Source organism: Anabrus simplex, chromosome 2 (genome assembly GCF_040414725.1).
Source record: "Anabrus simplex isolate iqAnaSimp1 chromosome 2, ASM4041472v1, whole genome shotgun sequence".
Taxonomy (NCBI): domain Eukaryota; kingdom Metazoa; phylum Arthropoda; class Insecta; order Orthoptera; family Tettigoniidae; genus Anabrus; species Anabrus simplex.
In genome coordinates this window covers 35,381,875-35,453,963 of record NC_090266.1, presented here as the reverse complement: position 1 = coordinate 35,453,963, position 72,089 = coordinate 35,381,875, and positions in this window count along the sequence as shown.

Sequence of the window (72,089 nt, the reverse complement as noted above, 5' to 3'; positions counted from 1 at the left end):
GCCTACAGATGTCCTCCTACGCCATCTCTCCACTGATAGCTCGGAACATACCACTTAGAAGAGCAGCTCGTCTCCTTTCTCCCAAGTCTTCCCAGCCCAAATTTTGCAACATTTTTGTAACGCTACTCTTTTGTCGGAAATCGCACAGAACAAATCGAGCTGCTCTTCTTTGGATTTTTTCCTGTTCTTGAATAAAGTAATCCTTTTGAGGATACCATACACCGGAACCATACTCTATTTGGGGTCCTACCAGACACTTATATGCCCTCTCCTTTACATCCATACTACAACCCCTAAATACCCTCATAACCATGTGCAGAGATTTGTACCCTTTATTAACAATCATATTCATGTGATCACCCCAAAGAAGCTCTTTTCTTATATCAACAACCGAGTACTTACAATGATCCCCAAAAGGAACTTTCACACCATCAACACAGTAATTGAAATGTAGAATATTCCTATTTGTGAAAATCGCAACCTGAGTTTAACCCAGTTTATCATCATACCATTGCCCACCGTCCATCTCACAACGCTATCGAGGTCACCCTGCAGCCGCTCACATTCTTGTAACTTACTTATTACTCTGTACAAAATAACATCACCGGCAAAAAGCCTTATCCCTGATTTCACTTCTTTACACATATCATTGATATATATAAGAAAATATAAAGGTCCAGTAATACTGCCTTGAGGAATTCCTTCTTAATTATAACAGGGTCAGATAAAGCTTCGGCTACTCTAATTCTCTGAGTTCTATTTTCTAGAAATATAGCCACCCATTCAGTCACTCTTTTTTCTAGTCAAATAGCACTCATTTTTGCCAGTAGTCTTCATGATATACCCTATCAAATGCCTTAGATAGGTCAATCGCAATACAGTCCATTTAGTCCCCTGAATCCAGGATATCTGCTATAGCTATACCTTGCTGAAATCCTACCAGCTGAGCTGCAGTTTAATAACATTTCCTAAACCCAAACTCCCTTCTGTCGAACCAGTTATTAATTTCGCAAGCATGTCTAATGTAATCAGAAAGAATGCTTTCCCAAAGCTTACATGCAATGGATGTCAAACTGACTGGCCTGTAATTTTCAGCATTATGTCTATCACCCTTTCCTTTATGCACAGGGGATACTATAGCAACTTTCCATTCATTTGGTACAGCTAGTTCAACCAAACAAAAATCAAAGAAGTATTTCCGATATGGTACTATATCCAAACCCATTGCCTTAAGTATATCCCCAGAAATCTTATCAATTACAGCTGCTTTTCCAGTTTTCAAATTTGTATCTTACTCTAAATGTCATTGTTATCATAGGTAAGTTTTAATACCTCATTAGTATTACTCACATCCCCTATCTGGATATTATCCTTGTAACCAACAATCTTTACATACTGCTGACTGAATACTTCTTCCTTTTGAAGATCCTCGCATACACACACCCTTTGTTCATTAATGATTCCTGGAATGCCCATCTTTGAACCTGTTTTTGCCTTAAAGTACCTACACATACCCTCCCATTTTTCACTAAATTTGCATGGCCACCAATTATGCTTGCCATCATGTTATCCTTAGCCGAGTTCTTTGCTAGATTCAATATCCTAGTAAGTTCCTTCAACTTCTCCGTACTTCCACAGCCATTTCTAACTCTATTCCTTTCCAACCTGCACCTCCTTCTTAGTCTCTTTACATCTCTTTTATTATATAATGGATCTTTACCATTCCTTACCACCTTTAAAGGTACAACCTATATTCACATTCCTCAACAATTTCTTTAAACCCATCCCAGAGTCTGTTTACATTTTTATTTACCATTTTCCAGCAATCATAGTTACTTTTTAAAAACTCCCTCATGCCTGTTTTATCAGCCATATGGTACTGCCTAATAGTCCTAATTTCAATAGCTTCCTCTCTTTCACATTTATTTTTAACTACGATAAAAACAGTTTCGTGATCACTAACACCATCTATTACTTCGGTTTCTGTGTAGAGTTCATCTGGTTTTATCAGCACCACCTCTAAAATATTCTTCCATCTAGTTGGTTCCATCACTTTCTGAATCAGGTGCCCTTCCCATATTAACTTATTTGCCATTTGTTGTTCATGCTTCCTGTCGTTCGCATTACCTTCCCAATTGACATTTGGTCAATTGAGATCACCCGCTACAATCACGTTCCTTTCCTTAACGTTCCCACATAGCTGATTATCGTATAAAATAATTCTGAATCAGCGTCAGCGCTACCCATTCCCGGTCTGTACACTCCAAATATATCAAGTTTCCTATTATCTTTAGAGATGAGCCTTACACCCAGAATTTCACGTTTTTCATCCTTAACGTATTCTTATCCGTAGCTTACAAATCCTTCTTTTACCAGAATGAATACTCCCCCTCCTACCATTCCTCTCCTATCTCTACGACACACACTCCAGTTTCATGAGAATATTTCTGCATCCGTTATATCACTTCTCAGCCATGATTCAACTCCTATTACAATATCTGGCAAGTATGTATCTATTAAATTACTTAATTCGATTTCCTTACTTACAATGCTCCTACAATTGAGCACTAACATTTTTTCGTCATCCCTACTTTATTTCCAATTCCCTGTACGCTTAACGCCCCTCCCTAAGCCACCCCGTTTCCCTGAATGTACCTGCCTATAACCCTTCTAAACAAGTTTCCTAACTTATATGAATCACTGCGGTTTAAGTGAAGGCCATCTGAGCGCAGATCCCTGTCTCCTACCCACCCATTAGGATCTATAAATCTCACTCCCAGTTTCCCACATACCCTCTCCATAGTCTCATTTAATTCCCGAATCACCTTCCAGTCAGTATCCCTCCTACAGAGTATTCCACTGATAACAATCTCCGCTTCCTTACACTTCATCCGTGCAGCATTTACCAGATCCCACACATCCCCATCTATGTTTATTACTTATACCTGCTTGCCTTACGTTGTTAGTACCAACGTGAAACACTACCACCTTCTCCCTTCCCTCTTTCTTCTTTTCTACTTTCCTCAATATCTGCCTCAACCTGATTCGTGGATAACACTCTATCCTGATTCCCTTTTCTCCACACACTTTCCCCTCATGTCTAACGATGGAATCCTTCATGACCAGAGCCTCAAACCTACCCAACTCATTTCATCCCACCCCTCCTGGTCAGCCCTATCTTCTCTCACTGCTGCAGAAGCTACTTCCTCCTCCCTTTTCTCCCTCCCACCACCTGTCTTTTCCTTTCCACTACACTACATCTCCCTTTCCTACCTTTTCCCTTCCTCCTACTTCCACACATCTCAGCAACAATTCCCTGTCCCTCATCTTCCCTCAGTTGTTCTACTTGCAGTGTCTCGTACCGATTTCTCACAGACACCTGCCCTGAATTCTGATCCTGAACAGAGCCCTTAGCCTGCAATCTCCTACCCCTTAAAACATTAGACCACCTGTCTTCTACAATTCCCCTGTTTCCTTCCCATCCCTCCTTTTCACCTACTGTATCCTGTACATTATTTGAGGAAGACCTACTTTCCTTCCTGTCTTCTGATGTAATCCTAATTATCTCCCTCAAACTCTCCAACTCCTCCCTTATACTCCTTAATGCCTGGTCACACCCACAGTTCCTACACTTGAACTGCGTAGCAATTATTTACGGAAAAACGGGAAGAAGAGGAAAAATAAAATAACTTATTTTTTGCAAATTAAAATGAAAGGAAAGAAATATTGCCTATAAAAATGAAAGGAAAGAAAAATTGTCTAGGATAGTTCACAAAGATCACCCAACAACAAGGTAATTAATATAAGCTACTACTGCGCTACAATACTACTTGGTTGTACGATTTTTTTCTACAACGCCCTAACAGATATGATTTGTCATGTGGAGAAATTATAATTAAGAATGGAACCAGCCTCGAACCCGCATACTGTATTATTGCATTGGGGGAAAATTTTAACTACACGCTACTGTTTAGGTGTCGATTCTGGATACGCAGGCCGACAGGTTCTTTTCAAAGGATGCATGCCATGTAATTGTTGGAAGAGATAAGATAGCAAGAATATTAATCACCACTGATCTGCGTTTAGTGCAGTCGCCCAATTGACAGATTCCATATCTGTTGTTTACCTGCCTTTTCTTAAAAAAAATGCAAAAACTTTGGAATTTTATTGAACATCTCCCTTGATAAAAGTTAATCAAATCTCTAACTCTACTTCCTATAAGCGAATATTTGCTCCAATCTGTCCTCTTGAATTCCAAATTTATCTTCATATTGTGATTTATTCTACTTTCACAAACACTCAGACTTATTCGTCTACTAATGACATTTTACGCAATCTGTCCACTGGCAGCTCGAAACATACCACTCAGTCTAGCAGCTCGTCCCCTTTCTCCCAAGCCTCCCAGCCCAAACTTTGCAATATTTTCGTAACGCTACCCTTTTGTCGGAAATCACCCAGAACATATCGAGCTGATTTGTTTTACTTTTTCCAGGTCTCGAATCAAGTAATAATGGTGAGAGCCCCATACACTTGAACCATATCCTAGTTGGGTTCTTACTAGAGACCTATATGCCTTATTTTACATCTGTGCAGCTGGAAAAGTTACCCATTCTTAAGGCATACTGTGAACAGACGGACATTAAGATCTAGATAATTATAATAGCACAATGTACGTGTTTCAAGTGATTATAAATCGTGCATGTTGTTAATTTGCATTACATAATTGCATTACAACGAGTCAGTAGTGTGTAAACGGGAAAAATTGGTAAAATCAACAATTTTGCTTTACGTCGAACTGCTATGTTGCTTGCTATTTCCAACGACTGCCCCTAGCTATTGCACCTGTAGACTCTTCTGTCCTCAGGGGTTTCGGATTCTTCTGTTATTTGTTGACTTGGATCGGTGGGTGACGTAAGGAAATTTAATTGTTACTTGAAATAAAATTCAAGAAGTGGGCTAAGACGGATTTATTATCTCCAAAGGATCTCATGAATTTGATTGATATGAAGCATAAAACATGTCATTAACAAACAGATGACATAAATTTAAAATAAATGTAGGTTAAAATGAAGATTCGATATAATAGTTTTATTGTTATTCTAAATTTAATTTAACGTGAATTGTCACCGCTGGAAATGAACATCGATAAAAGAAATGTAAAGGAGAAAAACCTGGAAATTATCTTCGGATTAAAAGTAACGCCGTTGGTCGATTCACTTGATCCGTGAAGATACAAATTCTGTGACTGGACTCCGAATTTTTCTTAGCCTAGTCGAGGTTATCCACCGATTATAAAATATCATCCACCAAATTTACCGCTAATAGAACCGAAATAACCTCCGATTTTACCTGAGTAAATGATTATATAAATAAAGGGGGGACCTTCACCTATAACAACAAAAAATCATGTACACTTTTTTATTCGTCAGCAACAGAAAGTACTAAAGAATTGTAATTTGGTCTGCCAATCACACTACGCTTTGCCAATATGTTAGTGTATTTACAAGTCATATGGCGAATGCATTTCATGAAATTAGGCACTGAAATTGGCGGCTGCAAATTTTACACTGTTCCACCGTTTTCCTAATATTTTACACAAATATCGTTGTTTTTTTTAAATTCCTTTTTCATTGTATTTACTAATGTAGTAGCTAGAGATTGACCTAGAATCACTGGAATCTATAAAGAAAAAATATATTTTAAAAAGCTTATATTAAAGTGTAACTTTTTTGCAAGTTTTTTACAGATCAATTATAAAAACCGAAACTATGACATGTACAGCAACAGTTCTAGATCATGTTATTTTTCTCTATAAGATTCATATGTATACTAAATTTCGCTTCATTATCTTGAAAATTCTGGCAATTACCAAGGATACGGATTTGAATATCCAAAGTTTCGGGAAACGAGCAACAAAGTTACCGATGTGTAGGAAAACGTCAGTGACAGATTCCTTTGAATGTACATAAACAGTGTTTAGTAACTAATTTCCCATCTCTGCCTGTATGTTCGTGAGTGATCATCGAACCCAGGACTGGAGCCTACATGAATCGCGCCTAAGTACCTGCAGTCATTTCTACAGGGGACGTCCAGAGACTCAACTAAGAACCACAGTTCGAGACATGGATCGTGTTAGGATGAAGAGGAACCAAGGACTATCAGAGAGAAGAACATTTATCATTCTGGTTTAAAAATCGAAGGTGTACCTCGAGATGACGGCAAACCATACCCAGCATTCGATAAGTACATATAATTTGAAGACATTAAACCACGAGATATGCATGCCAGTAGCAATTTTTATTTTGTAAATATTAAAATGTTGTAATTAATAATATTAAATGTATGGAAACTATACGCGTGTGACTGGGAAAAGATTATTTGTTATTATTATTTTAATTAGGGTTTTCAGGTGATTTAAGAATAATCATTGATATTTGGCAGGCTTATTTGCATGGATTATTATATAGATCCCATAAATTCTTAGTGTATATGAAGCACATATTTTGAGAAGAATAGCTCTTTACTTAAATGTATAACTTCTTCGTAATGTTACTGTCTGGTAAAGATTTCATAGTAATTTGAATATAAACTGCATGTTTGCTTCAAGGTGATTCAGGTATTTATAAATCCCATATGATCATAGATGATAATTGAAGATGTCCCAAACAGAGGTATTATTTGAATTATATAGATATGCGAGAAGAATTAAATAACCTGTAAGAATGGAGTCTTCTCTGTAAAAAATAGAACGGATTTGAGATGCAGTGGTATGATGTTGAAGGTGAAGCTTGTGAGATGTTTGAGATGTTGGAATGATAAAAGATTATAATAATTATAATGATTATGGCTGTTGTGATATATTGAATTAGGCTGAATATGTAGCCAAATAATGAGTAATAAGAAGTGATGCTCTAAATTAATGTGTACTTGATAACAAGCCGAGATGATATAAAAGAAAGAAAGAAAGAAAGAAAGAAAGAAAGAAAGAAAGAAAGAAAGAAAGAAAGAAACAATTGAGGAGTTCGATGTGTTATTGTAGTCGCAGAGCTAGGCACATAGCTATTGTCATGGTTGACGGATTTACGACGTAAGGACTTGTAGGGTCTGAGGGAGATTATGTTGTCTCCAACAAGCTTGATGTTTACCTGCAGGATCCGTTTCATTTGCCAATGCAGTGTCAATTCCATTCTAATGATACGCTATGAGTAACGCGGGTAATTTGATGATTTTGCGAAGGATAAACCCCTTCCCATTTTTACGCATTAAATTAGCTCGTGATAGGAGTTTTAAATTTTTTACCTCGAAAGCTGGAGTACTTGCGTTCGACTCATGTTGGAACGAAGAATTTAACCTGACACTATGGCTTGATTAAGCAATATCTTCAAGATGTATTGTGTGATATATGTTTGTAATTTTTTTCTATGTAATGTGTTTACGTGTTTTATTACCCCCAAAGTGTTTTATGGTGATGGGTTCGATACTAGCGTTGGTTGATTTTTCTCTGAATATAATTTGTTAGGTAAATCCAGGATACACGTATGTGTTCAATGTAAAATATTATTGTCGTGGTCAAATGGACCATGTGTTTGATATACGGCGATGCAATCTCGTCTTTTGAAAGAAATGTACTTCTGGGAACGTATACATTCCACAACCATATAATAATTAATTAAATACATCATTGATGTTTATTAATGATAATTAACAGGATGGATTCCATTTAATATCTATTTTTCATTACCTTATTAAAGTAATAGATGCCATTTAGTATGACTGTTATAGATAAATAAATAAACATGAAAATGAAAATGAAAACCTACAACCTGTTTTCCAGTCTTAGACCGGGTCAGGGATTAATGAATGAATCAGATATAGGCTATTATTACGATGGGGTCGCCACTCCCAAAGTGATTTATATTAATGAGTGATAGATGCTGAGTGTTGGAGAGTGATGCTGGAATGAAAGACGATAGGGAAAACCGGAGTACCCGGAGAAAAACCTGTCCCGCCACCGCTTTGTCCAGCACAAAGCTCACATGGAGTGACCGGGATTTGAACCACGGTATCCAGCGGTGAGAGGCCAACGCGCTGCCGTCTGAGCCACGGAAGTAGTATAATAAGCGGGTTCGGGCGCCACCTCCACCTCAGGCTCCCAGTGGCCACCTCCACCTCAGCCAGAGGCCTCCCAGTGGCCTCCTCCACCTCAGCCAGAGGCCTCTTCCAGTGCTGCTAACTTAACCTAACTAGAGCGAAATTTGAATTTGTAAACAAAGCCACGTGCTTTTTGACAGACAACAACGCACCGCTAACCTCAGTACTGCCATCTTGACGGGCCTAAACCTCAGTAGTGCCAACTTAACCTCACAAGCGCGAGGTAAACAAAGCCACGTGCTTTTTGACAGCCACTTGCTTTTTGACAGATTTGTAAACAAAGCCACGTGCTTTTTGACAGACAACAACGCATCGCTAACCTCAGTACTGCCATCTTGACGGGCCTAAACCTTAGTAGTACCAACTTAACCTAACTAGCGCGAGGTAAACAAAGCCACGTGCTTTTTGACTGCCACGTGCTGTTTTGACAGCTGTCATCCGCCATTTTTGAGCACTGTGCTGCCCTCTATATCGCAGTAGCTGCAAAATTCGTCACCTGTCATCGGCAGTGCTGCCATCTTGACGGGTCTAAACCTTAGTGCTACCAACTTAACCTCACTAGCGCGAGATAAACAAAGCCACGTGTTTTTTGACAGCTGTCATCCACCATCTTTAATCTATAGAGCACAGTGCTGCCCTCTTTAGCTACTTACCTTTGAAATGCGGTGGCGGATAATTTGAAAAATGCTTTTTTGACAGCAGCCATCTTGCATCGCAAACCTCAGTGCTGCCCTCTTTAGCTAGATACCTGTGGTGGCAGACAATTCCACGTGACAGCAGCCATCTTTAATCAAGAGAGCACCGTGCTGCCCTCTATGTGGTGGTGGTAAATTCCACGTGGTCTTGTTTGGAAACAAACTCACGCGCTTTTTTGACAGCCGTCATCCGCCATCTTTAATCACAGTGCTGCACTCTATGTGGTGGTGGCAAATTCCACGTGCTCTTGTTGGGAAAAAAAGCCACGTGCTTTTTTTGACAGCTGTCATCCGCCATCTTTGAGCACTGTGCTGCGGGCAATTTCGTCAGCTGTCATCCGCCATCTTTGAGAACAGTGCTGCACTCTATGTGGTGGCGGTAAATTCCACGTGCTTTACAAACCTATGCGCTTTTCTGACAGCTGTCATCCGCCATCTTTGAGAACAGTGCTGCCCTCTATGTAGCGGTGGCAAATTCCAAGTGCTTTACAAACCTATGCGCTTTTCTGACAGCCGTCATCCGCCATCTTTGAGAACAGTGCTGCCCTCTATGTGGTGACGGCAAATTCCACGTAGAAACAAAGCCATGTGCTTTTTTGACAGCTGTCATCCGCTATCTTTAATCACCGTGCTGCCCGGTGGCGGCAAATTCCACGTGCTCTTGTTTGGAAACAAAGCCATGTGCAGCTGTCATCCGCCATCTTTAATCACCGTGCTGTCCCCTCTTTAGCTACTTACCTTTGACAGCTATCATCCGCCATCTTTAATCACCGTGCTGCCCGGTGGCGGCAAATTCTACGTGCTCTTGTTTGGAAACAAAGCCATGTGCTTTTTTGACAGCTGTCATCCGCCATCTTTAATCACCGTGCTGCCCGGTGGCGGCAAATTCCACGTGCTTTACAAACCTATGTGCTTTTTTGACAAAAAAAAATTCTGCTCTCGAGATACTTACCGAACTATACTTACGAAACTGCTCATCACCTTCTTTCTTCTTCTATGAGTAATAAACAAAAACTCTATCTTGCAAATAAGGAGCGGGAGGAAGGTGATACCTAACCTAAAATAAAAGAATATGCTAATTCTACATTATTTATTTACATCTTGTATGTACACGTTTTATCTCGAATCATTTTACCCCAGTGATGTTTTGCGTACTTCTCGATGCAATTCTTCAATGTACAAGTTTAAACTTGCCGTACTACACTCTCAGCGTACCTCTTTGTGATGTAAGACAGCGTAACGTGAGTACACACACCTCTAGCATAATGTTTATGTAAAGTAGTACTTATCAATACTACTATGCCCCCAGGCTAGCGTGTTGGTAGAATTTGGGATGACAAACCGTTTACAATCATCGCTATTAAGGGCTACCTTACTAATTAAATGAGTGTACAACTGGTGCTTCTAATGACAGACATTTGCTTATGCAAAACAGGTGGATTACTTTTAATGCAATTGTTATAGTTTTCAAAACTTAGCTGATTCTGAACGACATTCTTTTTAACCCCCTTCAATCTCTTTATTTGTAATTCATTTAAGAGTTTTATGCAATATGACTTAGATTTAGTACCTACAAATGAATCGATAATATTCCCAGCACATTCATCTTTCATTTTACCTAGAACCTTTTTGTTCACTAGCGGTAGATGATCTTGATTATCTGCAGGATAGTTACTTGTATCAAACCTACCCAAGTCAGGCTTTATATCATTGTAATAGTCATCAGTTTTGATTTGATAAATAAACGAATCGGTATCTGTGTAGAGCAATTGCGCATTATGCGCGTACTTCTTCATCATATAATCGTAATGGAATTCATACATGAGTGTTTTAGCCAATTCAAGTACTGTGAAGCCGACGTAGGTAGGTTTGTCATACTTAACCTTGACACGATTCATCTGTATAATAACTAAATTCTCGTGTATGATGGTGCAGCTGTGGAAATTTGGTTTACTTATTAAATAGTTAGCACCATACCTTTTCTTAATATTATCCCAGTTTGTAATCAATTTTACATCAACGCGTTTGTCAACATTCTCCATAGTCTTACCAAACACACTGTTATTCATGAGCTTGTAGAAATCTTTTTCAAACTCGTTAACCGCATTCGTTCTTAAATTATTGTTCAGATCGATATATGGCTTTAGCCACGGTGACTGATTAAATTCTAGTACGCGATGAATTTTGGATAACTTCAAACCATGCTGCAAACACTGTTTTAAATTTCGGTAATGAATGATATACTTAGATTTATCGCATAAATTAGCAATGAGCATTTTCGTCGTTGATGCAATGTACGGGGACTTCATATTTTCAGGGCAGAACGGTAGGTCATTATGAGAAGTGTGTAACTCTTTAGGATACTGTAAGTCAACTTCGAGGAAATAACCTTTATCAGCTTCATCGCCTAGGGCGTGTAGCTGTAAAGCATCAATTTCGCACTGCGTCAGCCAGCGGAAACCACTCACCGGTAGATGCTGACTCATCGCCCACCCATACTGATTATTAGCATCGAGGTAAACGATATACCGAGATTCCTGACTGGAATCGAAACTCGGCATGTACTTATTATTAGCACTCGAATACCGGCCGCTGCACTGACTCAGACCGCCTCGAATGGATGCTTTTATAAAGTGCACCATATCGATATCGGACAGCAGTTCCAAATTCACACGCGTGTATTTTAACATCGCGTCCCAACTTAACCCAGGTGCAGTAAAATACTGACATGGGTCAAGGCTGTTAGTGTTCATGCAAACACAGCGAAAATTTTCAAAAACATCAGCTAACAAAAGTACATCTGTCTTTAAATATAAATCAGAGTATTCACCCAGCGTTTGAATGTGGAACTGCTCCCAGATATGTTGCGCATGTAAATAGTCATCATCACTAATATCTGCTGAATTCAGCGAGCTGTAAAAGGATTGTTTCGATGGTAAGGCACGTTCTTCGAGGCGGTCTAAGCAGTCGAGATATTCATAACAAAAAACACCCTTACGCCGAAGTAAATTAAACTGCGCTTCTTCAGGGAAAACGCGTCGAATTTCTGTAAATTGTTCAGGCTGTAAATGACTAGAAAGTTTATCGAGGCTCCTCGCCATAAAGCGAAACGAGTCAAGGAATCTCAGTTTTATAGAATGCTCAGCATCTACTTTTACAGACTTTGCAAACGCAATGTACCGCTCTTTATTCTGAGGGATTATATCTACTTTTTCATCTGAAGCTCCAAATTGTGAAATGATGAAATGAGAGTCGTAACCAGATAAGTTATGAAAAATTACAGGGATGAATTTAGGAACTCTATACTTAAGATTACAGCTATAATGAGCGGCACATCTGTAGAAACAAGTTAAATGATCATGATCAAAAACTTTAGGGTCATTTTCGGAAAATTCCCCATCACAAATGCTACACTTTGTAGCACGTTCATGATCATTTAACTGAATGTCGGTGAGTGGCTTCATAGGAATATTACTATTCAGAATACGACCGAGACGAACTGCATCACTTTCAAGTCTTTCTAAAAATACTTTAGCAGCATCATGTCCTCGATACAGCTCTAACTTGTTAAGCGTACTATCGTAACTACACTTGATGTAATACGCGAAGCTATACGGGACATGCATGTGCGTAGTATTAGTGAAAGAGTTGTCAGGATTAGGTGAGCATGTGTTGCATGGCGTGAGGATGGCTTCAAAGTCTGCATAAATCGCGAACGGTACCCACAACTGCTTATGAAAATTTGTAAATTTTAAAACATTATTGCCTGTAGTAGGTATCTCTGTACGTACATGATTGCAGTCATTCTTGGAATGCTTCGTTAACTGATCTTCATTTCTGAAATACTGCAAGCATCCATCACATAGCCACTTTTTACACTTATCTTTTGACAATTGACTGCCAACAAGTCTACTCAGATTTTTAATCCAGCAAAAGTGGCTATTCTCACTGTTTTCAATATAGAGTAAATTAACGTGAGTACTCTTCTTATGACATGTATAATACAGAGGACCTACTACAGACTTTTTCTCTACACCATACACATTAATACTAATGTTATTTAGTTCCTCAAAGCGCTTAATATCTTTTAACTGTACGGGAAATTCTATACTATCGAAATTTAGCTGCGTTGAATAGTGTGGATACGATGATGTTCTATTCGCTACATTCCGTTTCACAGGATTTAAAGCTGACATCACCGCCCAAGCAAAACATGCTTCGTCATTGTTTTGGATGTTTACAACAGCTTCTTTTCGCTGAATCCATGTCGGCAGCTCAATGTGCGAAGATCCACGCATAGGATTGTACTTATTGATGTTAACTTCTAGATACATTATCTCAACTAAAGCCCACCCTGATTCCTTTTCCTGAAATTCCTCGCTCTTAGTTGAAATAATGTTAGAGACAACCCTAAGTACATCACCAAAATTAGTCGACTCACTTATGACAAAATTCTTCGTATTAAATGATTTAATGTCCGTTATTTCGGATTCATCCGTGCTTTTAATGTACAAGGCGAAAAGTTCAAAATTAACTTTAAATAAACTATGATTGGACAAAGATTTAGCAAGAAGCTGTTGTACATCCGGTTGAACGCAATTTAAAAAGTTTGAAGTGCTCTGAAACTTTTGACTGGTGCGAATTCGGTAACTAGCAATCCTACTTTTAAATGCTGTATTAATTTCCTCGATGTTTGCGTTACTACCACTTCTACACGCATTATTTTTATGCGCATTACTCCGTAAGTGCCCCTGAAAATGCGAAGATGGAACATCAGTGTTACAGTGCTCGCAGTGAATAGTTTGAAGTTCATGATTTTTTCTAGGTTTTTTACTACTAGTACTTTCTACAGCTACATCAGTAGCTGCACGCTTTTTCCCTACTACTACCTGAGGGCAAGTAGATATTTGATGTACCTCTGCTAAGTGAGCCTGGTATTGCTCTACATTAGCGAAGTACAGCCCGCAAACATCACATAAAGCAGATGTTATGCTAGGGTGTTTTGATTTCATATGGCGCATGAAGTTATCTCGCCTTGTAAACGATGTCTCACACTGCTCGCAGGTGAACGTAGACGCTTCTCTATGTTTGGTTTGTAAATGTCGTGTGAGGGCATCTCTTCTTGTAAACGTTATATCACACTGCGAGCAGGGAAACATCTGAAAAGAGAACAACCAATAGAGATTAGCCTAAAGTTGCGATGTTCAACCTATAGAGGTCGGACATGACTGTGAGTTTGAAATTATACGATTAACCTCTCCTATGGCATGCGGATTAAAGAAAATAACTATTTATCAATAGACTAAAGTTACGATGTTTTAGAAGAAACCAAGTTTCAGCCTGTTGAGGGCAGACATAGCTATGTACGCACCTCGTCTATAGCGTGAGGATTAAAGAGAACAACTATTTATCAATAGACTAAAGTTACGATGTTTTAGAAGAAACCAAGTTTCAGCCTGCTGAGGTCAGACATAGCTATGCGTGCGTGTTTGAAATTATAAGATTAACCTCTTCTATGACATGCAGATTAAAGAAAATAACTATTTGTCAATAGACTAAAGTTACGATGTTTTAGAAGAAACCAAGTTTCAACCTGTTGAGGACAGACATAGCTACGTGTACGTGTTTGAAATTATACCACGTCTATAGTATGAGGACTAAAGAGAACAACTATTTATGATTAGCTTAAAGTTACGATGTTCGGAAGAAACCAACTTTCAACCTGTTGAGGGCAGACATAGCTATGTGTGCGTGTTTGAAATTATACTACGTCTATAGTATGTAGATTAAAGAAAATAACTATTTGTCAATAGACTGAAGTTACGATGTTTTAGAAGAAACCAAGTTTCAGCCTGCTGAGGTCAGACATAGCTATGCGTGCGTGTTTGAAATTATAAGATTAACCTCTTCTATGACATGCAGATTAAAGAAAATAACTATTTGTCAATAGACTAAAGTTACGATGTTTTAGAAGAAACCAAGTTTCAGCCCGTTGAGGGCAGACATAGCTATGTGTACGTGTTTGAAATTATACCACGTCTATAGTATGTTGATTAAAGAGATCAGCCCGTTGAGGGCAGACATAGCTATGTACGCACCTCGTCCATAGCGTGAGGATTAAAGAGAACAACTATTTATCAATAGACTAAAGTTACGATGTTTTAGAAGAAACCAAGTTTCAGCCTGCTGAGGTCAGACATAGCTATGCGTGCGTGTTTGAAATTATAAGATTACCCTCTTCTATGACATGCAGATTAAAGAAAATAACTATTTGTCAATAGACTAAAGTTACGATGTTTTAGAAGAAACCAAGTTTCAGCCCGTTGAGGGCAGACATAGCTATGTGTACGTGTTTGAAATTATACCACGTCTATAGTATGTTGATTAAAGAGAACAACTATTTATGATTAGCTTAAAGTTACGATGTTCGGAAGAAACCAAGTTTCAGCCTGCTGAGGTCAGACATAGCTATGCGTGCGTGTTTGAAATTATACTACGTCTATAGTATGTAGATTAAAGAGAACAACTATTTATGATTAGCTTAAAGTTACGATGTTCGGAAGAAAACAAGTTTAAGCCTGTTGAGGACGGACATAGCTATGTGTACGTGTTTGAAATTATACCACGTCTATAGTATGTAGATTAAAGAGAACAACTATTTATGATTAGCTTAAAGTTACAGAAGAAACCAACTTTCAGCCCGTTGAGGGCAGACATAGCTATGTGTACGTGTTTGAAATCATACCACGTCTATAGTATGTTGATTAAAGAGAACAACTATTTATGATTAGCTTAAAGTTACGATGTTCGGAAGAAACCAAGTTTAAGCCTGTTGAGGACGGACATAGCTATGTGTGCGTGTTTGAAATTATACCACGTCTATAGTATGTAGGTTGAAGAGAACAATTATTTATGAATAGCTTAAAGTTACGGAAGAAACCAAGTTTCAGCCTGTTGAGGGCAGACATAGCTATGTACGCACCTCGCGTGAGGATTAAAGAGAACAACTATTTATCAATAGACTAAAGTTACGATGTTTTAGAAGAAACCAAGTCTCAACGAATAGAGGTCAGACATACCTTAAAATCTTCGCGCTGCAAACTGTTACTCGGATGAATAAAATGCGTGCGTTCAAGCCTGAAACTTGAATGATAATATTCTGGTCGAATCTAAAAAGAAAAGAATAAACATATATGAATGCAGTGTAGGGTGTATCAGCTAGCTTAGTTATCTTTACAACTCAAAGTTCGAAAACATACCTTAAAAAAATGAATGTGCTGCAGACTGTTACTCGGATGAATAAAATGCGTACTTTCAAGCCTGTAACTCGAACGGTACCTAAAAAAGAAAAGAACAAACATATATGAATGTAGTGTAGGGTGTATCAGCTAGCCTAGTTATCTTTACAACTCAAAGTTCGAAAACATACCTTAAAAATGCATGTGCTGCAGACTGTTACTCGGATGAATAAAATGCGTACTTTCAAGCCTGTAACTCGAACGGTACCTAAAAAGAAAAGAACAAACACATATGAATGTAGATGTCTATTACCTAGCGTAGAAGTTGCTTTGCAGACAGTAACTAACAGTTCTAGCTTACCTTAAGATAAAGGCTGAAGAATAATATTCACAGCAGACAGTACTTAGACGGGAGATGTGTACGTGATAAACGCATACAGAGAACTGTAAGCACTTCACGCAGACTGCGGTGAGTAAATATGCTGCTTGTTACCAAGCGGATGTGAAAATCGCTGACAACTGCAGTACAGTCGGAACGAATGCAACAAGAGCACTCCTGTAGTCCCGCAGGCTGACGTATTTAAGCCGGAATCGAACCTCCTGTTGACGCCGAGGTGTCAGAATTTAAGAGTTCGAGCCTTGGAAAGTTAGCGTGTGATCCTCGACTTCTCGAGGGTACATCCGCGGTATTCCTTACCTGTAGGTATTGAGCTAAAGCTAGATCATGTAATGACGATCGCGCAGGCCCCTCGCCTAGCATTTACGGCTTCTAGTTCGAACCCGCTATCCCCGAAGTAGCGAGAATGATTGAAGAGTGTTTGAGGGTGATTCATTCGTCGGATGGAGGCGTTAAGCTATGTGCAGGCTTCTTCTAGTCGGGGTACGCGATTCAAATCCTGGCAACTTATACCGTCGGGAAGGGCATCCGGCTAGATCATGCAATGACGATCGCGCAGGTCCCTCGCCTAACATTTACGGCTTCCAGTTCGAACCCGCTATCTTCCGAAGTAGCGAGAATGATTGAAGAGTGTTTGAGGGTGATTCATTTGTTGGATGGAGGTGTTAAGCTGGCTTCTTCGGTAGGAGTAGGCTATGTCGGGATATCGATTTAAAATCCTAGTCAGGAAGGGCAACCGGCCGTATAAAGCTATGGTGTGAGGCGGGGTGTGCAAAAAAGCTAGCTATAAGTAAGGGCTGTTGATGGGGACGTTAAACCTTGTGCAGACTCCTTCGAAAATGATTTTTGAGTACAAGACTTGACGGTGATTCATTTGTCGCATGGAGGCAATAAGCCTTGTGCAGGCTTCTTCAGCGGGAGTAGGCTATGTGTCGGTACCGGGATATCTAGTTATAAAACCCGCTACAACAAATTTATCACGTATACTGCGATTTAAAATCCTAGTCAGGAAGGGCAGCCGGTCGTATAAAACTATGGTGTGAGGCGGGGTGTGCAAGAAAGCCAGCATTAAGTAAGGGCTGTTGATGGGGACGTTAAACCTTGTGCAGACTCCTTCGAAAATGATTTTTTGAGTACAAGACTTGACGGTGATTCATTTGTCGGATGGAGGCAATAAGCCTTGTGCAGGCTTCTTCAGCGGGAGTAGGCTATGTGTCGGTACCGGGATATCTAGTTATAAAACCCGCTACAACAAATTTATCACGTATACTGCGATTTAAAATCCTAGTCAGGAAGGGCAGCCGGTCGTAAAACTATGGTGTGAGGCGGGGTGTGCAAGAAAGCTAGCAATAAGTAAGGGCTGTTGATGTGTTTTAACCTCTCCGTACAATCATGATATTTTACGTTAGGAACTTACATAGGCTAAATGCTACACATTCCGTGGCAGAGCCAGGAATCGAACTCGGACCTCCGAGGGTAGCAGCTAACTACTACACCACAGAGGAGTACTATTTCAGAATATTTTACAACCTTAATTAGTACTGTGTTTTAAGAGCTTACATGGGACTCAGCTAAGAAGACGTTCGCGAGTTACAAGCACGCAGTGTCCTCGTTCAAGGTCGAGCCGGAAGATACGTGTACAATTTCAGCTAACACACGCATTCCACACAACTCGCTCAGAATGACTGTGCCGATGCTTCAAGGACTGTAGAACAAATCTATAGCCTACAGTATGCATGCCTCTCACCCGGTAGTCTCGGGTTCGATTCTCTTGGGAATAAAAATGTGTTTAAATCGCATGAATTTGTTGAGTTATCCTTCCTGATGCAAAACTAGCAGTATCTAACCTCATACACTATAGTTTTCAACCGGTTGCCCCTTCCTGGCAACTCGGATTAAGAATCTGTTTTACAACGTCTAACACGGGGAATCGGGGATTTACAGCTGGATGCACTTCTTAGATTTTAAATCACGAACTATTGTTTTACGGCCGGATGCCCTTCCTGACGCAAAACTAAGATTTTTAAATCACAAGAATTTGTTTTAAGACTAGTCGCCCTTCCTGATGCAAAACTGGCAGTATAAGGCCTCTCACGTCATACACTATTGTTTCGACCGGTTGCCCTTCCTGACGTCAATGAACTCGGATTAAGAATCTGTTTTACAACTTCTAACATGAGAATCGGGGATTTACAGCTTAAAGATGGCGGATGACAGCTGTCAAAAAAGCACATAGGTTTGTAAAGCACGTGGAATTTGCCGCCACCGGGCAGCACGGTGATTAAAGATGGCGGATGACAGCTGTCAAAAAAGCACATGGCTTTGTTTCCAAACAAGAGCACGTAGAATTTGCCGCCACCGGGCAGCACGGTGATTAAAGATGGCGGATGATAGCTGTCAAAGGTAAGTAGCTAAAGAGGGGACAGCACGGTGATTAAAGATGGCGGATGACAGCTGCACATGGCTTTGTTTCCAAACAAGAGCACGTGAAATTTGCCGCCACCGGGCAGCACGGTGATTAAAGATAGCGGATGACAGCTGTCAAAAAAGCACATGGCTTTGTTTCTACGTGGAATTTGCCGTCACCACATAGAGGGCAGCACTGTTCTCAAAGATGGCGGATGACGGCTGTCAGAAAAGCGCATAGGTTTGTAAAGCACTTGGAATTTGCCACCGCTACATAGAGGGCAGCACTGTTCTCAAAGATGGCGGATGACAGCTGTCAGAAAAGCGCATAGGTTTGTAAAGCACGTGGAATTTACCGCCACCACATAGAGTGCAGCACTGTTCTCAAAGATGGCGGATGACAGCTGACGAAATTGCCCGCAGCACAGTGCTCAAAGATGGCGGATGACAGCTGTCAAAAAAAGCACGTGGCTTTTTTTCCCAACAAGAGCACGTGGAATTTGCCACCACCACATAGAGTGCAGCACTGTGATTAAAGATGGCGGATGACGGCTGTCAAAAAAGCGCGTGAGTTTGTTTCCAAACAAGACCACGTGGAATTTACCACCACCACATAGAGGGCAGCACGGTGCTCTCTTGATTAAAGATGGCTGCTGTCACGTGGAATTGTCTGCCACCACAGGTATCTAGCTAAAGAGGGCAGCACTGAGGTTTGCGATGCAAGATGGCTGCTGTCAAAAAAGCATTTTTCAAATTATCCGCCACCGCATTTCAAAGGTAAGTAGCTAAAGAGGGCAGCACTGTGCTCTATAGATTAAAGATGGTGGATGACAGCTGTCAAAAAACACGCGGCTTTGTTTATCTCGCGCTAGTGAGGTTAAGTTGGTAGCACTAAGGTTTAGACCCGTCAAGATGGCAGCACTGCCGATGACAGGTGACGAATTTTGCAGCTACTGCGATATAGAGGGCAGCACAGTGCTCAAAAATGGCGGATGACAGCTGTCAAAACAGCACGTGGCAGTCAAAAAGCACGTGGCTTTGTTTACCTCGCGCTAGTTAGGTTAAGTTGGTACTACTAAGGTTTAGGCCCGTCAAGATGGCAGTACTGAGGTTAGCGATGCGTTGTTGTCTGTCAAAAAGCACGTGGCTTTGTTTACAAATCTGTCAAAAAGCAAGTGGCTGTCAAAAAGCACGTGGCTTTGTTCACCTCGCGCTTGTGAGGTTAAGTTGGCACTACTGAGGTTTAGGCCCGTCAAGATGGCAGTACTGAGGTTAGCGGTGCGTTGTTGTCTGTCAAAAAGCACGTGGCTTTGTTTACAAATTCAAATTTCGCGCTAGTTAGGTTAAGTTGGCAGCACTGGAAGAGGCCTCTGGCTGAGGTGGAGGAGGCCACTGGGAGGCCTCTGGCTGAGGTGGAGGTGGAGGTGGCCACTGGGAGCCTGAGGTGGAGGTGGCGCCCGAACCCGCTTATTATACTACTCACGGAGGCTCTAAATAAATCCAAATATCAGTGCGTATTAATCAAATGATTTAAGGTATGCCAAGTAACAACTACAACTGTGAATTAACTAAAAGGACGTTAAAGTATACTATATATATTCATTGCTTCAGTCTTGATTATTTCTTTGTTTATGTGTTGTAATATGGCATCATCTCGTGTACTAACAGTGATGACTTTATCAGTATAATAAAATGTTTAGCAAATATATTTCAACGAAGATTCTTCTCATTTAATTACATTGGTGTATTCCTCTCACATTATAGAGAATAATACTTTCGTCATATTTTATGTAGTGCCTATTTTCTTTTTCGAACATTCCATTGCCAGTATGCTTTATGAGTTCAGCCGGTGACGCAATGAAAGTAGGAGGATGAGACTTCAAGCCTGGGAAGTGACTTCTGAAGGTTCTCATCCAACAATTCCACCTATACATCTGTTTGCGAAACCGAATTATGTAATAGCTGCTCTAAATTACCCAGTATGGGTATAGTAGAATACCGGAATGACTTCTACTTACTCGTTAAGATAGTACAACTTCTAAGAACTTCTCGAGATGCTGGTCAGAGAGGTCACGAATCAGAATTTCTAGAACTAGAGGGATAATTACGTCATGCGTGTCATGTCAGGCTTCATCAACTCGATCAAGGTAAAGAGTTTTACAAGGATTTTTCTTCTTACCTCAAATTACTTGGCATTCTTCACTACCCTACCAAAAGCAATCTCAAGGCAATTGTTGTAGAACGCTTCAGTCGTACACTCAAAACTATGATGTGGCGAGAGTGTATTGAACTGCTACATAGAATTGTATCTATCTACAACGATACAATTCATCGCACTTTCGGCACCAAGCCACGTCTTGTTACGAAGAATACACCATGCATAGATGCTATTCACCTTTTAATCACAACGGCAGGTCCGCGCCGCCATCGCTTTAGAAATGTGATTTCGTTCGCATCAGTAAACACAAGTCTTATCTTTGCAAAAGGATACACCCTCCCGGGAACACACAATCTTTTCAAATCAGGAGTGACAAGCGTACTAATTTAGTTACATATTTATTTCGTGATTTCACAGGACAGTCTATGGAAGGAGGATTCTACACTGAAGAACTGCAGAAAACAAAATATCCTGATCACTATCTAATCGAACCTGTTATTCGACGTTGTGGAAATAAACTGTATGTCAAATGACTTGGTTTTAATAACAATTTCAGTTCATGGATTCATAAGGAGGATTTACTTTAAATCTTGAGTCTTTTATTCTCTAATCGCTACCTCTCCTTTCTTGTACGACATCAGAGAAGATTTTTTAGCTATTTGCTTTACGTCACACCTACACAAGTATGTGTTATGGCGACGATGGGATAGGAAAGGCCTAGAAATGGAAAGGAAGTGGCCGTGGCCTTAATTAAGGTACAGAAACAGCATTTGCCTGGTATGAACATAGGAAACTAGGGAAAACCGTCTTCAGGGCTGCCAACAGTCTGGTTCGAACCTACTATCTTCCGATTACTGGATACTGGCCACACTTAACGACTGCAGATATCGAGTTATGTAAGAGAAGATTAAACTCGTAAATCAAAATTATTAATACTAGTTAATTTTGGGCATGCTGTAGGGGTAGTATTAACATTAAAAGTCAAACAACCCCAGCATTAAGTTTTACAAATCGTACTTATTTTAGTATATATACATTTTTCCTTCTTCAAGTAAATCTGTTCTGTCCTTTCTTACATATATTATTTTTTCTGTCTTCGCTGTTTAATGCAACCACCCAGTAACAGTTTTCCTTTCATTGCACCAGCAATGACAAGTGCTGCTTCTCAGTACCATTGAGTGATGAAACACGCTGCATAGCTTTACGATACAGATTTTCATCGGCTACACGTCTTAGTTCAAGATTGTTTTGACGATAAGCAATGCCATGCTCTCTTCAGGCAGGATCTAACGTATTAATAAAAGGATCACCACGTGGCAAGCGGATGTCAAGTCGTGTTCCAAGGCCGCAGTACTGGTAACTGCTTCCTCACCATTCTCCCAGCACGTTCCTTCACCTTTTTCTGCGACAACTTAGTTACTCATTTCGCAGCCATGATAAGTGCTTATCAGCGAGGGCAAGTTGTTAGTTTTATGTCCGTGATACAATTTAATGTGTTGACATGTACATCACTGTCTCACGGAAGGTCTCCTAGCTAAACTCACCTATTCATGATGTGAACGACACGTTTGGAGCTCTGACAAAACAGGATCTTGAGTCCACTCACGAGGTATCTTAACCCAGATTTTCTTTACAGCATGTGCAGCTACAGAGACTAGGAATGCCTTTGGTAATGCATTCAACTCTTCTTCAGTAAGAGTTTAGTTCCTTTTTGCAAGGATAAATCTTTACGACTGCCTTTTGTACGGCGTTATAGTAAGTATCAGATAGAAATGACATGACGTGTTTCCTCTACAAATGTTTCCTTCACACTGACGTCATTCCGATACTGCAATTTACATATGTTGTTCAACTCCCGGAATGCAATGCAACGCAACCATTCAAGGGGCATGCACACATGGTGTAAAGGCTGTTTATTTGTTTCAGACCGAGCTCGATAGCTGCAGTCGCTTAAGTGCGGCCAGTATCCAGTATTTGGGAGATAGTAGGTTCGAACCCCACTGTCGGCAGCCCTGAAAATGGTTTTCCGTGGTTTCCCATTTTCACACCAGGCAAATGCTGGGGCTGTACCTTAATTAAGGCCACGGCCGCTTCATTCCCATTCCTAGCCCTTCCCTGTCCCATCGTCGCCATAAGACCTGTCTGTGTCGGTGCGACGTAAAGCAACTAGCAAAAAAAAAATGTATTTGTTTCAGCACTATGCTCCTAGAAAGAGTATTAAATTATGGACATCCTGATTCATGTATGTCGATAATTACACATGTTGATTGTAGATATTCAAGCAACCATTCATTCTCTTTACAACACTCTAAATAGCAAGATCTGCTCTTGACAAATGAGCATTCATGATCATAGATAGAAAGCGATAAGGTATTTTTCTTCCCTCTGCACACCTAATTCTTTCTATCAATTGTGTCTGCATATTTCGTAATCTGTTTTCAGACAGTAAGGGAAAAACGGGTAAAATACTAGTCTAACGAGGTTTTGTGCCCACAAGATATTGCAATCCAACACTGCCACCTTCTTGAACACAATTTGTTGCCTCAACTTTAAAGCCTTGTACATCTACCATTAATATTCTTGTCATGATGGAATAAAGGGCCCTACTCTCAATCACTGTATCTCAGATACTAAGGGAAAACTCACACTTATAGCATCTATAGAGCCTTGAGGTTAGTAGTGAGTAATCTTGATAACGAACAAGTTTAAACCTGCATAACTATGTCGACATAATCGCTGCATGTTAAAAGGAAATTTTTAAATCGGCCGCGCTTATTACGTCACAGCTCATTCACTACAGCAAGAGGGGAAAAGTTCAGATGAGGAGGTGGAGGGAAGTACATTTGACAGTATTACTGGGCTCAGGATGGCGACTGTGTAGTTAGGCCCCTCCATATGGCGTCTGTAAAGAGGGAAGGGCATCTGTCCGTACAGCTGGGCCAAGGATGGCGACTGTGTAGTTAGGCCCCTCCAAAATTGGCGACGGGAATGGCATCTATCCATAAAACTAAGCCCAAGGAGGCAACCGTGTAGTTAGGCACCTCCAAAATGTCGTCTCTGAGGAAAGGAGGGCATCTGACCGTAAAACTGGGCCAAGATGGCAACGATGTAGTTAGTCCCCTAGAAAATGATGATGGAAATGGCATCCAACCCTAAAACTGTGCCCAAGGTTGTAACTGTTTAGTGATACTGTGCCCTGTATAGTTAGGCCCCTCGAAGATTTCGTCGGGAGAGCACCTGGCCATAAAGCTATGTTAGATCATATGTGCCCCTCTCCTTGGATGATAAACATGGCGACGGGAATGGAATCTAACCGTAAAACTGGACCCAAGGGGGCGACGGTGTTGTTCATCCTCTCCAGAAAAGCGCCGGGAAGGGCGTCTGACCGTAAAATCTCCATGGGGTAAAACGTGCTCTCTTATGCGAATACTCATTGTCCTACTACTCAAGATGGCGTTGTCAAAATCCGCGAATCCCTATTTTCCTACTACTCATGATGGTGTCGGGAATGGTGTCTGGGCGTAAAAGTGAGTTCCGGCACTTCCATGAAATTAGGCTTGTTCTCTTTCAGGTATTCCCATTGCCCTACTACTTAAGATGGGGTCGCAAGAATCCCCATTGCCCTACTACTGATGATAGCTTCAGGAAGGTCATCTGGCGGAAAAAGTGTGGTTAGACGCCTCCAATATGGTGACTGTTGGCTTCATGAAGGGAATTTGACCGTAAACGTGAGGTTAGGCCACTCCAAGATGGGGGCTGTGAGGTTAGGCTTGTTCTCTTATGAAAAATCCACATCATGAAGGGCATCTGGCCGTAAAAGTAAGTTAAATCCCCTCTACTATGGCGGCTGTTAGGTTATGCTTGCTCTCTTACGCAAGATTTGGAGGGGAGAGTATGCATGCATGCTAGAAGTCAATGACCTTGCCGGGGGTAGATGAACTCATGGAAAAATGCTGACTCTGCACCCATCGCTTTATAACCGGCCCTGCTCGTCTACTGTAGGCGATCAGTCTGGACAAGGCACCCCTTCCTTTACCTAATTTGAAGAGGTTTTCGATGTCGTTGATTCCAGTGCAGTCTTTGAAGTTTTGGAGCTACGACATACCAGCTCCTCGCTTGCCTTTTATCCTGCCTTGTAATATCGGTTGTAGTAGCCTTCACCTTCTACCGCGCAGAACATGGCCTAAGTAAGCCGTGTTCCAGTCTTTAATGATATTTACCAGCTCTCGCTCTGTTCTAGTTCTTATTAATACCTCATCATTTGTTACTAAATCTGTCCTAGGTATTCTGAACGTTCTCCTATGTAACCACATTTCAAAGGCTTCTAATCTGTTCATGGTGGAATCTTTGATAGCCGAGGTCTCTACTCCATAAAGCAGTGTTGACCAAATGTAACATTTCGTCAGCTTTTGAATGAGTTTGAAGTTTAGATTATCATGACAAGGGGATGATCTCCTCTTTCGTTAAGATGATCTAGAAATTTCAATATGGCGTCAGATCTCTATGTCTGTTATGTTGCTCCCAAAGCATGCGTTTTGTGTATAGCTTATTCAATGTAATGGACGCGCCTTTGGGCTTGTTTCTGCTAAATTCCACGAAGTTGGTTTTCGTGGTATTCCTGTTTAGATCATATAACTAACTCAAATGACATATCCTCAGTTTCTCCGAACTTCGTAACAACAAACGCTTGTAGTGAAGTAACCTAATTCGAGCGAAATTTCAAAGGAAGTGAATCGGAGCTTTATTGACGCAATGTTTCTAGGACGTCACAAAGGAATGCAGCTGACGTGGCCACCCCATGTATTGAATTTTACTTTAGCGCCACCACGAAAAAACTGGAAATTTGTAAAATGAGATTACTGGTCAGCCCCTGTCCTACTTTCAAGGACGTGATAGCCGATTGCATTTTCATCCGTTTCTCACCAAGGCTACCCCAGTTTTAATTGCGGTCAATGAAAGTGGAATTTATGAATTGAAGGCATATCCCTTTAGGTCGTACTCCCCATAAAAACGGAGGTCATGTGGCAATAATCACGATGTCAACATTCACGTTAATTATGGCATTCAAACGTCCAACAGTTGACTGTGACAGTTGATATCGACAGTGGGAATGCAACATTCGTTATCCACAAAAATGGGAAATGAGACTGTAAAGTATTAGAAGACCAGGATGCACCTTCCTACAAAACGTCGTAGGCAAAATAAAAGCCGTAAAACATTGGTTTTCCTCTACAACGAATACCACAGACAAATTCAGCCATGTAGTTACGGAAACATTATTATTTTGTGTTCCAATTATAGTTGGTTACGAGGTTTCAATGAATGAATGAATGAATGAATCAATCAATCAATCAATCAATCAATCAATGAATCAATCAAACTTTGGCGTGCTACCACCTCCGCGTAAGCGCTAGGTAGCTCTCCGAATCTAGACACGAAAGATGGGTTTGGATAGACGTATTTTTAGCATTTTTTCCCTTTTTCCCCTGGGATGATATCTATCGCCAGCTGATTGAAGCTCATTTCGGTCGTCTTGCTTTCCTGTGCTTGCACGAACTGGTTATTGCCAACAAGCCTAACAAGGGGAGTCTGTTGTGTTAGGACAACGATTTACGTCATACTGTCGTGAGGTTAATACATGTGGGATCAAAAGCACGAGATGTTGACGTTTAAGTCTTCATGCACCAGTTATAAGCTGTCACTTAGCCACCGTTTCAGAAAGCTTTCTCATAGTAGATTCGTCAAGGCACTCGCTCCTAAATACAAAGTAGAACGTACGAAAGTTTTATTTATATTGAATTAAAATTCAAAGTTATTTCTTGCACCTGCCGTTAATCGGTGTGTTTTAATTGCTTCCATATGCATACACACATACATCTTCCTTATGGACTTATAACCTTTGAGCATCCTGTCTGCAGGCTGCTGTGTTTCTACGATCCTCTGTTTGCAAGTAGCCTTGCGGCCTCGTTTATTTGCACATGCTTCCTAATTATGTATTTAATTATAATGTTTAATAATAAAATCAGTTCGACTCCTTGGCTGATTGGTCTCCCCTTCGGTTTTCAATGTCCCTTGTACGATTCCTGGCCACGTCGGAACTTTTAATCGCTCTGATTAATTCTGATGGCTCGAGGATTGAATGTTTGTGTCCGTACCATCACTCACGGCTTCATATTCAGATATCAAACCACACTACCAATCACCACAGAAGCGTGCAATTGTAATTGCATCCCTCTATATATAGTTGGCGCCTGGAAAGTCATCCGGCCGTAAAACATGGCCAAATCTACATGTGAGGCGCAGTTTGCACACGCGAACTACACTTGTGGGAAAAGGGATAGAAGAAGAATAAGAAGAAGAAGTAGTAATTACACATTCTATAAGCACTTATGAAGTAACCTTTCTCCCTAATAGGTTTAATTATTGTTATTATATATCTCAATTAAGTATGCTACCAAGAAAGAAACGCATGAAGGAAAGGCATGCAGATAAAGAAAAAAGTTAATTATAAAATTCAAAATATCAAGGGACTCGAAACTGGGCGCCGCATGCCTCTTAGTTATTAAGCTATGGGAGTGCGGCAGACATAACAATTTATAGGCCTGGATAAAGGATGTCTGGGAACTGAAAAACTAAAATTCGAAAAGAAATGGCGAGTTGAGATGATTTTCATATAGGTTTTTGTTTTTTATTTATTTATTCAAGAAGCACAAAGTACAGCTACACTGAGCAAATTTCACTTGCACTGTCAACAGACTATTTAACAAACGTAAACATTCATAATAAAGTATAACAAACATAACAAAATATAACAAGTTCAGGTACACAACCTACTAATAAGAACTGTCCAAATCGAAAACCATGAGAATGTCCATGTTCATAGCCAAGTCGTCGTGGGTTAAGATGGCGGTACAATCCCTTCACATCAACTTATCTACAGACCTCTCGAATACACTTTTATTTGATGCTATATCAAGCTCTTGTCTCCTATTAATATTGTTAAAGGGTGTTGGGAGCCGGTTTAGGAAAGGTCGTTGAAGTATTGAATGCTGAGTGTGGGGAATATGGAGAAGGTCTTTGGTTCTGCTGGAGCGGGAAATAACACGGAGAGAGATGAGTGAGACATGATATTCCAAACGGTAATGCCCATTTAAGATCCCGTGAAGGAAACTCAGGTGAGGTACCTGTCGCCTGATGTGCAGCGGTGACATATTAATTGCTATTAATACCTGCTGCGTAGACAAATTTCTGAGCTTGGGCTTTCTGTTCCTTACAATTCCAGTAAAGAAGGACACTGCTATGTCTAATTCTTAGTATTGGAGAGGGAGGTTGCTGTCCAAATAGGAGAGCAGTAGTTTAAGATAGGTTGAATGATCGTGAGGAAGAAGTGACGAAGAGCAATGGGGTCAGAAATCTCTGTGAAGCGATAGAGCATGCCTAGTAATTTCATAGCCTTGGTTGTATATGTTTCTATATGGGTCTTAAATTGTAGTTTTGTATCGAATATTACACCTAGGTCACGCTGTTGCGTAACCACGGTGATGGGCTTATCTAGTAGGTAATATGATGTCGGTAGAGGAGATTTACGTAGTGTTATGGTCATATGGCTGCATTTTTGTGGATTGGGGATAAGTTTCCAAGTACGGCACCAGTTCGAGAGGGCATTAAGTGAGGAATGTAGCAGAGCTGCATCGGCTGGATTCCTGATCTCCCTAAATATCTTACAGTCGTCAGTAAAGAGTAGGGTATTCGCTGTTTCGTTGAGTTCGGACGGCAGATCGTCCATAAACAAAGAAAACAGCAAGGGGCCAAGAGTACTGCCTTGTGGGACACCGGAGGTGACTGGTAACCATGAGGATGAAGTGCCTGATATTACCACTCTCTGCCAACGGTTATGTAGAAAGCCTGCAAGAAGGGTCAGAAGACTGCCATGTATATTAAATCGTTCGGAGAGTTAATGGACCAACAGAGTATGGTCTACAGATTCGAAAATTTTCGAAATGTCTACGTAGCAAATATCCAGCTTGTAGATTTTCCTCGCGAAAGCTTGACATACAATCAGTGCCCCGACACTGTTGACGCGAGAGAGTGATGTGACTGTTGTAACATAAGGAAAACATTCCTGTTTAAAAACTTCCAATACAATACCGATTACCGTTACGGTAGCATATTTTAAGCAACATACTGACCTAAATAAAGTCGTTTGTCACAAATTATACAGATAATAATGGTCACTTCTCGAGAACTGCTCGACAGGGTGAGTTTTACAGGACCCTGGGAATGACCAATAATTCACGCACCAGGTAACTACGATATATGCTACCGATAACGCTACCCGGGCGAGGTCGAACGGAAATACCCTTTTACGCGGAGGGCAATTTACACACGTAGGTGGTAGAGCCGGCCATTAGTCGAGTAACTCAACTCACTTCTTCCCAGCCTCAACATTTTTAACACTACTTATTTCTCCGAAACAAATAACAAAAAAGCGGACTGCCTTTCTTTGGATCTTCTCGAGTTCTTGGTTCAATAATTCTGGAGTGGGTCCTATAGCCTACACCGGAACCATACCGTAATTGGCGACTTACAAATTGCTTAAACGCTCTCGCCTTTATATCCTTCCTTCTGTTGTTAGGGTTATCAGTCATTGGACTGGTTTGATGCAGCTGTCCATGCCATCCTATCCTGTTCAAATCTTCATTTATATGTAACTACCACATCCCACATCTGCTTTATTCTGCTTGTCGTATTCATACGTCGGACTACCCTTACTGATCTTCCAGCCTTCACTTCCCTCAACAACCAACCGACCAAGTCCCATGTGTCTTAAGATGTGCCCTATCATTCTATCTATTCTTCTCGTCAAATTTAGCCAAATCGATCTCTCATCATTTCGATTCGTTATCTCTTCATTCGTGATTCGATCTCTCCATCTCACCTTTAGCATTCATATATAATACCACATTTCGAAAGGTTTGACTCTCTTTCTTTCTTTCTTTCAGAGCTAGTTATCGTCCAGGTTTCACTTCCATACAATGTCACGCTCAATACGAAAGTCTTCAAAAGCATCTTTCTAATATCTATATGAATGTTCGAAATCAGCAAAAACCTTTTCTATAAAAAAGGCCTACCTTGCTTGTGTTAGTCTGCATTTAATGTCCTCGTTACTTCTGACATTGTTAGTTATTGTACTACCCAAGTAACAATATTCACCTACTTCCCTTAAGACTTCATTTCCTAATCTAATATTTCCTGCCTCACGTGACTTCACCTGCACTCCATTACCTTTGATTTGAACTAAATTATTTTCATCTCGTACTCCTTCTCCAAGGGGCAGGCTGAGTGGCTCCGATGGTTGAGGCGCTGGCCTTCTGACCCCAACTCGGCAGGTTAGATCCTGGCTCAGTCCCGTTGTATTTGAAGGTGCTCAAATAAGTCAGCCTTCTATCGGTGATTTTACTGGCAATTAAAATAACTCCTGCGGTAACAATTTCCGGCTCAGCGGCGTCTCCGAAGAGGGTAAAGATAGTTAGCGGGACGTAAAGCAAATACCATTATTATTATTATACCTTCTCCAAGATTGTGTGCATACCATTCAGCAATTTCTCCGGATCTTCTACATCCTCAAGTATTCGAACAACATAATCGGTCCATCTCAGAGTTTAGATTTCCTCTCCTTGATTGTGATTCCTTTTCCAAATTCCTCTTAGATTTCCTTTACCTCCTGTTCTATATAAACATTGAAAAGGAGGGGGACAAAGTGCAGAATTGCCTCGCTCCTTTGTGGGTTGCCGCTTCTTTTTCATAGCCTTGGATTCTTATCACTGCTGACTGGTTTTTGCACAGATCGTAGATAATTCGCCTTCCCCTGTACTCGGTCCCGATCACCTTCAGAATTTCAAATAGTTTGGTCAACATTATCCAATGCCTTTTCTAGATCTACAAATTCCATGTAAGGCTTTCGTGGGATTGTTTTTCTTAATTCGAACCACTAAAAGCATACGTATAATCAGGATTGCTTTACCTGTTCCTATATTTCTTCTGAAGCTAGACTGATCTTCTCTCAAGTCAGCTTCAACTTGTCTTTCTTTCTTTTGAAAATAATAAGTGTTAAAATTTTGCAAGTGTCAGCGACGGATTTCTTGGGAATACGTATAACATCATTTGCACTTCACGAAATTGAATTATGGTTTCCTTCTGGGAACTTACCTGTTTTATATAAAGGCCATAGGCAGTCATTTTCACAACTGGAGGCGAACGCTTCCCCTAGTGCACCGTTACTGCATTGCCTACTGTAACCTTTTCGTGGTTTCAGTGGATCAATAGTTTAGCATAGTCCTGTAACATGACATAAAATGGAGCAGCTTGGGTGAGACCTCCGATAAAGCCCGGCGTCGAAGTCCCATCACCCCTACTAGAATTATACAGCGCTAGCTAATTCGAAAGAACATGCGGGTCTATGGTCAGTTCTTACTGGGCAATGATCTAATAATCTATGCTAGGGGAATCTTAATAATGAGAGGAATACCATCAAACCAAGCCATGAGAGGTATGAATTAATTATTTTACAATAACATTTTAATTACTAATAAAGCACATGATTTAATCTCTGCAGAGATATGCCACAGCATCAACACAAGAATTGTATACACTATTATTTTATTGATGCATCAATGTCGGTATAGTCTTATTTCAAAAATCGCATTTCGCTCAGAAAATATGAAAAATGTAATTAACCATTTAATCACTTAACACTTCACGCACACGCATCCCTATACACACAAATAATAAATTGAAGGCATATCCTGCGTACTTTTACGTAGTTAAAGCTATTAAGTAACACAATAAAATGAAAAATCGTGTCGTTACGCTGTCAAGTTAAGTTTTTTACAAGTCAGTTGTGAGCACATTTTAAAGTATACGAAAGTCGCTTCGTCACATTCATTTTAAAACCCTATCTGACTATCTCATAAATGAATGAATATTTATGACACAAGTTCCATTATGATGTTACTTAATCACTACTGTACAATTGGACATCCCAACAACGTTGTTCCATGTAACGATGCATTTTCATGAACCAAGGACCCTTATATTACATGATAAATGTTACTTCTGAAAAATAAACGACAATAAAATAAAACGCTTCACATTCATATAGCAGGCGATGGACAATATAAACCACCCACAGTAGGTAACAGAAGGTATGGCTCCCACTGATACTACCTGGAAATCATCCAGATCCCTTTTAACGGTGTGGGCGTGTGACGTCTCATCTGAAACCCCTGAACGGTATGATTTACGTGAAAAAGTGGTGGGAATTCTCTCATCGACATTAACTGCAAATCCACCCAACCCCAACGATGCTATTCTACAAGTTAATGCAAGTAAATCTGCCTCGTAGAAAGAATGCGAGTCTAGGAAACGAGCGCTTTCAATGCAGCGGCAGTATTCTCTTTCTCTCGGACCCTCCGGCCATGTCATAAATAGCTTCGCAGGCCATCGATCTCCCTGGCACAATACACACTCTCACTTTTCAAAAAACGGGACCTCCCAGTCAGGCATGCGGTCTTCGTCACTGCTTACTTATTCATCCCCGTTTATTCTCAATATGCCATTAACATCATTAACGCGAACCAGCTATAATTAAGCCCTATTCATTTTCACTCCGCGGAATCTATCCATCGCGCGTATTAATCAAATCACTGGGGGAAGATTAACACTTTCTTAAACCACATACTTATTACAGTCGTCTACTCAAAGCTTCGCCTCTCGCTTACGGTACAGCAATGCATGCAAGTTACAGAACAATTTATTCTATCGATTGGGGACAAAATAAACATCGACACTCGCGATCTAAGTAGAACACATTTATAATCACACCCACTGTCATCTTATCTTCTTGTTGCTTCATCATTAACCTTAATTTACATAGGAGGAATATCTAATACTGATGTGAAGCGAAAAATATACATTTCAGAATGTTTCTGAAGATTCATACAGAATATAACTGATAGTAAACTGGAGTGAGTTCACTCGAATCTAAAATCCCTTTTACAATTACCCTGCTTCACACTTAATCTATGCTAAAGGGGTCTTAAACATAACATGCACCATCTCCCGTAACAAAAATGAAATACGGTCATCCGACCGTAAAGGAAATCAATCAGGAATCGTAATAAATAACTATTTCATTCCTTTGAAACTGCAAAAAACCTACTCTACAGTCTCCCTCATTTGCATGCAATTAATATATATACATTTTAATGGAAATAGCGACTTTCTAATACTTCAAATGGTACTCTTCACATGTCTGCTTCGCGCCAAAAGCTTTCCCCGGCGGGCAATACATGGCGTTCATAGTTGAACATGACAGCAGCATCAACATCATAGAGTCCGTAGTTCGATCGTAGATGTGCTGCTTCCATGATGACTTGAATCACATCCGTGTTGAGAAGGTCTTGAAGTTCTGCGATGCGCCGAATATGTGCAGACCTCCTGCACGTTGATCTTCTCCCGAGGACGATGACGTCGCTGGTACACAACACAAATGAGGGGATTTAACTTAGTATAACTATGTTAATTTGTGACACGTTATACGATATTTCGAACCGAGAGAACTCATATACTCGAGTTTCCTGACCAAGTAATGGTATCTTTCATGTAGCCCATCACGTCTACCTTATTCACCTATCGAATCACCTATCAGCAGTTAGGCCCTGAGTCACAGAGGATCTGAATTTCAACATCAATGGCTAGTTGATAACGTCATGAAAAGTACGATTTCAAACCGGATTATTTTCACAACTAGTTTCCGTGAGATAGAGTGTTAATTACTGCACTAGGGTTATTTAGTTGATACCGTCCTTTCCAAATTCACTATCAGTGAGGCGCTTGTTCGTCTCCCAATTTATCATTTGGTATTACACTACTAAAAAAGCTCCTCCACGACTTCATTGATATTGCTAAATTCGAAAAATGAACTCTACTAAGGCGTAGCCTGCTAGCATTTAAGTCACATATGAATCACTCTATGGTTTCACACCTTACACGAATATTCATCGTCACAGTTTTATTTCGGCCTCTGAGAGCAGGAATTACTCCGCATATTTACGTATAATTACATAATGATATTATTATTATTATTATTATTATTATTATTATTATTATTATTATTATTATTATTATTATTATTGTTTAGCAAGACATCTTCTTCACGGTATAGCTGCAAGTATGATCAAATAATGTCGACAGTAAATGTTCATTTTTAGAATTTCTTAGAATAATGCTTTTTAAAATATTCTATTAATTTTCTCTTGCGTTCCAGTTAACCAATTAACTATATCTGAGTAAGATCTTCAGTCTCGTCTCAGAAAATTCTTCTATTTTAAAATTATTTTTCTGAAGGAATGATTCTTTTCTATCCTTCTCTTCTTTCACAACTTCTAATTAAAAAGTTCCGATGTATGGATAAACTTGCGCATCGGGTCTATTAGCGTACGTATTTGAATAAATTCTCGTATATTACGCTGTCCATATATTTTTACAGTGCTTCAGCAAGTATCTTGGCGTCTTCTCTTAATTTAGAAGAGTTATTCTTCAAACATTCCGCCGTAATCTTGACTATTTCTCTTCTTGGATGCAGCAACTGCAATTTGCTTCCTCTCGTCTCGAGTTCAGTTTTCAAGTATATTTTTAATAATATATATTATTTTACTTGTTTCCTTGAAACAATTCCCCTGATATTGCTCTGTTCTGCACCGCGTTTTCAATATAGACGTTCTAAGTTAATCATGGCCTCCTAATGTATTCATATGTCAAGACTTTCTTGTACACAATCTTGGTCTGAGTGGTCTATACCTTTTCTGGACGCCATTTTGCAACACGTCCAAAATGCAATGGGAACATCGTGTAACATAGTTTTGAAATATTTAGAGGATATGTGAATCGGTTGATGTGAAAGGGCAATTTTGCGTTTTTTACGTAATATTTTTACGATTCTTCAGATGCTGCTAGGTAAAGTCACTCTTTGGTGTTGAAAGGAGACTCTGCAGAACACATAAAGGCGGTGCCCGGTTTGTGAAATTTGTATATGATGTTAAATATCATTTAAAAGTTCTCAGTACCATCATTTTATGTACAACTGGCATTGTGTACTGGCATTACTATACCGTATTGTAGGACGAATTGTAGGGATGTTGTTTGGGAGACGAATTCGTGAAATCCTACAGTATAATGTTTTCCAGGTTCATTTTCCTGTTCACATTAGCACAGGAAAATTAACACAACGGAAAATATTCAGATGGATTGCATGTGCGTATTTGTGTACAATGGTCCTAATCAGGGGCAATACTGATGAAAACCGTCGTTACTTACCTAGTCGAACACTCGTTCAGGTTGAGGAACCCATTCAAGGAGCTCCCACCAGAAGACAAATAATGGCAAGTAAAATGGATGAAATTAAGAAACCCTAGAGAATACATTCTTCACGAACATCTGGGACACCTGTTTGGAATTCTCGTCTGCTCAACAACCAAACAGGAAACAGAAGATGAACATGGTGAATAGCTTGGCGTTGTGTGCTTGGTAGATTCTAGCAAAGTCTAATAATATATTTTTGCTATATTAGTATCTTTTTGTAACTGTGTTTACATTGTAATGCTGTTATTGGATTTGTTTATGACCTATGATTCTTGAAATGATATTGCCGCTTAAGAAACAAAATGTGGTATCTGACAACGCTCTTCCTGCTCATTTTGTATATATGCATGAAGTATGTTTTTGCGCAATCCTACAACATAATATATTTAAGCTTACTATTCCGTTACACATAAGCACATAAGCACAGGAAAATGAAGACAAGGAAAATTGCTCTAATGGCCTGCATATCCATATCGATGATGTTCTTTTAAAACGAGAGTGTCCCAATGTTCTTCCTACTCCTTTATATGCCTTAAGACTGTCTGACTCCCAGCCGCATTATTATATTCACTCCACCAGAATAATTTCCGTTGTGTTCATTTTCCTATGTCAATGTGTAAAGGAAAACGGACCTTACCGTACATACCGTATTGTAGGGATGCTTCTTGCATGGCGAATTTACGCACTCCTACGGTGTAATAATTTCCAGGTTCATTTTTCTGTACACGTTAGCACAGGAAAATGTACACAACCAAAATTATTCTGATGGACTGCATATACATATGTGTCTAGGAGGCGTGACAAGTCTTAAAGAAAATAATTTGTGGGAAGAGCGCTGGGGTATACGCGGTTTAAAACCAAAAATCAAACGATATGTGGCTGGGAGGCGTGAACAGGAATAGCATTGTCAGATACGAGATTTTGTTTTTAAATCGACGATGTTGTACTTTATTTACGTTTTGGACCAGAGGTTTGGAATGTTTGCTTAAATGTCCCTACTGCGAATTGGTCTCATACTTTTAAAAACCAATAAGAACACAACTTCTAACTACTTGTAGTTACCATGTGGAAAATTCCATTGAATATCCCTTGTTTACTCATTTTGATGTAAAAAATGGACTTCTGTGTTAAAGAACAAACAATTTTGTTATACAATAAGAAGTTTATTTTTAATTTATAACAGGCTCTTTTAATGGCACATTTTAAAGCCCCTGGGCAAAGATTATGTGTGAAATAGCACAATCAAGTTAAAAATATACAATGAAATCACTGCTAGAACAAGTGATCCCCAGAAGAACTTCCGGCCTGAACACTTCGTCACACACTTTCCACAGTTTTGATCTCTGTCCACGTTTATTCTGACAGAAGATCGCCGGTTTTCGTATTTAATCAGTAATTTCTCGTCAAGTTCTCTGATCTGTAACACAGGGAACAGTCTGCTAACACAAATTGCACTTATTTAAGCACAAATACTACTTTTGAAATGAGAATTACAGAATTATAAGACACTGAACAATGCAAACGAATATGTAAGAATAAACAGTAAAGCAGGAATAAGAGGGCACACATAGTTAATTTGAATTTAAAATTTTTAATATTTGTTTTTCCTTTATTATTTTTTGGCTGATATATGCAAGGAAAGGGAGAAAATTGAGATTTACAACAACTAGACATATTAATGTAATACAGTACATTATTATGATCCGTATAAATGAAACCTAATAACTGTCATGAATACATATATACATACACACATTATCATTATAGACTGTTCTGTCTTTCAGCGTTCAGTCTGCAAGCCTCCGTGAATTTATATACGTCGCCACAATCCTCGATTTGCAACTAGTGTTGTGGCCTCATTTAGTTATATACCTCTTATCTCTAAATAGTTAGAAACCGAGTCTAACCATCGTCGCCTTGGTCTCCCTCTACTTCTCTTACCCTCCATAGAAGAGTCCATTATCCTCCTAGGTAACCTATCCTCGTCCATTCGGCTCACATGACCCCACCACCGAAGCCGGTTTAAGCGTACAGCTTCATCCATTGAGTTCATATCTAAATTAGCCTTTATCTCCTCATTCCGAGTACCCTCCTGCCATTGTTCCCACCTGTTTGTACCAGCAATCATTCTTGCTACTTTCGTGTCTGTTACTTCTAACTTATGAATAAGATATCCTGAGTCCACCCAGCTTTCGCTCCCGTAAAGCAAAGTTGGTCTGAAAACAGACCGATGTAAATATAGTTTCGTCTGGGAGCTGACTTCCTTCTTACAGAATACTGTTGATCGCAACTACGAGCTCACGGCATTAGCTTTATTGCACCTTGATTCAATCTCACTTACTATATTACCTACCTGGGAGAACACACGACCTAAATACTTGAAATTATCGACTTGTTCTAGCTTTTCATCACCAATCTGACATTCAATTCTGTTGAATTTCTTACCTACTGACATCAATTTAGCCTCCGAAAGGCAAATTTTCATACCATACACATTGCACATATTTTCAAGTTCCTAGACTGCAGGCTTTCGGCACAATCTGCCATTATGACCAAGTCGTCAGAATAGGCCAAACTGCTTACTACATTTCCACCTAACTGAATCCCTCCCTGCCATTTTATACCCTTCAGCAGATGATCCATGTAAACTACGAACACCAAAGGAGAAAGACTACAGCCTTGTCTAACCCCTGTAAGTACCCTGAACCAAGAACTCATTCTACTATCAATTCTCACTGAAGCCCAGTTGTCAACATGAATGCCTTTGATTTATTTTAATAATCTACATTTAATTCTATAGTCCCCCAGTATAGCGAACATCTTTTCCCTCGGTACCCTGTCATATGCTTTCTCTAGATCTACGAAACATAAACACAACTGCCTATTCCTCTCGTAGCATTTTCTAATTACCTGGCGCATGCTGAAAAACTGATCCTGACAGCCTCTCTTTGGTCTGAAACCACACTGGTTTTCATCCAACTTCCTCTCAACGACTGATCGCACCCTCCCTTCCAAGATGCCAGTGAATACTGGTGTACTAATAAATGACATACCTCGATAGTTGTTGCAATCGTTCCTGTTCGCTTGCTTATAGATAGGTGCAATTACTGCTTTTGTCCAATCTGAAGGTACCTTACCAACACTCCACGTTAATTTTACTACTCTATGAAGCCATTTCATCCCTGCCTTCCCACTATACTTCACCATTTCAGGTCTAATTTCATCTATTCCTGCTGCCTTATGAAAATTGAATTTATTTACCATCCTTTCCACTTCCTCAAGCATAATTTCACCAACATCATTTTCCTCCTCCCCATGAGCTTGGCTGTTTGAAACACCACCATGATGATTTACTTTCACATTGAGAAGATGTTCAAAATATTCCCACCACCTCTCCAGTGATTCCCTGGGATTTATTATGAGTTCACCTGAATTACTCAAAGCACTGTTCATTTCCTTTTTCCCTCCCTTCCTAAGGTTATTTATTACTGCCCAGAAAGATTTCCCTGCTGCTTGACCTAGTCTTTCCAGATAGGTACCAAAAACTTCCTATGACTCCTTTTTGGATTCAACAACTACTGTATTTGTTTCGCTCTGTTTCTTTCATCTACGTACAAATCCCTGTCTGCCTCGGCCCTTGATTGGAGCCATTTCTGATAAGCCTTCTTTTTACGTTTACAGATTGCTCTCACTTCATCATTCCACCAAGATGTTCGCCTTTTCCCATCTTTACACACAGTTGTTCGTAGGCATTCCCTTGCTGTTTCCACTACAGCATCCCTGTATGCCACATATTCACTTTCTATATCCTGAACCTGCTTAGAGTCTACTTCTCAGTAATCATATCCATGTACGTCTGTCTAATTTCCTCATCCTGGAGATTTTCTACACTTATTCGTTTGCAGACGGATTTCACTTTCTCTACCCTAGGCCTAGAGATACTTAGTTCACTACAAATCAGATAGTGGTCTGCATCATCGAAAATTCCGCCAAACACTCTTACATTCCTAACTGATTTCCTGAATTCGAAGTCTGTTATGATATAGTCTATTATGGATCTGGTACCCCTAGCCTCCCATGTGTAGCGGTGAATAGCCTTATGCTTGAAGAATGTATTCGTAACAGCTAAACCCATACTAGCACAGAAGTCCAGCAAACGCTTCCCATTCCCATTAGCTTACATATCTTCCCCACAGAAACCAATCACGCTTTCGTATCCTTCAGTTCTATTCCCAACTCTCGCATTGAAATCACCCGTTAGCACTATTCTATCTTTGCTGTTGACACTGACCACGATGTCACTCAATTCTTCATAAAACTTGTCAACTTCATCCTTATCTGCACCCGCACATGGTGAATCCACGAACACAATTCTTGTCCCAATTCCTCCAACTGACAAATCTACCCACATCATTCGCTCATTTAAGTGCCTAACAGAAACTATGTTGCGTGCAATGGTATTCCTGATAAAGAGCCCTACCCCAGGCTCTGCCCTTCCCTTTCTAACACCCGTCAAGTACACCTTATAATCTCCTATCTCTTCCTCGTTATCTTCCCTTACCCGAATATCACTTACTTCTAGCACATCCAGATGCATCCTCTTTGCTGACTCAGCCGGTTTTACTATATTTCTTCCATAAGCCTCATTAATATTGATAGCTCCCCATCGAATTCCATTTCGTTCGCCAAGTTGTTTCCAAGGAGTCCCTCGCCTGTCAAATGAGAGTGGGACTCCGTTACTCCCATAGCTTCGAGGCTTGCTTAAAATGTTCTGAGCTCGGTAAATTCATGAAGCAGGATGCTACCCTAGTTGAACATAGTCCAAGTGAGGATCTCTCCTCTAGCGGGTTATGGATCCCTGGTGAGTTGTATAGTCCTAGCCGCCTGAGCACAAGGAGGGACAGGACTCAGAATATGTCCGAGATGCCCACTCCCATTCCATAGCAGCTGGTATCCCGACTCCCAGGACCTATTACTAGGCCACTCAGCCGTTGCCCATGGTTCACTAACTAGGACGTGACTACAGTAACCCACATAAATAAATACACAATTACAAATTCATATTTCATTAGAACGAAATGTCCTCCGAGCCATGAATACTGTGTTACGAAAACTGAACTTGAATTCAATGATATCAAGAATTCCCATCGAAAACATTGATACAAGGGCTCAAAATGTGTTCATCAAGGGTGATTAGTTGAACCATGCCTGTCGCATCTTCACGTAGGTGACATTTCTCTGTGCAAATGGCTTCTATCAGCCTCATTCCCCAATAACGTATTGTACCGGGAACACCGCTGCGACAGAAGTCCGAAGTATGTTTGTTGAACTTCGCGCGAGGTGGAAGGTAGGCAGCCCACCGAACGCAGTGACGTACCCAGCGAGTGACGTGGCCGCCGTAAGCCAGCTATCCGCTACCATATATGGTAATGATCCAGCTCACCCTCAAAAGTACATTTTTTAGCTAATTCATCGCTATTTTGACACTGCCAACTTGAGAGCCTTTACAATGGACATCATATCTTAAGATTTCAAGAAAATCCGCCGAGTATTATAGAAGTTATAAGGGTAGATCGTACCCGAGTTCTAGACACTTCCATGCGAACGTGTATAAAAGGAGGCCCACCCGACCTACGAATTCAGTGTCTGTCACTCCGCCGTCTCTGTGACACGGGTGACAAGAGAAGTGTTGTGCGTGTCGAACTTCTAGTCGACAGTCTGCGAAATCCAAGTTCGGTATTTTCTCAGTGTTGTATCAAGACTTTGTCATATTCTTGAAGTGCCTGAGTGGGACTTTACTTTTGAGAGCATCGTATTGGAACTTAATCATATTGACACATTGGGACTTTTTTTTTCGTGTGTCGTGATTGGACTTTGATGTTTTCTTAAAGTGCCATATAAGAACTTTGTTTTTTTCTGAAGCGTCTCATTGGAACTTAGTTATTTTCGCCAAGTGTCGCGATAAGACTTTATTATTTTCTTAAGGTGACGTACTGGAACATTGTCATCGGAACTTTATTTTCTTCGAGTGTCGTGTTGAGACTTTAACATTTTGGCACATTGGAACTTTGTTATTTCTACACATTGGAACTTTGTTTTTTTTGAAATGCCATATAAGGACTTACTTATTCGACGACGATTGAATTTTTCACGAGTGTTGGGTACCACATTGAACTTACGTTTCGAACTTATTCGAACTTATATTTTTGAATCAATTTCTGGAACATTGAACTTAGGGGACATTCAACATTACGTTTAATCGTGAAATATGCAATGCTTTCCAAGTGCTGCACAGGGACTTATGTTTTGATTCTTAAAGACTGTGACAATTCAGAATACGCATATCGCGTTCCCAGAAAGCCTAGAACTTTCCAGTATTTTGAGTGATCCATAATTTATGAAGTCAGACTTTTTCTTTCAAATATTGTTTTCTTTAATAGCTATTCACTTCGCCTATTAATGCAACAGGACAGTTTCCGAGTGCTACTTATTCAGTTCATTGCCAATATGTTTTAAACCTTCAGAACTATGCGTTTAGGACTGCAGTAACAGTAATCCTCTAGAACATTCTGACTTACAGTGAGCTTGCATTATGAACTTGCATTTCTACCAGTACTTGTTCTTCGAGTTATTATTCCAGAACGTTTCGATTCAATATCTAGAGTGCAATAACCATAATTAAAGGGTCATATCGGTTCAGACAGTGCCCTGAATGTGTGGAGTGCCGTGCAGGAAATTCAAGAGTGAATTACGTCTCGAATCGAACCCAGGAACGTGTGCCAATCTTCGAGACACTCCAGAACGTCGGGACATTCCAGAACGTCGAGACTTCCAGAACGTCGAGACTCTTCCAGAACTCCTCATCCGAGCAGGTGTGGTCCCTGCCCATTCGATGTCCAGCACCATCCCAGGACTTGGGGGTACCAACCAGCCACGACACTTCCACGCTGCTGTACGAAGGTGATATGAACTTGCTTTTGATGATCAATAAACTCAATTTATCAAAATAATCTCTCAAATTGATGACTATACCTCTCTCTGTACCAGCTCCAATGATAAAGCCACTCCCTAGGTTAAGAATCGTGCTCGTTCATTTAATATCAAGCGCCTTGAAGATATGAACACATTTTTACGGGTACAGTATATAACCCTAGTAATGTCCAGCAGAGGGCAGCACCCTCAGTGGTAAAACTGCGAGATCGTTCATTTTCGAGAGCGGTGACGTTTTTCTCTTTGAAGCTCATCTTGTTGTTGTGTATGTGGCAGATAACAACAATGGAAGCCACGATGATCGAGGTTGCTCTTTTGTGTCATAAATATTCATTTAACGTCTTCAAGCTTTGGCCATACATGCATTTTTCTTTTAATTTAAACTGTTGATAATTACAGGTATGTTGGTTTGTTTTAAATCTTTGTTTTTGCGATGATTCATTGCTTACTTTCACAGTTGGTTGACATACATTTTTCTACTCCGTTATATGATATGGTTTGTGTGGGTGTGACTGTTTGTGGTTTGGTGATGTTAGCAAAAGGGTCTCTGTGTGGCTACGTTTCGGTGCACTGCGTGGTTTTATACTTCGTCATCCCAATTATAAGACCTTCGTCTCGTCTCCAAGCTACATTCAGGTCGCACGAGCCGCACAATACTGATGGATTTGAATAAGGTATTCAACCACCCCGGGAGTAAAATTTAATTGCACGTTGCACGCTGATACTTGAAATATGTGAAAACTGTTGGTGATGACCGTGTGGGTCATAATTTCTGAATTGTATTTGACTTTGTTATCTGAACGGCCGTTCGCGTTTTTATTTCCCGATACCCTCATGTGTGTGTGTGAATACTGGATGTGTGTGCGTGTTAATGAGTGAGGGGAGAGAGAAGGTGATATATCGTTCGACCTGATTTATTGCTTTGTTTATATCTGTGCCCTATCTTGTTCTCGGTACAGATTTGTTTATTTATTTTTTCGTCCCGTGGTGTGTGCTCGCCCGAGTGGCCGCCATGTTTGCTGCGTGTATTCTATTTTTCGCATGCCTGTAGTATTCCTTGATCTATCATCTTTGATTTGGTCCAGCGATGTCTCTCTCAGTCTCGAACCGATATCTCCATTTTTTATCTGACTTTTGTTCTCCGTGTAGGCCGTATTTTTAACGAGCTATTGATATTTTTGATTGGATAATGGTGTAAGTAAAGACGTGTTATGATTGGAAATGCTTCTATTAAAAGGGACGACCGAAAGTGACATCTGAGGATGGTAATTACACTGCCCTATGATGTAATGAAGGTGTTCTTGGAAGGCGCTGAGCTTATTAATATGTGTGATTGAGTATTGAAATAAGTGTAATCTTGCGGTCACGCCTTGATATGGAGATATTCATTTCTGAAAGGTACGTTCTTGTTAATAACCATTACATTCTTTTATTTTTAATTATGGGTTCTATTCTTGTTTAATATTTGATTATAATCTTATTAATAATCCCGAAACTTATTTCATTGTGCTTTTCATTGCTGGTAGTTGTAGTTTCACCCTTTGTTCACCCACAACGAGGGTCATTTCCAGCTCAGGACTATGTCTCGGCCTTTCCTAGCCGGGGTCCACGCCTCAATTATTCCCGATGTATGTGTTACTTTCGGTGCAATATCATCGTATTGTGTTCTCTTGGGGATAGTATAGGGGTGGTTTGGCACATACCGATTATTCATCACCTCAATAACAGATTCACAGAGCTCCATGGCTGCAACGCTTAAGTGCGTTCAGTATCCAGTAATCGGGAGACAGGAGGTTCGAAACCCAATGTCGGCAGCCCTGAAGATGGTTCTCCGTGGTTTCCCATTTTCACACAAGGCAAATGCTGGTGCTGTACCTTCATTAAGGCTAGGGCCGCTTCCTTCCCATTCCTATGCCTTTCCTCTCCCATTGTCGCCATAAACCTGTCTGTGTCGGTGCGACGTAAAGCAAATAACAAAAAAATTACACATTCACTTCAGTTCAAAGATTCATATCTTTTACCCTCATTATTATTATTAAGTGAGTGTACCTACCGTCTCTAGCGACGACTTCCGGTACCCATCACTACGCTTTGGATGGTACCGTTTTGTTTGCTCCTCAACCATGGGAATTGGTAGTCTACGGCTGAGGCTCTTCCTCTTGATCTTCTTCTCCTTCTTCTACAAATGAAATTGGTAAGATGCTATTATTATCAGTTGAAATGAGATTGGCAGCTGTAGGTTTTGAAGTGTGGGTGGCTCTACAGCATATAGTCAGGCAAGGACAGAAACTTACCCACATTAGAAAGTTCTTCAGTGCAGACGTGAAGTTTGAACGAAGAGGAGCGAAGCGCACGATTTTCTTTGGGCGTACGTCCACCACAGATTCAGCAGACATCTAGAGATCAGAGCAAATTCAAGGCAGAGTATTAATATACGGCAATGGACTGCAAGTTAATTTGCTACTTGGCACTACCCTCGTTAACGAACAACACATCCAGGTATCCGGATCCATGTAACCTATCAGATATCAAAGAAAGGATCGTTGCCACTTTTCTACAAACGTTTCTTAAAAATAAAAAGGACGCATCCTGCAATGCTCTCCGTGTCCATTATTTCCTTTAAGACTGGTCACGCCTCCCAGCCACGTATGGACATGCAGTCCATCAGAACAAATTTTGTTCTGTTCATTTCCTATGCGTGCATGTAACGGAAAAAGAACCTTAAATGCATAACGCTGTAGTAGTGCGTAAATACATCATGCACACATACACTCCCACTGTACGGTAAGGTAAGGTTAATTTCCTTTACTGCTTAGCACAGGGAAATGAACACAAGGAAAATTGTTGTTATGGACTGCATATCCACATGTGGCTGGAAGGCGCGATCAGTCATAAGGATAAAAATATTATGGGATACAAGATTTTGTTTCTTAAGCGGCGATATGCTTGTGTGGACAAGCGACTTTGGACCAGATATCTAAGTGAACACCATGGACTTCAAGCAACACCGCTGTAAGCTCTCTAATTAAAACGCTCACTCAACGTTAAGTTGGCATGCAGTATCATCGCTATTGTAGAATTAGATAAATTAATGCAACTTACTGTTACTCTGAGTAAAGCCAAGTTCAAACTTCACTAGCATACACATATGTTGTTCTCAAAGGCCTAAATGTCGTTAACGAGGATAGTGCGCATCAAAATAAAGGCACTCATTTTATGCTGATCACAGTCTGATATCGTAGCTCCTATGCCAAAACCACGAATGTGACACTGTTCTTCCAATCCATTATTTCTCTTAAGACTGGTCACTCCTCCCGGCCACATATTTACATGCAGTCCATCAGAAAGATATTCGCTGTATTCATTTTCCTGTGCTGATGTGTAAAAGAAATTAACTTACCACACACTATTGTAGTGATGTTGCTTGTATGGCGAGGTTCATTTTCCTTTACACATTCACATATGGAAATGAACACAACGAAAATTGTTCTAATAGACTGCACACAAACATGTGACTGGGAGGCGTGATCAGTCATAAGGAATATAATGGGTTGGAAGAGCTTTGAGATATACGAGGTTTTAAAAGAAAGCCGTCGATATGTAGAGTCCATCAGAAGAATTTTCGTTAATTCTCGTATGAGTATGAGCAAGGGAAAATGAACCATAAACGCATCATACTCTAGGAGGGGCTAAATATTTCATGCAAACATACTTTCCTACAGTATGGCAAAGTAAGGTACATCTTCCTTTACACAAGCGCTTAGGAAAACGAACTGAAAGAAAATTACCTCTGATGGACTGCATATCAATATGTGGCTGGGAGGCGCTACCAGTCGTATGGAAAATACTGTGTAGGAAGTGCATTGTGAGATACGCGGTATTCCTAGAGCAAGGACGATATACCTGTAGTCTACTATTAGTTCTACAGGTTATTAATAGAATATAAGCCAAGGAATTAGGATGACTACTGGAAACATATTGAACGACGTAGGCGACAAATTGCAGATGTAGCGTACGACATTCTTCCCTGCAATTTACAGAGCCTCAGAGTGTATCTTTGTGCCTTGTTATGCAAGATCTTGCCACCTACAAGCTTGCAAGTTGCCATAGCTGGGAATGTTCTAATTAGTTGAACAGCTGTCATTTATTTGTGTTTCTTTGTTACAGGTTGCAATGCTTACGGAGATTCGTGTGGTACGCTTGTCAGTTCTGTGCTTCCCATGAATGTTGTAGTACTACGTAGAGTTCTCACCCACCCTTGTTCAAGTAACATATTTTCTTGCTCCGCACGTGAAGAATGGGCCGTTCCTTATTGTTACACATCAAAGTCGCGACTGACTCAATATGAGCCATTGATCAGGCCTGCTGGCTACCATCGTTACGGTCTGACACTCTAGTTAGCCGGTTCGAGGACCGTTGGTGGAAACATCCACGGTCAGGTGTGCAATTTCATTACAATTTGCACCGACCAAGAGAGGTTTTAAGGCGACGATTGGATAGACAATGGCTAGGAGCAGAAACAACCAGCCGTGGCCTTAAAATTAAGGTACAGTCCCATCATTTGCCAGGTGAGAAGAAACGAAATCACGGGAAGAAGTTTTCAGGTCTGCCGACCTTGGGGTTCGAAACCGCTGTCTGCCGAATGCAAGCTGAGAGCTCCGCACAGCCAATTGCTGGGTCATCATCATCAGAATGTTGATCGGTAGGAGAGGAGGGATGGTGGGGTACAATTTCTAATCACTAGAGTTCGTGTTAGATTCCAAAACTCTCCGCAGGGCGTATGGCGAGTGTCGGACTGAGGAGACCATTTGGTGGTATTCGACAGGAGTAGGCTGTGTGTGGACACCAGGTATCCCCTCTCCCCACCTCACCTTCAATATCGTTATCCCAAATCGTAGACGTGTAGGTCGTCCATAGGCGTCAAATATAAAAACCTACACCAAGCAAGCAACACAAGCCCTCGGCATTCTCGGCACTAAAAGCCATAAGAGAAAAAATAAAAGCATGGTAACAATAAACATCACCATGACCTCGGATGTCGTGTGCAAGCCTTTTGTTTGAGGCCATCAGGGCTGTGTGCATGTAATTTTCATCATTCCGTTTACTCTACATTCGGGCAGAGAAGTGGGTAATTAATATTACCCGATTAACACAAAATGTTTCACCTGAGATCCTCGACATTCCGACATCGTACGATATTGGATGTTGAATGGACACTTTCACGCCTATCAACAACCTCTGCCGCATTAGAACGCGACATTGTACCTCTTGTGAATATGATAACGAACAAAGATTCTGTGTTAAGCATGCGGTGGGTATTGTTATAATATAATCATCATAAAACACTTAAGTAGATCTGCATTTAGGGCAGTCGCCCACTTGGCAGATTACCTATCTGTTTTTTCCTAGCTTTCTCTTAAGTTATTGCCAACAAATTGGAAATTTATTGAACATAACATTTGGTACGTTATTCCAATCGCTAACTCCCCTTACTATAAATTTGCCCTCTTGAATTCCAACTTTACATTCATACTTTGATCTTTCCTACCTTTAAAGACTCACCCAATCTTACTCGTCTACTGATATCATTCCACGCCATCTCTCCACTGATAGCTCGGAACATGCCACTTAATGGAGCAGCTCGTCTCCTTTCTCATAACACGTCCGAGGACAAACCTAGCAACATTTTTGTAACGCTACTCTTTCGTCGGAAACCACCCAGAACAAATCGAGCTGCATTTTATTGGGTTCTTCCAGTTCCTGAATCAATTATTCCTGGTGAGAGTCCCATACGCTGGAACCATACTCTACCTTGGGTCTTACCAGAGACTTAAATCCTTCATACAACCCCTAAATACCCTCATAACCATGTGCAGAGATTTGTACCCTTTATTTACAACCATACTTATGTGATTACCCCAATGAAGATCTTTCCTTATATTAACACCTAGCTACTTAAAATGATCGCCAAAAGGAACTTTCACCCCACTAACGCAGTAATGAAAACTGAGAGGAAATTTCCTGTTTGTGAAACTCAAAATCTGACTTTAAACCCCATTTATAATCATACCAATGCCTGCTGTCCATCTCACAACATTAGCGAGGTTAATTAGTCCTTGCTCACAAACTTTTAACTTATTTATTACTCTGTACAGAATAACATCATCTGCAAAACGCCTTACCTCTGATTCCACTTCTTTACTCATATCATTGATAGATCCTATAAAATGGAAAACATAAATGTCTAAAAGTATTGGCTTGAGGAATACCTCTCTTAATTATTACAGGATCAGATAAAACTTTGCCTACTCTAATATTCTGAGTGCCGTTTTCTACAAATATAGCCACCCATTCAGGCACCCTTTTTTCTAGTACCATTGCGCACATTTTTGCCAGTAGTCTCCCATGATGTACCCTACCAAATGCCTTAGATTGGTCAATCGCGATAGAGTTCATTTCACCCCCTGAATCCAGGATATCTGCTATATCTTGCTGGAAACCTACAAGTTGAGCTTCAGGGAAATAACCTTTCATAAACCCGAACTTCATTCTATCGCACCAGTTATTAATTTCTCAAACATGTCTAATACAATAACAAAGAATGCTTTCCCGAAGCTTATATGCAATGCATGTCAAACTGAGTGGCCTGCAGATTTCAGGTTTATGTCTATCGCCCCTTACTTTATACATACAGGGGCTGCTATAGCAACTCTCAATCAATCAATCAATCAATCAATCAATCAATCAATCAATCAATCAATCAATCAATCAATCAATCAATCAATCAATCAATCAATCAATCAATCAATCAATCAATCAATCAATCAATCAATCAATCAATCAATCAATCAATCAATCAATCAATCAATCAATCAATCAATCAATCAATCAACCAATCAATCAATCAATCAATCAATCAATCAATCAATCAATCAATCAATCAATCAATCACTACTGATCCGCATTTAGAACAGTCTACCAGGTGATATATACCCTGTCTGCTGTTTTCCTAGCCTTTTCTAAAATGATTGCAAGGAATATGGAAATATGTTGAACATCTCCCTTAGTGAGCTATTCCAATCTCCAACTCCCCTTCCTATAAACGAATATTTGCCCCAATTTTTCCTCTTGAATTCCAACTTTATCTTCATATTATGATCTATCCTACTTTTAAAGACCCCACTCAAACTTATTCTTCTACTGATGCCATTCCAAAACCTGACTTTTAAACACGTTTATGATCACATTACTGCCTACTGCACATCACACAGCATCATCGAGTTCCTCTTGCAGTTGCTCACAGTCCTTTATCTGTTTATTAATCTGTAGAGAATAACATCATTGACAAAAGCCTTACCTCAGATTCCACTTCTTTACACATATCATTGATATATATAAGAAAACACAAAGGTCCAATAAGACTGCCTTGAATATTCCCCTCTGAATTACCACATGGGCAGATAAAACTTCACATACTCTAATTGTCTGAGTTATATCTTCTAGAAACATAGCCACACTTTCAGTCATTATTTTGTCAAGTCCAATTGCACTCATTTTTGCCAGTAGTCTCCAATGATCTAAATTATCAAATGCCTTACATAGGTCAATCGCGAGACAGTCCATTTGACCACCTGAATCCTATATATATGCTATACCTTGCAGCAATCCTACAAGTTGAGCTTCACTGGAATAATTTTTTCTGAACCCATAACTGCTTTCTATCAAACAAGTTATTAATTTCGCAATCATGTATAATAGAATAAGAAAGAATGCTTCCAAAAGATTACATGCAATGCATGTCAAACTGACTGCCCTGTAAATTTTAGCTCTATGTCTATCACCCTTTCTTTTATACTCAGGGGCTACTATAGCATCAACTCTTCATTCATTTGGTAGAGTTCATTCGCACAAATCAAATAATTACTTCAGGTATGGTACTATATATCAACCTCTTGCCTTTAGTATATTCCCAGAAATCTTAACAAAAGATTCAACTTTTGTACTTTACTGCAAATGTCATTATTATCATAGGTAAATTTTAATATTTCTTTATTATTAGTCACCTCCTCTATCTGGGCATTATACTTGTAACCAACAATCTTTACATACCATTGAATGAATACTTCTGCCTTTTGAAGATCCTCGCGTACACACTCTCCTTGTTCATAAATGATTCCTGGGATTCCCTTCTTGCAACTTGTTTCTGCCTTAAAGTACCTATACATACTCTTCCATTTTTCACTAAAATTTGTATGACAGCCAATTATGCTTGCCATCATGTTATCCTTAGCTGACTTCTTTCCTAGATACAATTTCCTAGTAAGTTCATTTAATTTTTCCTTAATTCCACAGCCATTTCTTACTCTATTTATTTCCAACATGCATGTCCTTCTTGTCTGATTATATCTCTGTTATAATATAGTGGATCTTTGCCATGCCTTACTAGCTTTAAAAGTACAAACCTATCTTCATATTCCTAAACATTTGCTTTAAACCTATCCTAGAGTGTGTTTACATTTTTATTTACCGTTTTCTACCGATCATAGTTAATTTTTAAAATCTCCCTCATGCCTGTTTTATCAGCCATATGGTACTGCCTAATAGTCCTAATTTTAATACCTTCCTTCCTTTCAAATGTATTTTTAACTCTCACAAAGACAGCTCCGTTATCACTAATACCATCTATTACTTCGGTTTCTCTATAGAGCTCATCTGGTTTTACTAGCACAACATCCAGGATATTCTTCCCTCTAGTTGGTTCCATCACTTTCCACTTCCCATATTCAGTTATATCCATTTTTTTTTTGCTAGGGGCTTTACGTCGCGCCGACACAGATAGGTCTTATGGCGACGATGGGATAGGAAAGGCCTAGGAGTTGGAAGGAAGCGGCCGTGGCCTTAATTAAGGTACAGCCCCAGTATTTGCCTGGTGTGAAAATGGGAAACCACGGAAAACCATTTTCAGGGCTGCCGATAGTGGGATTCGAACCTACTATCTCCCGGATGCAAGCTCACAGCCGCGCGCCTCTACGCGCACGGCCAACTCGCCCGATATATATATCCATTTTGCTCCTGTTTCCTGTCGTTCGCATTACCTTCCATATTGACAAAGACAATGTCACCTCCGTTCAGGCCATGAAGGCCCTTGGAAAAGTGGAAGGTAAAAACTTCCACCATTGTTAACCGCGGCACGTGATGGGTAGAGAGGTTAGTTCTACTCCCGGCCGCCTTTGCCCCCAGGAATTAACCTGGTACTCATTTTTGGTGTAGGCTGAGTGAACCCCAGGGCCATATGCACCTCCGGAAGTGGAAATCTCGTTTCTTAAATTTTACGACTTCCTGACCGGGATTCGAACCCCCCGTCCTTCCGGGCGAAACGAGCACGCCTTTACCGCCTCGGCCAGCCAGCCCTTCCTTCCATATTGGTATTTGGAAAACTGAGATCACGTTCCATTCTTTATTGTTTCCCACATAGCTGCTTATATTATCAAACAATTCTGAATCGGCATCAGCCATCCCCATTCCCGGTCTGTACACTCCAAGGACAGCAAGTGGCTTATTATCTTTAGAGATGAGCCTTACACTCAGAATTTCTTTTTTGTCGTCTTCAACATTTTCGTATCTTTCAAATTCTTCTTTCACCAGAATTAATACTCCCCCTCATACCATTCCTATCCTATCACTAAGATACACACTCCATTTCCTTGAAAAAATTTCTGCATACATTATATAATTTCTCAGCCATGATTCAACCCCAATTACAATACTTGGAAAGTATATATCTATAAAAAGTATCTCAATCTAGTCCTTTCTTTAGAGTACTTCTACAGTTGAGCGCTAACATTCTTATGTAATTCCTACTTGACTTCCAATTCCCTGTTCCCTTATCAGCGCTCCCTAGACCACCCTGTTTCCTTGAATGTACCTCCCTATAACCCTTCTAAATAAATTTCCTATCTTATATGTACCCCTACCGTTTAAGTGAAAGCCATCTGAGCGCAGAGCCCTGTATCCTGCCTTCCCATTAGTATCTAGAAATCTCACTCCCAGTTTCCCACATACCCACTCCATAGTCTCATATAAATCCCCAATCACCTTCCAGGCAGTATCCCTCCTACACAGTATTCCATTGATAAAAATCTCCACTTTCTTCAATTTCGCTCATTCTCCATTTACCATACTGCACACATCCTAACTTTGTTGGTACTTATACCTGCTTGTCTTACGATGTTACTACCAACGTGAAACAATATCACCCACTCCTTCTTCTCATCTACTTTCCTCAACATCTGCCCCGACCCAATTCCTGGATAGCAATCTACCTGGTTCCCTTTCCTCCATACACTTTCCCCACATGTCTAAAAATGGAATCCCCATAAGAAGAGACTAAACCCTACCCACCTCATTCGATCCCCTCCCCTCTTGGTCAGTTCTATCACTCCTGACAGCTGCAAAACCTACTTCCTCCACCCTTTTCTTCATCCCATGACACTGTTCCACCTGCCTTTTCCTATCCACTACTCCACATTTCCCTTTCCTACCTTTTCCCTTCCTCCTACATCCTCACTTCTCAGCAACAGTTCCCTGTTTCTCACCTTCCCTCGGTTGTTCTACCTGTAGATTCTCCTACCCATTCCTCACAGACACCTGTTCTGAATTCTGAACCTGAATGCAGCCCTTAGCCTGCAAGACCAACTGTCTTCTAAAATACCCCTTTCCTTCTCATCCCTCTTATACACGTACTGCATCCTGTATAGTGGTTTAGGGAGGCCTACTTTCCTCCTGTCCTCTGAGAGAATCCTAATTATCTCACTCAAACTCTCCAACTCCTCCCTCATACTCCTTAATGCCTGGCTACACCCACAGTTTCTACACTTGCATTCTTAGCCGTACATTGCTGAATAATGAAAAGAAAAGGAAAAATAAGATAACTTATTATGTGCAAAATAGAAATGAAAGGAAAGAAATATTGTCTAGGATAGTTCAAAAGATCATACGACATTAAGGTAATTAATAGAGGCTACTACTACCTTACAATACTACTTAGATGCAGGATTTTTTCTACAACGCACTAAAAGGACGGAAATTGCTTTTAATTACTGAAAACAGAAAATGATACACAAGAATTACACCATTCCATACTGCAGTTAAGTCTACAGTAATTACTAAAACTGATTTCTAGTAAGAGAGTTAATGCAGATACCACAGATACCAGAGATACTACACTACACAAATATTTCACAGTATTAGACTAAACACACTAATTTTTATAAGACAATATCTTAAACTAAAACAATTTTAAACTACGTTAAGTCTACGTTCAGATACTACAGTACACTACAATAATTATAAACTCCGTTCAGACGTATCCTAATTACAATATGTTATTACTAAGCACAAATAGAAATGAAAATTCAATTAGGCCTAAAGTTAGAAATTCGTAAGGACTACTCAAGGTTAACAAACAAAGTTAAATACCTAGACACATTAATATTAGTACTAATTTATCCTACTGTGCTGTAATAGAAATGAAACCTGTCGTTTGGTTAAATGCTAAAGTATCGAAATTGTTACCGTACACAAAGATACACACGAATATAACAGGCAAGATACTATCTAATATACCGTATCTAAACGACAATTCCACACTGAAATGTGGTTATTTGATTACAGTAGATGGTGGATTACTATTATTTTCCCTACTCCACGGAACAGAGAATAAAAGTGTCCTTAAATGCTGAAAAATATGAGATGTGGTACTACATCACAACCCATTGTCTTTTGTATATCCCACTAAACCTTATCAATTCCAGCTAATTTTTTTATGATCACAATTTGTATCTTACTGTAAATGCCATTGTTATCATACGTACATTTTAATACTTCTTTAATGTTCATCTCCTCCTCATCTGGACATATCACTTGTAACCAACAATCTTTACAAACTGCTGACTGAATACATCTGTCTTTTGAAGATCCCCGCATACACACTCACCTTGTTCGTTAATGATTCCTGGAATGACCTTCCTGGAACCGGTTTCTGCCTTAAAGTGCCTATACATACCCCGCCGTTTCTCACTAAAATTTGTATACAGACAGTTGTGCTTGCCATCATGTTATTCTTAGCTGCCTTCTTTGCTAGATTGAATTTTCTAGTAAATTCCTTCAATTTCACCTTACGTCCACATCCATTTCTATTTCTTTCCAACCTGCACCTTCTTATTAGTCTCTTTTCTTCTCTGTTATAATTTAGTTGATATTTACCATTCCTTACCACCTTTAAAAGTAGAAACCTATTTTCAAAATCCTCAACAATTACTTTAAAGCCATCTCAGAGTCTATATACATATTTATTTACCGTTTTCCACCGATCATAGTTACTTTTTAAAATCTCCCTCAGTCTATTTTATCAGAAATATGATACTGCCTAATAGTCCTAATTTAACGCCTTCCTTTCTTCACCTTTATTGTTAGCTACTACAAAGACAGTTTCGTGATCACTAATACCATCTATTACTTCGGTATCTATATAGAGCTCATCTGGTTTTACCAGCACCACATCCAAAATATTCTTCCCCCTAGCTGGTTCCATCACGTTCTGAATCAAATGCACTTCCCACATTAAGTTATTTGCCACTTCGTGGTCATGTTTCCTGACCTTCGCACTACATTCCCAATTGACATTTGGTGAATTGAGGTTACCCGCTGCAATCACGTTCCTTTATATATCGTTTCCCACATAGCGACTACCTTATCAAATTATTCTGAATCAGTGTCAGCGCTACCCTTTCCAGGTCTGTACACTCTAAAAGCATCAAGTTGTCTATTATCTTCAGAGGTGAGCCTTACACCTAGAATTTCATGTTCGTCATCTTTAACTTTTTCGTAGGTAATAAATTCTTCTTTCACCGGTATGAATACTCCCCCTCCCTCTATTCCTATCCAATCACTACGATACACACACCGATTGCGTGAGCATACTTCTGCATCCATTATATCATTTCTCAGCCATGATTCGACTCCTAATACAATATCTGGCAAGTATGTGTGTATTAAATTATTTAATTCTATTCCTTTTTCTACAATACTTCTATATTTCAGCTCTAACCTTTTTACGTCATCCATTCTTGGCTTCCAGATCCCTGTACCCTTATCACCCCTCCCTAGGCCACCCCGTTTTGCTGAATGTAGCTTCCTATAAAACTTATAAACAAATTTCCTAAATTATAGGTACCACTGGGGTTTAAGTTAAGGCCATCTGAGCCCAGATCCTTATCCCCTACCCACCCATTAGGATCTAGATATCTCACTCCCAGTTTTCCACATACGCTCTCCGCAGTCTGATATAAAACGCCAATCACCTTACAGTCAATATCCCTCCTACACGGCACTCCACCTAAAACAATCTCCGCTTCCTTAAACATCACCTGTGCTGCATTAACAGATCCCACACTTCCCCAACTCTATTGGTACCTGTACCTGCTTGCCTTACGTTCTTGTTACCAACGTGAAACACTAAACCCTTCTCCTTTACTTCCTCCTTCACATTTACCTTCCGCAACATCTGCCATAACCTAATTCCTGGGTAACATTCTACACCGGTTCTCTTTTCTTCGCACACTTTCCCCACATTTCTAACAAAGGAATCCCCCATGAGCAGAGCCTCAACCCTAACCACCTCATTTGATATTTTCCCCTCCTGGTCAGCCATATTCCTTTCCTCCTACTTCCACACTTCTCAGCAACAGCTCGCTGTTCCTCATTTTCCCTGTGTTGTACTATCTGCAGTGGCTCGCACCGATTTCTCACAGACACCTGGCCTGAATTCTCTTCCAGAATGGAGCCCACTGCCTGCAATCTCCTTCCCTTAAAACATTAGACCATCTCTCTTCTACAATTCCCCCCGTTTCCTTCCCATCCCTGTTTTACACTTACTGTATCGTGTACATTTTTTGAGGGATGTCTACGTTTCTTCTTGTCCTCTGAGAGAATCCTAATTATCCCCCTCAAACTCGCGAACTCCGCCCTCATTCTCCTCAAAGCCCGTTGTTGTTGACCATACCTAACAGCACAACACGTTGATGGTAGATGAATCTTTGGGAACCCTTTTCTAAACTACCACAAGATGTGACTACAACGATTGTGCTTTCAGACTAATAATAATAATAATAATAATAATAATAATAATAATAATAATAATAATAATAATAATAATAATAATAATAATAATAAAGGCGTGTGGCCTCCGGAGAGGACTGGCGCAAACAATCAAATTGACGCCTATAGAAAACTACGTGTCTGTGAAGATGTGGTTCTACCTGTGTTGAATTCTAATGCTGAAGACACCCTGACACCGATCCGTACCAAGCTTACCGGGAATCGAACCCTGGAGCCCTTGGGCGAAACGAAGTTCGCTAACCACTTAGCCACTGCAGCCAGCACTCAGACGGGTGAAGCTCCAGCTTAGCTAGAACATTGATACACAGTATTGCAGTGCAGAATACGGCTGCAGTGCAGAGATAACCAAGTGCCTGGCCACCTCAACCTCCATATTTCAATCTATCGATTTATTTATTTGATTTCATAGAAGTGCAAAGACAAAATTGGAATGCAAACAATATCTCGCGTCATATCAACTGTTGTTGTGTTTATGTGTGTTACTTCTTCGGTAATCAACCCTTTGCAAAAGTATTAGAAAAAATTATTTCTAAGGAGGCCAGTAGTTGATTTAAAAGCCATTTCACCTCCCATTGGTCCTCAGCAGACTGAGTGAATCCTTCTTAAACCACAGAATCGGTGGTAAATTCATTGCAAACTGAAATTAGAAATCAGGTCAACGCAGTGAAGTTACCATGGTAACACCCACGAGAGCATTAGGATGATATTTATTTTGAATTGGCGTAATGGTGTCGTTTGAGTCAAAACCCTCTTCGTGAGGACAGTCATGAACAGTGAAAACCAACAACAGTTAGTGGGACCTAAAATCCAACATTCCTCACATGGAGATCTGTATCAAGTTATCCGCCCACTCTGCATTCAACTTAGACCGTGTGGATCAGTAACCCCATTTCTTCGGATTTATGCAACAAGCAGGTAATCTTGTAACTTAAGAAACATGTCCCCTGTCATCTAATATTAAGCTACTGTGTAGGACGTGGCTTGAAATACGTGTTTTTCTTGCTGACAAACCAGCAATAGGGATGTAATAATGAGTGAATGAAGACAAAGACACGTGTTACGCGTATAAAAGGAACACTCCATTCTGATGAAAAACTAAGTTGACGCTGAAATCTTACGGCATGGGAACAGTCGCATTAGACTTTGCCGTGGTCACTGTTGTTATCGCCCGACGTTTAATTTTGTGTTCGGACTTTCATACCCGGTGCTCGGAAAATAACTAAGATCAGTGAAAACATTTTGATCACATGTCACATACGACGTACTCTTGTAACATGGTACGCAGGTTGCTCTCAATTGCACTGGAGTACACTTCAACTTGAATCCTTCCTCTCAGACATGTTCAGCCCTTCGATATGTATCCGCAGCTTTAGTCTTATTGGTATAACGGTCATGCTTCCCATGTATTGCGCCTTTTTTCTCCGTAGAGCGATATCCAACTCATTACAGGCCTACAAGTACTATGACTCGAATGTGCACCACTGTGTGCTGAAGAATCGCGTCTCTCTTAAGCCTAGGTAGTTGCTAACATTCCCTGCCAGCGAAACATTACTTGGTTGAGTGAGTCCATTATAATGTTGAGAGAGGTGTTCGCCATGCGTTTGTCCTCAGTCGGTGCTACGTGCCGATATCTAATATATTATGTCAGATTTATTTATTATAACTTCCTTCTAAGAATATCTGAGACTTCAGAAGAGTCATGTTCGTCACCATAAGACCTATCTGTGTCGGTGCGACGCAAAGCCCCTAGCAAAAAAACAAAAAAAAAAGAAGAGTCATGTTACGAGCTTAGCCGAGAACGAAAATAAACGAACCCGCACTGCTCCGCGTGACCGGGTACATCTACCGTGCATAATTCCTCGCAGCTATTTCAAGTGTCAGTTGTTCCCGTATTGCAATACTGCATTCATGAGGAAAGCGAAAGTTTCCACTTAGAAAATCTGCTTACTTGTTACAGTCTTCTGGACCGATTTTCAGCCTTTATTGAACGTTTTAACCGTAATGATTAGAAGGCGTAAGGTATAGCATTTGACCCCATGGCTCTGCCACGAAATTTGAAAAGTGGTACGTGGGCTGGAACGGGGTCCACTCAGCCTCGAGAGGTCAACTGAGTAGAGGTGGGTTCGATTCCCACCTCAGCCATCCTGGAAGTGGTTTTCCGTGGTTTCCCACTTCTCCTCCAGGCAAATTCCGGGATGGTAACTAACTTAAGGTCACGGACGCTTCCTTCCCTCTTCCTTGTCTCTTCCTTCCAATATTCCCATCCCCCGCAAGGCCCCTGTTCAGCAAAGCAGGTGAGGCCGCCTGGGCGAGGTACTGGTCATTCTCCGCAGTTGTATCCCCAATCCAAAGTCCGAAGTTCGAGGAAGCTGCCCTTGATGCGGTAGAGGTGGGATCCCTCGCTGAATCCGGGGGAAAAACCGATCCTGGAGGGTAAACAGATAAAGAAGAATAAGAATATTGTAAAATAAAGTGAAAAACCTCTTTCTATCCATTTTGATGTGATGTACGAAATAGCTGCGACCTGACTTGTCTGTCAGAAGCAATGGCCTCTTGCACCAATCTTGTGTGCAGTTCTCTAGCGGCAGCTATAGGGATGTGTATGGTTTGTAGAGATCAGTAACATTACGTAAAAATGATAAGGGTCCGCCTCTGTGGTGTAGTGGTTAGTGTGATTGGCTGTCACCCCCTATGGCCCGGGTTCGAGTCCCGGCTCTGTTACGGAATTTGAAAAGTGGTACGAGGGCTGGAACCGGATCCACTCAGCCTCGGGAGGTCAAATGAGAAGAGGTGGGTTCGATTCCCTCCTCAGCCATCCTGGAAGTAGTTTTCCGTGGTTTCCCACTTCTCCTCCAGGCAAATGCCGGGATGGTACCTAACTTAAGGCCACGGCCGCTTCCTTCCCTCTTCCTTGTCTATCCCTTCCAATCTTCCCATCCCCCACCGAGGCCCCTGCTCAGTACAGCAGGTGAGGCCGCCTGGGCGAGGTACTGGTCATTCTCCCCAGCTGTATCACCCGACCCACTGTCTCACGCTCCAGGTCACTGCCCTTGAGGCGGTAGAGGAGGGATCCTTCGCTAATTCCGAGGGAAAAGCCAACCCTGGACGATAAACAGATTAGGAAAGAAAGAAAAATGATAGGAGATTTGGATTCTCCCTTCACTTAAGGGTAGGCCGACAATGTTTCTGAGAATGGCCTCACTGGCTCTTGTACGCTCTTAGCTTTACACAAGGCTATGGGTACATCAAATTGTCATAATATGTAGCGCAAGAATGACTAATATTTATTTCCTTGCAGGTTGCTAGGTGCAGCTGATCCAACCGGTATATCTGAAATATTCCGAAATTCCGGAAATTTACTACTTTTGTAATAAACTTAATTAAAAATAACTCCGTCCACCTCCATATCGTAACGGTAAGCACAATATCTACCATCCTCGGAGGCCTGGGTTATCTCATAGATCTCCCAGCGAGGACTACACGTAGGAAGCGATCATCAGGAAGAATAAAGCAGACTAATATTGGTGAATGTAACAAGCAACGATGATGCAAGCAAAGAAGATATGAAATTCCCCTATACGTTCATTGGGAAGGCGATGAAATAGTCTTTATCGGTGAAAAAAAAGAGTTTCATGGAAATTTATAGAAAGCACTAAACATGTCTTTTTTCCACACTTAACTCATTTTAACCAGTCTTTTCAAAAATAGTTTTGTCCGTCGAAGAACTTCGTGTTTGCCAGTCAAAGTTGCGGCCATGAATAAGATTAGAGTTAGTCTCTTCAATTTCACGAGAATAATTCATTTGAACACCTCTTCACCTTTTTATCATCTACTGGGAAATGATGTAATATAGAAACGTTCTTTGGAATCCTGGCTGGTTCGCACATATTTTAAGCTAAGACAAAGCATGTTGTAGTATTATACAGATTGTGAGCCAAATTGCAAATTGCGTATTTTCAAGATCTGGGTTGTAGAGAGTTTGTTGAAACGTTCCCCAGCCAAACCTCTGAATCTCATTTCTCACAGAGTTGCAGTGTGGGGGCAGGCGTTGTCATGAAGACGTATAATGCTGTTCGACACATGCCCGAGCGTTTAGACTTTATGATACGCCTCAGTATTTAGCAATGTGTCTTCATTGATGTTCGAGGTGAAGAAAGACATTCGAGGAGACAGGTTTGCAACTGATGACGCCGGCAACACACCAGATTTTTCGAGAATGGGATTAACCGCCTCATCATCCACCATTCGGATTAGTGTCTTAGCCGATCTGGTGATTATCGATGAGATACGAAATATTCTACTATGCCTTTGGCAGGTGACCCGTTTTCATTCGACTGTCCCTAATATACACACATCAAGCGTTCTTCGAAACACGAAATTTTGGGAACCACCGTTCTATTTATGATATCCCTGGCAAACTAATATGTAATTTGTCCTTAACTCTGTCTAACCATGTGGGCATGTGTTGTTAAGTGGAAGTACTGGAAGGAAATCAACCGCGACTAGGTACCATCCTGGCATTCGCTTGAGTTGAAGTAAAATCTCCTGAGTACGGTCGAAAGTGTGATTCTAACCCACTTTTCTGCTACTTTATTGTAGAAGTCAGGCATGTCTCAGGAGAGATAGAACATACAAGTTGGTCTGCAATGTGAACGTATCCTTATGCCAATCCTATCCCTGACTCCCTGCACTGTGGTGTTGGGCCCCAGTTCCGATTCCTCGTCAGGCCAGGAATGTGAGTGCTAGTACGACATGCCCTGAGCCTACATGAGAACTGAGGAGCTATCAGAGGGTGAAATAGCTGCCCCGGTCTAGAAATCTAACAACAAAGCCGTGATGAAAAGGTGGAAGCTCATAATTTGCTGGCCATTGGGCAGAGCAGCGGTTACTTGACAAGACAAGGCCCATCAAGGTGGTCGCGCCACCGTTGGATGGGAGGGTTTTGGCGTGAGAAAAATTCATCGTCTTCCCATGGTTCGAACTCTGCCTCCGGATACGTTAAGGGGAGAGACACTACTCTTCCACAAGCCCGGCGCAAATAACCTGTAGGCTATGTCCGTAATCTTTGGAATGAAGGTAAAATATCTGCCATCATTATCATCATCATCATCACCAACAACCAGGAAAATAACAACAATAAAGTTGAGACCAGTAGAAGGGTGGACCTAACCATTAACGCTAAATATTTGCATAGCATGTATGTGGTAACATGTATCTAGCACCTACGATAGAATAATCGTTTCTTTTCGGGCAAAAGGTCATATCTCCCAATACTAGTCTATTCCTATCCAATATTTTCCTTAAGACTGGTCACGCCTCCCAGCCACATTGGGATGTTTAGTCCATCAGAACAATATTCGTTGCGTTCATTTCCCTATGCGTACGTGTAAAGAAAATGAACCTTATTGCTCCTCACTCTAGGAATGTACGCACTCCTTCAATATAACGTTCTAAATGTTCATTCTGCTTTACACGTTACCAACTCAGCGATAATTGGGAGATATGACCTTTTGCAGGAACTGCGACGAAATATGACCATAATGCCTTGCGGAACACTGACCTCAATCTACTGTAGTTATTCTAAAATGCCAAGAGAAATTCACTGCTAAGATGTAATGTGAACGTTCGTCCTGTCCGAGATAATTAGTATCCTTTCAAAGGCAGGACAAACAATATGTTCATGAAGTTCTAATTGTTTCATCATTATTAACAACCAGGTACATTTCTCATGAGTAAGAGCTTTCTGTCTGATAACAATGCTAACGTGCATATGAAAATGACCTGGAAAATTTGACTTGTAAGCAATGAAATCATTTCAGAGTAAGCCTTAGGTCCTCACTGAACACTTCAGTCATAAAATGAAATGAAACGGCGTAGGCCTATGGCTTTCAGTGCCGGGAGTGTCCGAGATCATGTTCGGCTCACCAGGTGCAGGCATTTCGATTTTATGCCGGTGAGCGACCTGCGCTTCGAGATGGGGATGAAATGATGATGAAGACGACACATACACACAATCCCCGTGGAAGCGAAATTAAACAATGATGGTTAAAATTCCCGACCCTGCCGGGAATCGAAGCCGAGTCCCCTGTGACCAAAGGCCAGCACGCTAACCATTTACCCATGGAGCCGGACATGTATCAGCTGAACAAACGAGATGAACATGAATTCTTTACTGAGTGAAACTTTTCTCTGAATATTTATTTTTGGCAAGTCGTGATAATCTTCATATAGGTCTAATATTATTGTCGCAGTTTTGCTTCGTCAGTCATTGATTGTTGCCATCCTCATGACCATATGGGCAGATTTGTGTGTATGCCCAGCAGTATTCACATGAATACTTATGAACGTTGTGTAGAGAACGTCATAAAATCAAAGTAATCTCTACATAGAAGTTAGAGCCTTTGGAAATGTGGAAGGTAAAGGCTTACCACTATTTGTAATCTCGACACCAAGCGGGATAGAGCAGCTATCTCTATACCCAAACGCCTTTGTATCCAGGAATTAACGTGCTACTTGTTTCAGGCCTAGACTGCCGGGCTGAGTGGCTCAGACGGTTAAGGCGCTGGCCTTCTGATCCCAACTTGGCATGCTCGATCCTGGCTCAGTCCGATGGTATTTGAAGGTGCTCAAATACGTCAGCCTCGTGTCGGTAGATTTACTGGCACGTAAAAGAACTCCTGCGGCACTAAATTCCGGCACCTCGGCGTCTCCGAAAACCGTAAAAGAGTAGTTAGTGCGACGTAAAGCAAATAGCATTATTATTATTATTATTATTATTATTATTATTATTATTATTATTATTATTATTATTATTATTATTATTATTATTATTATTATTATTATTATTATTATTAGGGGTAGACTGAGTGAAGCTGCCATCTTCCGTTTTTCCGGGCCATTTCCAAGTCACCTCAGGTCGCCAATAATGTGGGTTAAGCTCTACATCCGGGTTCTCTTCCATACGACATCATTCGGTGGTGGGATGTATTCACTGTTCCGTTTGGTGATCAGTAGTGCCATGTGTTGTGTGTAGGGGAAGATGATCACAAAACTCATATCTCTAGCGCGGGAAATTAACCAAACGTGGTTACAATCCCCAGCCAATCCGGGAATCAAGACCGACTTATGACGGGAATATAATTCAGGTCGTTTCAGATGAACCAAACACGCCTTTGTCACCTCGGCTAGGTAGCACCTAAAGAGAATGTTGCAACTAAGTGAAAATAAATGAAATGGAAATGGCGTATGGCTTTTACTGCCGGGAGTGTCCGTGGACATGTTCTGCTTGCCTGGTGCAGGTACTTAGATTTGGCGCGTGTAGACGACCTGCGCGTCGTGATGACGATGAAATGGTGATCAAGACAACACATACACCCAGCTCCCGTGCCAGCGAAATTTACCAATCATGGTTAAATTTCTCGACTCTGCCGTGAATCGAACCAGGGACCCCTGTGACCAAAGGCCAGGACGCTAACCGTTCGGTGATCTGTAGTGTCATATGTTGTGTGTATTTAGTCATGAAGCTGAACAAACTGTAAATGAGAATCATTGATATTTACCACCATCTTGTAAGGTAACTCAATATGAAGGGAAGCAGGTACAATGTAATGTTTATGGCATAGAAAAGAGAGAATGGAGAAGTATGTAGATTGCGTTACCTTTCTCTTTCGATTAACAATTGGTTCCTCGGCATTGCAGGACAGCTCCATCTTCTTTACTCGAGAAATGAGGTTGGTTACAGCGGCTTTGCGCCCAGGCCCGTGCCCAATACGCCTCGGCTGTGCAGAAACGAGACATGGTAAAAGCAAAGTGCGAAGTATGTAGCCATGTTAGAACAAAACACACAGATAGACAAATAATTCCTGGACACTTCAGCAATAAATAGGACCGTAAATTGAAAACAATTGAAAGACATAAGTCCGCCTTAGTTAGGATTTATAGTTAATAGGCTCTCATGCATACTCAGTAAAGTGCCTCGGCTTGTCTATTGAACATTAATACTCCCTCTCCTGATCTCCGGGTCGGTGTGCTCAGAAATCCACATCGACTGGCTTTTGGCCCTACTGGGAAATCATTTCATAGAGGAAATCCCCATAGAGTCCCTTTTTCTTAGGTTCTACACCAATAACGGTTCGTCCAGAAATTGGAAGTAATCATGCGTTCTACACTATGACACTCGTCTCATCAAAACTAAAGGCAAGCTGACAGCAAAAACCTCCTTCCTCTCGGAATGTCCTTACTGATCGAAGCATTTCCGTACCGACAGTTAGGAAATGTTCATGGTCGATGCGTCATTGCCATAGTTCGTAGTAGAGATACCGCGTGCCAAGCTGAAGTATTCTACATGAGGAAGATTTGGTGTGATATGTCTACTGTACTTCAGCAAATCAAACGTTGTACTTGTGAGGCTTGAGGCTCGTAATGAACAGCAGGTGAAGTTTTTTACTTCGACATAGAAGTTAGAAATACAATCTTGTATTAGGATGTCTTGGGAGAAATATTGACGAAGGATATTTGTGTAACGGATTCACCGAGAAGTTGTGAGTAGGTCTCGTACATTACATGACTGAATGAAAAAGGCCTAAAATTGTCATAGGAGCTTTGAATTCTGCACCATCGATGTACATTTGTATGCACTGTATTGCTATATCTCAGATGTATGTGTTAAAGCAATGGTTCCTCCAAGTGTCTTTATTCAATGTTCTGAGTGACTTCTAAATCTCGCCAACACATGGCTTTGCTAAACTGAGGCTCAGTGTGATAAACCCAGAGTCCAGTGGCGTTGGGCTCTCAGGAGTACGCGGGCACGTCTAATGCAGTTCTAATGCATATTCATGCGTTCATGGAAAATTCAAAGTCGTTTCCTTTGTTTCGACCTGATATCATTAATCGATCGAAAGCAATCGACTCGACTTACACTGCTCCGTCACACTGACAGTAGTTCGTTTCGACGGAGAATGCAGGAAGAACGCTGGATATTTTGCTACGACCCTGAAGACTATACCCATGCGAATGGAGATGACGTCATGGTTTATACACAGATATCTCCGTAAGCGAGGAACACGGTAAGGTACGTGCCTTTCCATCTACAACCACCCTCAAACCAGAGGTAATATTCAAATAGACCACAAAAGCCCACCACCTCCCTTGTTACTGTTGGCCACAGCTACCGGAAGTAATTATTGCATCGCCGGAAGATTTCGCTAGATTTCGCTAGTAGGTAATTTTGAAAAGGTGTTCGCAATCACGGGAAGAAGTTTGTGGGTAGAGAGTCGTTTCAATTTAAATTAATCTGAGTGCTGGTAAATGTGGTAACGGCACGCACTATTTGTATGCTTGTTTATCGTACAAATGTGAACTTGGTACTACCTAAAACCAAGAATAGTGTTCGCATCCTTTACTAATCGCTACAATACTACGTTGTAGCAAAGAGGTTGTGAATTTTACTTTCACAGAGCGGAGTAGCTTCGACTAACATTGTCCTGCATTCGGAAGGCGGTGGTGTTGGTCCCCACCGTCAGCTGCCCTGAGAATGGTTTTCCGTGGTTTTCCATTCTGGTCATTAAAGCGAATGCCGCGACAGTTCCCGTCTCCCACTCCTCCACACCTCAAATCTCCGCAACGCATCTCCTGGCCTGGAAGAGGACGTCACCCTGTAGGAGGACCGCCATCAGGTTACGAAATGGAAACATTTTAGTAGTAGACGTAATTTTAATAATAATAATGTTATTGGCTTTAAGTCTTACTAACTACATTTTTCGGTTTTTGGAGACGCCGAGGTGCTTGAACTTAGTCCCGTAGGACTTATGTTACGTGCCAGTAAATATACCGATACGAGGCTGACGTATTTGGACATCTTTAAATGCCCTCGTACTGAGTCAATTGGTGTCAGAAAGCCAGAACCTCAACCGTCTGAGCCACACAGCCCGGCAGGCGTACTTTTAGATTTGTTGTGTACTCACAGATTAGTCTCAGAAAAGTACATCCTCGGTTATAGGTGTTCCGCCATATCGCGAGTAGAGAAGCGACTGTACAAGGAACGTGCAGTGAAATGATTTAAGTAAGTTATTTTGTACTTATTTAAGACCTATCTGTGTCTGTGCGACCTAAGAAGAAAATACAAAAACTTGGTATTTGGAAACTCCTTTAAAAAGACAGGAACACGTATTTTTGTTTTCGGAAAAGGCACTTAACGGGGGGTGAAAAGAAGTGAAGAAGAAGTGAATAATGTTTAATGAGGATGCTTATATCTCACAAACTGATCATGTTACAGACGCGAAAATCAACGTTTGGAATCTGCTTTAAAAGTAAAGGAAAATGGGAAGGACTGATAAAGGGGTTACATTCTTTTTGTGGGGATTCTTATAGCCTATCTCAAAAACTGAAAATGTTACGACGTGGAGATACATACTTGGAATCTCCTTTAAAAATAAACTTTCTTTTTTTTAGATCTGAGAGAAGACTCTTTCTCTTATGTACAGTTCTATGTTGCGTGGTCATCTTAGCCCCAAAAGGCAATAACACAAACGTGGTTTACAAAGAGTTTCCGGGGTAAATGAAACTCAATTTGACGGTGAATGTTTATACATTAGGGATTTTCAGATAATGTCTTAGTACAGTACCGTGAACGATTACTTTTATTATTTTACGAAATCCACGCGAGCGAAGCCGCGGGTAACTGGTAGTCAATTATATGACCTTTCACTGATGCATTCATATCGAGTATGAAATTGAAGGCAAGTGTGTAAGTTCTTCATAACTCCTTCCTCACCAACCGGACATGGCAAACAGCAAGTCCGCTGTTCGTCCCAGCTTACCCCAGAAGTCTCAGTTCTTGTGAAATATACCAAAAATCCTTAGATGTCCGTTTAAAAACAAAATTTCCTGTCGGAGCCATTGTCTTTTATTTCCGTAAGATTTGAATCACTTGGGAATAGAGTAAGTTATACTTGGTACGAAGTTCACAATGAGTAAAATTAGTACAACATTTTAGAACCTATCCTCTCAACCCTTTCTCTGTATTATTAAGCCCACCATTGGGCATTTCTAATTCGGGTACGTGACTTTCCCAATAAGTTACTGACACTCCGGTTTGGAATTCTAAAATTCGAACTTTTGCAATCATAAATCGCATAATTTCTGGAAACAAATGAGGCCTGTCACGAAAACGAGATTCTTCGACGATAACACCCGATTAGAGGTGTGCACTGTCGACTGATAACTATCGAACAAGTCGATAGTTTGAACTATCGAACAACTTGATAGTTTGAACTGTCGTAACAGTCCAATACTTTACAAAAACAAGTTGACTGAATTCAGTCGCACTCCCGCCACTGTGATACGGAATTGGGGGTCGATGTCCTAGATGTTAAGGCCCATTAAACCATAAGCAACACCGTCAGCATAGATACGTAAGCGAATGAAACTACCGGTTTATCGTCACTTCGTATATTTCCGATAGCTATCGCCATTAGAATACAGTATTTAGGCCATTCGCATCCTGTTGGTTCGTATTAGGGTCATCTGTGTTTATTAGCCCTGAAACCTCCGTGGCTCAGGCGGCAGCGCATCGGACTCCCATCGCTGGGTTACGTGATCAAATCCCGGTCACTCCATGTGATATTTGTACTGGACAAAGTGGAAGCTGGGCAGGTTTTTCTCCGGGTACTCCGGTTTTCACTGTCACTTTTCATTCCAGCAACATTCTCCAGTATCATTTCATTTCATCTGTCAGTCATTAATCATCGCCACGGAGACGTGCAAAGGCTTCGGCAGCCGGCACAATTCCTATCCTCACCGCAAGATGGGGTCTTCTTTCATTCCATCCCTGACCCAGTCACTGATTGGAAAACAGGTTGTAGGTTTTCATTTTCTCTGTTTATTAGCCCAGAGTACGGAGGAGTGCGTATTCGACTGGTAACCTGTGTAACGCTCATTATTTGCGATATCTTAAGCCATTTCTTTTCAGTTTCGTCTCAGTAAATTTATAGGATAACTCTGGGGATATTCACTCTGTGGAAACTAATTTATGAATAAGCACATTTGTGAACTACCTGAAAACGTATGATATAAGAATTATACCTGAAAAATCTTACTTACAAAATAATGACATATGTCTATGAAACCACACTCGAAAATATTTAGAAATGTACAAATATTTATGTTAAATTAGATACTTAAATACTTGAAATTTAGAACTTATCAATTCCTCACTTCCCTCCAGATTTCTGAATATTTTCCAGAGTGATATTATGGAATCTGATGAGTTTCATTCAAGGACGAGACATGCCATTCTTCTTTTAATTAAGTTGTTAATTTTTCAGGTATAATTCTGTTATCGAATGTTTTCTTCTTCAGGTAGTTTACACATTTAGGTTGCGAGACACGACATATAACACACATAAAAATACAACACGCATAAAAATATTCGAGACTTCGGAAGTTTGTCTCACAAGAGATCTTTTTCACGTGTCGGTGAATCTACCCCTACAGGTTATACGATACTGGGATACGACCCAAGCATGCTCGGAAGAGAGAGAGGTAGCGGTGTTGGTCATGACATGGTGATGCGTGGTGGACGTGAACTAGGAACTGAGTCCAGACTCGCTACTTATATCGTCCTTGTTCGGGCGCAAGGTCATATGCTATCCATTAGTTTCCTTAGGTCTTGTCTCGCCCCGCAGCCACATATTGATATGCAGTCCAAGTAGTGACGGGAAGAACGTTGCGTATCAAGGACGCTTTCTGATTGGCTGGAAGGGTGTGGCTCGCCTCTTATTGGTCCGTCTCTCAAGGGTGGGGGTAGTGGGAAGCGATCAAGGATGCTTTCTGATTGGCTGACCGGTGTGTTGGCTGACAGGTGTGGAGTGGTAAGTGTAGGTTTGGGTTAAGCGACAAGGTTGTCATACATAACTTAGCGCGGTGGGATGTAAATAGTATAGTTTTTGCCTTGTCTACAATTATTACTATATGAACGAAAAATTTACCTACATAGTTCAAGATTCGAACTCATGCTGTGTACACAATGCATCTACTACCGTGTAATAAACTGCTTGAGCTATGCAGGTAAACAATTTAGCTACTCTTTACAACTAAGGTGTAGGAGAGGTAAATAATGAACAAAGCAGATTAAGCATACTTAAGTTTTATTAACATTTTAGTTTATACATGTTAGAGTTGATTGTTTTAGTTAAAAAAATGATGATTACAATGCCTCTAATCAAATAATACATGTTACATATTGAGGAGCAGAATTATTACGTTTATGCTCTAGTGTAGACAATTCAATTACCGACGATACATAATATACACTGTGAAGAGCAGATTTATGCTCTAGTTTAGAAAATAAATTACTCTTACATATTTTGTTAGGAGCAGATGGTGTTTCACATTGTTTATACATGTTACACTGTGAGGAGCAGAATTATTACGCTCCAGGTTAGAAAATACCATCACCAAGAATACACTTTCTTAGCAGCTGATAGCGTTTACAGTCTCTTTAACTTTTTAAAGAATAGGTTTGTTATTTTTATAACTCTTCACACATCTTTAAAAGCTAGTTTGGTATGCAAACGCTTGAGTATACGAAAAAGAAGCATGTTCGTTAGGTTGATGTTTAGAGTGAACTTCATGTTTTATAGTTACACCTTGAGGAGCAGAACACACTGTTACTACACGATAGGGATAGATTGAACAAATAGAGAAAAATGTTTAGTTAGGGTAGACAGTCTAGTTAATTTAGTAGAGCATAGTGTCCCCACGGTAAGGTGGAAACACCATCATTGAGTACGACACGTTTGTCATCATCTGAAGAGAGGGCTACTTTCTTTTGACATACAGTGTACACATTGTGCAGTTGCGAACGAATAGAATACTGCTGGCAAATAAGAACAGTATTATTTTTGAGACAATCTTCATAATCGTATATAGTAAGGGGGACAGATTTTTTAACAACTTTCGCCCTATGTTTATAATTCTGTTCAGTTTCGAGTGCATACATTTTTGCACGAAGACCAATAAACTTTGTTATTATTTCACCCTTCATCTCGTCTTTCATGTAACCGATTTCTTTGTTATTACAACGAGGCGTGTGGTATACGTTATCTGGTTTATAGTCACCAGTATCGGACCACAGAGGAACATCGGATTTAATGTCATTGTAGACATCATTTGTGTAAATTCGTATTTATACCGATGCTAAAAACAGTAGACAGAGGTGTCCACAAATATTGCTATTATACGATTGGTATGGTAGATAATTGTAGCGAACATTACATTTGTTTAAGTAGTGAGACAATTCTTGCGGAGGTGGCAAGTTACCAAAACTATCAAAATAATAAGCTTGACGCCCCCTTTTCGCATAGGCAACCCAGTGTGATCCTGGCTGTGCTAATGGTTCTAGGTTGACAATACCGCTTTCATTCGATAATACTCGCTTGGGTAACGTGTCCCTCATGTACACTCCACGAAAGTAGGGAATACGTAGACGGTTAGCAAATTTGTAAAGGTCATGGTTTGAAAGAGCTCTCTTCGGCAGTCTTACTTTTGCCGTGGTCTCAAGTAGAGTCCGAGACCTTTCCTATGCGGTGCCAAATATATTCCTTTGCCTTTGCGGAGAGCAATAGCCTCCATGGTCTCGTTGTGTCGTTTTGCTTCTAATAATTACTTTTTTGCAGCCTAAGCACGGTTTACAGCACTCGCTACACCTGCCGCCCCTCCGACGAGCGTGCCCAATGCAGACAAACCCGCAAATATAGGTATAAGCGGCAAGAAACCACCCGTTTTTGTTGGAATAGGTATTACTCTTAGCGGTATATTTCTGTTCTTCACACCTTTAGCAGCATGTTTTGCTGCCTTCAGCGCCGTGGTTGTCAACCGTCTTAAGCTCGTTCCCGATGGTACATGCTGTAGAAGACTTTTCTTTATTGTATTCCTCTGCACCTTCTTCCTCTTAATTCTTCCTCCACCAAGTTTTGTCTTCGCTTTCATAGCAGCAGCCACAGCTCGAGCTGTCATTCGTTCTTTTAAAGAAGCGTCTTTCGATTTTACTCGTGACCAAGCTTTCGAAGCGAGAATTTTGTCCGCTTCCCGACGTCTGTCTGCATTTGAGTCAAGGTATGCAATGTCATGCTCTTTGCAAGCAGCATCTAATGGGTTGATTGCCAGATCACCACGTTTCAATCTCTTGTCTAGTCTCGTCCCCGGCCCACAAAACTGGTATGAGGGCACGTGAAGCTCAAAAGGTAGGTGATCAATAGCTTTGTTGATGAAAAGTCCTACCAAACCGCGACCAGATACTTTTCTTTTTTTATTTAGCTGGGTTGTCTTCTTCTTCTTTCCACTCTTCCTACTTCTAATCTTCCTCCTGCTTCTCCTCTTACTGTTGTTGACACCTTGATATACTTGCATGATCTGAGAGTAGACGGATAAGGGCAAGTAGTTTTATATTTATTAAT